This window comes from Petromyzon marinus, chromosome 1, assembly GCF_048934315.1.
Source record: "Petromyzon marinus isolate PM22_M1 ecotype Great Lakes invasive population chromosome 1, UKy_Petmar_22M1.pri1.0, whole genome shotgun sequence".
In the NCBI taxonomy this organism is placed as follows: Eukaryota; Metazoa; Chordata; class Hyperoartia; order Petromyzontiformes; family Petromyzontidae; genus Petromyzon; species Petromyzon marinus.
In genome coordinates, this window is record NC_133667.1 from 7,402,093 (window position 1) to 7,474,181 (window position 72,089).

Genomic DNA, 72,089 nt, shown 5'->3' on the forward strand with positions numbered 1-72,089 from the left:
CAGCTTGTATAATTTGCTCAGTTTAATTTAATATGTACAAAAATATTATAAGCTGGATATTATTATTTTCAAGAATCGATGTTGATTGATGAATCGTGACATTCCTACCGTGTACAGCGATGCGTACCCTGCACAGAGACTTGCATAGATAACATTTCGTATTAATCAAGGTTTATCATCTCTACTTAAACGCGTATTATAACTAAAGTATAGCTAATGCTACATGACATGTTAATCTAACACAAGCGTATGGACTTACACATTTACAAAAAAATCTAACTTATTTGAGGTGGCTTATAATTTAGAACATGTTTATAAATGAGTCATTGTAATGTGGGCTTTAGGTGACTGTTGATCAAATTGGTCTCACGAAACCGTTTTTTTTCTCGAGCTCTGCACTGAAATATCCGCCAGGTTGGAGGTCGCGCTGCTTGACCCCTCACCCAGCGCCAGCAGCAGCAGCAGCCCCAGCGCGAGGGAGCGGCCCCCAGCTCACACAGCCGCTAGGACTGCGGCACCGTCTCCTACTGGTGCCATTACCCCTGCAGTAGCACCACGCGTGAACTTCCTCGCGCTCCGATGCGTTTGATCAACAATGTAGAGAAGTGGCACCGTGAGGAAGTGATGCTGCTCAATCTGGAGGCCCTTTCTGTGAATCATCATTGGCGATGAGTCGCAACGGGAAATTGTTTAGCATTCTGATTAAGGCCAGGATTGTGATTAGACCATTACGCCTATTATAGATGAGGCTAAAATGTCATGGAGGGTTATAACGAGGCTTAGGGATCAGGGCTAGGGTTATGACTATGGGAAAGGCGTAGAGAGGCCCTCATCGAGTCGTGGATATACATGCACACGCATACAAATACAAGTTGCGTTTTTTTTCTGAAACACTGAGTTCATTGTGCATCACTTTGCACGTCGTGTCATTTTAAAGTAAAAATTTAACACAAAGCCAAGCCACAAAATCCTTAAAGCCTCGCACCAGACCGGAGCTCTGTGGGAGGGTGGTGCTGTGGCACAGAGCTTGACTCGCAAGCAGAACGCCGCGAGTTACAATCCGATGGTTGGCTCAGCCCATAGGCCTCGGAAAGGTAAGGTTAAAAGTAAAAACGAGCCTACCTTTACCCTACCTTTTACCTTACCGCAATACAATCACTCTACACTTACCTTTTACACTTTAGCAAGGCAAAAGGTCAAAAGCAACGAGCCTACCTTTTACCCTTACCCCATACAAATTCCCCGATTACAGGGTAATTACTGGGGTACTACACATGAAAAACATTTATAACAGGTAAATGCTAGGTAGAGCACTTTATTCATATAGAATACTCTCGGGGATTCCAATTTTTATTGGAGGCCACGGACTATGCCACGGAGCTTTTAACGAGCGGTAAACAAGGTATTTACCGGGTAATACTTCGCACTACATTTACCCTACTGGGTAATTCTTCCGCTCTACCTATACCCTACCCTTTAGTTTACCCCTTAGCATGTCAAAACCTTTACCCTTTACCTTGACCCTTTTACCCAGTAAAAAGGGTAAATTACCTTACCTTGCCGAGGCTTATCAGCCCATCATTGCTCCAGTGTGGTTAAAATGAGTACAGCATTGTGGGACGTCAACAGTCGTTATAGTGAGGTACTGACCCCCACCACACAAACGTGGAATTTTTTTTCCACAGAGATAAGCACCGCTTTAAGACGGAGACTCTGACGTTGAATTGATATTTGTGGAAGCGTTGGCGACCAAAGCCCTCATGGCCTTGCTTGCTCCCACCATTGTCTGCATGCCCAGAAGTGACTGTGATGACTGTAGGGTGTCCTCGAGATAGCGTGGTGGATGTACCGTGTCCCGCATACAATAGAGGTTTCGCGATCCCCTAAAAGTGAACCAAATAGGCGAAATAATGGCGCTCCTGCAGCTCAAAAATGTCATGGGGCATGACGCTGCTTCGCCTTGAGTTGCAGCCACTCATCAGGCAGCCCCAGTCAGCCATTGAATTGCCACTGCGCACCCTGCAGAACGTGCTCGTGTTTGCTGTTGTGGTCACACCGATGTCGTTTTCTTTTATGTTAGTGCATCACATATCTGACTTGCTACAGACTGTGCCACAGGTGGATTTGTGTGGGCAGCAGAGGGCAGTGTGGCAAAGTCCGTTGCGCTCTCCTCCCTCCGCCTTCGCCACCCCGCACTGATCAGCGCGGTGCAGGATGGTCAAATATAGTGACCCTCACGGCGTGAGGAGGCCTTCATCCAGCAGTGAAGTTAAAACAACGGGATGCCCATGTACACGTTCCTTTGCACTGCGCATAATTTGGAATCGGGCAGGGAGCGGTTGCAGTTGTGTCCAGTTGATGCTGAATGAGTTGTATCCACGTCACAAACAACGACCATGACATTGAAGTTCGTGTCCGATTCCCAACTCTCATCTCAAACCCTCGAATGGCACAAAAGTGTCCATACTTCTGTGAGCATGAGATTTATACTGGTAGGAACGAAGTTGCAAACTGAGTGTACCAGCCTGCAATAGATTAATGTGTCCGTCCGTCCATCCGTCCGTCCGTCCCCTTTCAATACTTTAACGAAGTGAAATCTCGTGCTGTTGGGTGTAAAATCAGCAATAGACAGCGCAGAGACTTGTCCTACCAGCCCACCCTGCAGGGACCTGTTATGTGAATGTTTCGCCATGGCTTTTTGAGTTTGTCAAATGTTGTACTGGATGTCTGTAAAAAAAGAGCTGTATCGCTCATTGCATTCCTCAGTATAACTACATATTCTGATTCTGTATGTACGTATATAGCTAATCAACACCATTGGTTACAATTGGACTCTGCATGATGAAGATTACTAAAGCAAGCACTGAGACAGGCTGACTCAGATGTATGAGTTTCTTATACTCTGCACAGACACAGCTGACACAGCAGGAGGAACACGCGGCTTGTTTCACTCAGCCACGCCACACGGCTGGGTGCGTGTTGGTTGGGTCGAGTCGAGTCTCAGCGCATCCCAGCTCTGACGGGTTTGGGGCAGTGCTCACTCCCACTGAGGGCACCTGAGCCAGTGGTTACAATTCCACATTCCTATTGACGATGCTAGTTTATCCTTAAAAAACACTTCCAGCTGCCCAGAAGGTGGTGCTTTTTTGATCTGCCCAGAGGGATGATGAGCTCAGCCTACCCGTGCCTGTAATTCAAACGAACAGACTGTGAGGCAGCGACTCCTCCACAGAACCCCCCGGCTCTCAGTGTTTACTCGGTGGCACTGTGGCCCTGTGCAGCACTTTTATGAATCCACTGCTGGATCAGCGCCTCCCCGTGTCACGTGGGTCGTGGGGGGTACTAGAGCACGTCTCACCCTGGTGAGTGTGGGTGGGCTGAGGGTGAGGAGTGTAGACGTGGAGCCATATAAGTACTGTACAACAGGTGATAGTGTTACTTTTGTAGTGTCGTGAACACAGCCACTACTCATTGTTTTTTTCGGTAAAGTCACGTATGTAGAAATACAATAAAATTATATTAAAACAAAAACAGTCACGACATTTCGATCACAACGCAAGCGATCTTCATCAGGTGTCAAGAACAAATCACGGAGGTAAATACAACAAAAAGATGAGAGACGAGAATTCAACAAACCTGAAAAAACATTACGTGAAGCACATCCAGTCAGGCCAACAACACAGTTAGACACTTCCTGGCGGTATTTCTACAAAAAAAAAACAATGAGTAATTTTATGCAGTCACGAAAGCTTTAATACTTTATTACAGCCACTACTGTAAGTGTAGACAGTTAAATGTCTCTGTGGGTTGCGCCAGCTATCATACTGGAGGGCGACGGGTGCCCCTCGATTGGACGCGCTAAGGGCACGTGACCGGGAGCGGGCCTCAATTGGACGAGCTAAGGGCACGTGACCGGAAGTGGGCCTTGATTGGAGGAGTCAATGGCACGTGACCAGAAGCGGGCCTCGATTGGAGGAGTCAAGGGCACGTGGCCGGAAGTGGTGAACACCATCCTTTTTACAGCAAAGGGCGGGGCGTGGGCCACGAGACAAGGGGCGGGGGGGGGCGTCTCCTACAACAGTGTGTGTGTGTCTCAGTCGACATAGGGGCCGTCCATAAATGACGTCACTCACCTGGGGGGGGGAGTCAGACAATTGTCACGATGTGTGACGAGGGGGGGGGGGGGATTTGAGAAATATAGACAACACATTCTACCTAATTAAATATACTTTTTAATAAATGTTTACTCCTACAACATCAGAGTGCACCGCCACATTAAATACGCGATACAATGACAATAGTTTAAAGCGATTTGAAGCATGTTTTATTTAAAAAAAGGAAATATGGTTTTGGGGGGGAGGCGGGGCAGAGCTTAGTGGGGGGGGGGGGGGGGGCTGATGCCCCCCCCACTCCCCATTTGGTGGGGTCCGACCTCACCCACTATGGGCGGGAGGGGCACCCCTTCTAATTGGTGGGGGCTGATGCCCTCCCCCCCACCCGCCATTGGGGGGGGGGTCACTCACCTCCTCCGGATATTAATAAATTAATCAGCGCTCGCGCGACCCCCCCCACCCACGCGTTTTCTCCGCGTGACACTCGCGTGTGTCTCACCGTTAACACTGTGATGCGCGCATATACACGCGCCGGCGCGGGCAACCGTTGATATTTTAATATGCGCGCGCGTCACACCCACACTGATTTATAGTCACCCACACACCGTCGAACGCCGATCGCTGTCCAACTGCACACATGCACCATGCGTCACAAAGTCAGTCTGAGCTAAGATTTCTTTCCCGGAGCGAATAGGGACCCCTGTTTATGGCCCCCTCCAGCCAGCACCCTTCGGACAGCGCCTAACCTCCTATCACCTTGCCGTCACAGAGTGCATCTATCCCCCAAACTCGAGCTGACTGCGAGCTGGGCTGAATCGGCCCCCCTCCCCGTACCTACTCACCTCTTCAGCTGCCCGATGGGGGCTGGGGAAGATGCTCGCCTTGGGGACTTTTTCTTGCCGATCGTTTCCAGCTCCACCCTGTATGCGTCGCACGGACGCTGAGGACGGCTGGTCTCTTCCACCGCTCCAGAAGAACTGATTCAATCTGCCTGTTGTATATGCGGGTTATGAAAATATGATGAAAATAAAAATTTAATGAAATTTGAAATTTGTATAATTTTCAGAAAATATTTTAAGTTGTGTAATTATGCGTATAAATAATGCTAATTCGAGAGATAATCGTATTAATTTATGCGAGTGGGTGTGGTCATGCTAATGCAACTCGTTATGATAATCAGGCCCCGCCTCGTTGACGAGGGTCGGTTATCAATCGGGATAATACAATTAATCGTATGCAGTTATGCAGGTGCTGTGATCATATATGCCAGAGTCAACTCGGCTTTGTTGTTTAACTTCGTATTATCGATCAGTATAATACAATTATTCTCATTTTAACATTTACTGAGTATGGATTAGAGTGTTTATGTAATGTAAGGTCACCAAGTTCATATTTCAACGCAGAACCTGTTCTTATGCATAGATTTCAGGAAAGAATCACAATCACTTCTGCATTGATCAATTTTATTTTCTAACTAAACTTTAACTTTAGAAGATGCAACTCTCAATCTTGGAATTTCAACACAGTATCAACACAGTATCATCAACGACTGGGTTGTTTCACTTTGACAACAGCACTCGTGGTTAATTCTGCCGCGTAACGCTAGCTCAGTTCGTGATGGAGTTAGAGTCCTTAAAAACATGCAAACGCTACTCTAAACAAGACCTTAACACATTATAATATGAATGATTAGCGGGAAGTACCCGGCGTTGCCCGGGCGAAAAAGGCAGACACACACATGGACTTACACACAGACATCGACCCACACACATAGAAATACATCGACTTAAACGCACACACACACATATGGTTAAACCCAGGGTGGATTGTTAGCAGGCCAACCTAAATGTTTCCAATCGGCGAAGATGTTCCATTAGGTGGGTGCACGTTTCGCAAGCGTACAGAAGGTAGGGAATTACTGTGGCCGAGAAGACCTGGAGCTTCATGCGGAGCGAGAGACCAGGTAGCTTCTACACAGTGTAACGCAGCCGATGAAAAGATAATGGCGCTCAACTGATTTGGAGTGAGACCTCTGGTGTTAAACCGGACCTGGTCATGAGCACACTGGCCAGGTATGGGAATCTCTCCAATCTCTCCACAACTGCCGCATCAGAAATTGTGTATTGTGGGGGTGGATTGTCCGATGGTACAAAATACTCAGCCAGGTGCTTAGATTTCATGGGGCTGATGGTATGGCCCCACCTCTTAGTGCCAAGCTCCAGGTTCAGCAGCAGTGCCTCCAAGTCCTCCTCTGAGTGAGCAGGATTCACCAGAGCATCGGCATACATTACATGGTTGATCAATAGGGAGCCATCCCTTGACCGTACGCGGGCATCGATCAGCCCCCATTGTATATGTACCATATGGTAATTCCTCCGGGACAGCCATTGAAGTCTTCACGAACTACGTGGTCAAAATATATGTTAAATAATGTGGGAGCCAGAGGACATCCCTGTCGCACCCCAAGGTGTAGAGGGAATGGCTCTGACTGACGGCCACGTAGTTTGACGCGGGGCCGCTCACCATCATGAAGGTCCTTAAGGATCGTGAGCAAAGGGTGAGGGACTCCGAAAGTATGAAGAACAACCCAGAGGTCAGGCCTACTGATGGTATCATAGGCCTTGACCAGGTCAATAAAGCACACACATTCACTCACACGCACACATCGACCTACAGACACGCAAAGAAATGGACTTACACGGACTCACATGGAGCCACGGACACAAAGCGACCAACACACACGCCCATGGACTGACACACACAGACATATCGACTCGCACACACAAACACATAGACTTGCACACACACACATATGGACTTACACACCCATAGACATCCACTTTAGATACACACACATGGAGTTACACACACATATATGGACGTAGACACATGCAGCGACACACACACACACACATCGACTCACACACAGATATACGTGGACTCACAGACAGATTGACCTAAACACACATATGTACTTACACACACACATATCGACTAAGGCACACACACATGGACTTACTGACACACACATTGCCCTACACACACATACACATATGGACTGTGTCACACAGACATTTACTTTAGATACACACACATGGATCAACACACACATATCGACTCACACACACGCATTGACTTACACATACACATCGAGTGACACACACACACATGTATGGACTTATACACACGTGGACTAACAAACACACATATGGACTGACACACACACATCGACGTACACACACACATGGACTAACACACACACAGCGACTGATACACACACAAATGGACTGACACGCACACTTGGACTGACACACAAACACTTGGACGTACACACAAACACTTGGACGTACACACACATATCGGGCGTTGTCCAATCGTAAAAGACAGACACACACATGGACTTAAACACACGCATGGACCTACACGCGCACACATATGGACTGAAACACACATACATCGACTCGCACACACACACACATGGACGTGCACAGCAATCCCCGATGATGGCACAGTTCTCAGTATCGCAGTACTCCGTATGAGTAAATAGCGTGACATTAGCAATGGAAACAATGGAAATGCATTGAAGAAATAAGCAGAAAGCAGTGTAAATTAAAGAGCAGCAGTACGCACAGGTAAGTTGAGAAGCAGGCTACAGTTTAGATTATAGACTGCCAGTACGCCGACTCAATGACATAAGCATTGCTACAGTCGACATAAAAAGCTGCCAATACAGGCAGCAGCTGAAAAGGCAGAATACAGTCGACATGAAAGGCTGGGAGTACACTGAGTGAGGTAAAGAAGCAGGCAACAGATTATAGACTGGCATATACTCATAATGGTCAAAAGGAACATTAGCAGGGTAGATAATAGAGTGGCAGTGCACTGACGTTAATTAATCAGCAGGCAGCAGACCACATGACAGACTGGCATTACACCGTCGCAGCGTGATAAAAGCACAGCTAAAAAAGGGAATATTTATCAAGGTAATAATGAAAATGTTGTTTTGTGCACACAAACATCATTGTAATATCTGGCAACGTATTTGTTTCATAATAGTAAACAATGAACCCGAGTTCTTATCTGCGCACAAACATAATTATTGTAATATGTGGCAACTTATAAGTTTGATAATAGTAAGCAATGAACCAGAGTTCCTATGTGCACACATAAATTATTATTGTAATATCTGGCAACGTATTTGTTTAATAATAGTAAACAATTAACCTGATTTCTTAGCGTAAGAAGCAAGGAAATGTGTACTTACCATAGGCTTGGTCAGGCCTATGCCAGTGCGGAGCCCCCATCCTGGCCTACATTGCCGAGGCGGGGGAAGTAGCACGTTGGCAGGCTGGGCCACTACCCCCAGACACATCCCCTCGCCCATGCAATAATAATGGTATTTAAGCACTATATTATTATCTACGGACTCTGTTGTAGAAACTGGACGTGTTTTTTTCTTGGGGGGGGAGCGAAGAGGACATGAGACTGTGAAGAAAAATCCGCAGTGTGATGTGTATATTTATTGCATGTTAAACGCGTAAAATGAAATGTCCTCCGTGAGTTCGACTGAACGCGCATCACTTGGCAGGGTCCGCCCCCCCCCACGCAATTGTCGTCAGTTGGTACGGTCGATGTGACGCAATAAGTAAATGATTAAAATAAGAATGTCACAAATTTGTTAATTAAACTACTTTAAAGTTTAGGGATGAGAAAACGGAATAGCCTATTCCCACCCCGGGACTTAGGGCATGCTGCCTGGCAATTTTTTTTGGACGTCAAGCCCACCGTCCGAGAACCAAATCCTTCGCAAGCGCGCGTGCGCGGAGACTTTTATATAAAAGATTATTATGCTTGGAATCGTCAGCACAGTACCACAGGCGATTGATTAACATGCAACGATATTCATATAAAAAGGCAATCCAAACAGTTATTATTCCCAAAGGCACAAATATACGTTCATAGATTCATCAGCAAGATAGTAGAAATAAAGAGATGGCTTGGAGTAAGGTGTGCAGCGGGACGTGCTATCTCACAGGAGATTAATTAACATGATTTCTCCCCGTGACCGTAGCTCCGTGGCGAAGGTGTCAAGAATTAATTTGTATTGATGAATCTATGGGTAATTTATGCGATTAGAAATACAATCACGGTCACTGATGGTTTACGGACTTGAGTATTGGCTTTTTGGTTGAGAACCCATGTATGTTTGAGTGCTATGAATTGTATTAAGCCGTCAGTGTTCGGAATTGATTCTTCATGTCAAGCAGACACCTGATATGTCGTGTAGTGGGGGCAGTGCGCGTCATACGTATTAGTTGATTCTCTTCTCAAAGTAGTTGGTTCAGTTCAGCCCACACTGGTTGACACAGGTTGACAAGTTGACACGTTGTTGTAGTTGCTATGGCCCGTCGGTAGATGGCGCACACAGCTCGCTCGTAGCGTGCGCGGTGGTGTCACTGAGTGTTGACCACCGGTTGCGCTATCGGGCGCTGGCGATACACGTTCATTGCGATGCTACTTTTGATGGTGCGACTCGCACCGCGTAGCCCTGTCGCTAAACAGCGAGTCTAGCCATTCTGGCGGGCAGTAGAGATTTCTTCTGCGTCAGTGGTGGTTGATCTTCTGCAGGGATGAGTCTAGCCGGTAAGCTGGTCTTGTCTCATTGATGAGATTTGAGTCGCGAAGTGGCGTGCTGTGGCGCTGGTGGCGCGCAGTGGCGCGAAGTGGCGCTGATGGCGAACAGTGGCGCGAAGTGGCGCGCAGTGGCGCACAGAGTCGCGAAGTGGCGCACAGTGGCGCGAACAGTGGCGCTGGTGGCGCGTGCTAAGTCGCGAAGTGGCGCAAAAAGTGACGCACGAAGTGGCGCTGGTGGTGCGCGCTCCCTTTCAATGCTGTAGTGTCCTATTTTATGCCAAAATCCCTCCTCTTGGCTCCTCCCCAAGGCAGAGCTTCATTTGATTTAGCTGTGTGTCATGGTCTGGAGCGTGTGTCCATATGTGCGTCTGTATGTGTGTCCGTCTGTATGTGTGTCATTTTAGTGGGGAGCGATAGTGTAGCGGTTAGCGCGCTGTGCTATGAACCTGGCGACCCGGGTTCGATTCCCGCTCACGGCCAACACCAGTGACGATTATCTGAACCGGTCCCGGGCCTCCCGTAGGTCGACTCAGCCTCAAATGAGTACCTGGTGCGGTGTGTAAACATCGCCACTAGGGAGACAAAGGCGGTCGGGCGTGGTGCTGGCCACCCACCCCCTTGTGTACCGTTTTGGCCTTCATAGATGCTCGCTAACAGCACTTGCCCCTACAGTCTGTTACAGGCTATATGGGGGATCTTTGTCTTTGTTGTTTGTGTCATTTACGGCATGGTTCTGCCGCCCTCCTCTTTCCATAAACCCTAAAAACAACAGGTGTTACAAATAGTCTCCCAGGCGTCTCTCGGTCTGTCTTACACAATCTGGAGGGAGGGGCGAGATTCCCTCCGGTATGACCTTGCACGTGTGGTGTGTGTGCCATTTACTAGGTTTTAGCTATCCCTTGAACACAGATAACCTGTGATAATTCCTTGCCTTCTGGTGCTATCTTTGCTCTCTCACGCTGCGGGAAGACAAAGGCGTCTCTCCTTCTCTCCGCTGCCCTTGGTTCCGTCACTCAATTATTATGTTTTATGTTCAACAAGGTTGTTTACGGAGTCCTAGCTTTCCGTGAGCGTAGGTGGCTGCAATTATTTATTGGCTCTGGTTTTTATAATTTATTTATATATTTCAATTCAACGGCCCTTCCTCAGTTTTTATTAATTTTCGTGTCTGTGGGGTCGGGTAATGGGCAAGGGCATCGTCATTTTAAGGTGAATAGTGCTAGCTTCAATGTTCCGAGTAACCATGTCTTGTAATCTCCCCAACTTAATTTGTTTGCTGAGGTTTGCTGACGCCTTCGTTAGCAAGGAATTTCGCCCCCCCTCTCTGCTTGCACGTGTGGTGTGCTATCCGTCTAGCTCCGGTGGGGGAGTGTTATCTACGGATTCCCAGCCTTCCCGTGAGCGCAGGTGGCCGCAATAATTACTTGGCTCTCTCACGCTGCAGGAAGACAAAGACGTCTCTCTTTCCCTCTCTGACTCTTGAGGGAGAGAAGACACTCTTTATCACTGTCCCACCGTGGCCATCTGAAGACCCCGTGAACAGTCGTCAATCCCTCCTGCGCCCCGGGAGCCTATTATTTTTAGTTTCAATTCAACGGCCCTTCCATGACCTCCACCTGCTGTCTGCTGATGCTTGTCGTTTTCATTCATTATTTCGAAAAAAAAAATAATGTATATATTGGCAAATATTCTTATTAATATAAATTTTGGGAAAAGGCCGATATACAACACGCCCCTCCGGCCCCCTTGTGTCCCCAAAGCCCCTTAACCCCCGGGTCATATGCTGGGGGCTCAGCCAATTTCCTGGTCTGGGGAAACCGTGGAACGTCCCTGCTAGTGGGGTCCTAGGGTGAAAACCCATCGTAGCAGGTGATCCCTCCTCGAGACCCTACGGGGGTGCATGCGAGTGTTTAGTGGGGCGTGCATGCGTTCGTGGGGGAGGGGGGTGCGAGGAGAGGGTAGCGCCGGACGAGTTGCTCTGCTGCAGTGGCACCACAGTGACGTCATATTTGAGGGGGAGGGGGGGTCAAAAATCGTCAAAAATCGCGTGACGTCATTTATGGACGGCCCCATACACTACACTTTGCCCTCTTATGATCAAAGTGGCCTCGCTGCCTATAACACCTATCATGGCGCGGACTGTATGTGGAGTACTTTGAGTACCAGTGGACACTGACACACATCAACAACGAAGTCGAGGGGCCCTAGATCAACATTGAGACTCGACAGTTGTTGGGGGTCCCTCGACGAGGGTTCGAGGAGGCCCCACGGCTTCTGAGAAGCCCAAAGCGAGGCGCGCCTCACAGATTCGAGTCGTTCGCTTTCTGGTGAGACCGAGAGCCGCTGTGTCCATCGCCAACAACGCAGAGACTCCCAAAGCGGAGGCGTCATGGCCCCGGCCTCAACACGTTGACCCCAGCCCTTGCGTCCACGCAGCGCACCGAGACCAGGCGACGTCCGTCTCATTACATTGCGTTGTGAACATAGACAGATAGACACACTTGTGAGTACGGCTCCAATTTGGTGTCGTGGTGCTCACCCGTTTCACCAGCAGCCGCTATGGGAAGCCAACACGCAGCCGCGCATTCATCGCTGCAATAAATCTCAACTCATCGCGCGTTCAACCAGTCGCTAGATCACCCCTCCAAGCAAACAACACAACTGTGTTTGGCACGGTCACGATCAACAGCAAATGTGAAATAAATAAGAATGACGTGACTCATTGTTGTGTCACCGGGCACAGAAGTCGCAGCAGCTACTGGAGGTTTCGTGTGAAAGGACAGAGCTGAGGCACGGGCAGACTGCGTAGCTTCAGGGTGCCTGCTGGGGGCAGCGACACTGCGAGAGGCCGGGCAACTCAGAGTCCGATTGTGCGAGTGCACCGCCGATTTAACTCAGCACACCGTACCCTGGTGCTGAGACCAAGCAGCGTGCTGGCCAGCGGTGAGGCTGGTCTCTGTCATAGGGATGTGGAATTTCCATTGCGAGCTCAGGTCCATTAACCGAGTAGAGCACCACCCAATGCTTGTTTGAGCAAGACGACTGTGACTGGTCGTTTGAATGGGCATGGTTATTGTCAATGAGCTGCGGCAATGCAACATTATTATATTGGATAGCAAGCAGCTCAGATGCAATACACATCACGGTTTCCCAATGTTTAAGGCAAGAGACAAGGGGATGTCTCTCTGTCCAAAGAGTCGACATTTGTTTTCACAAAATTACAAAACCCTGAAGCAATCCCTACAAATCGTGAACACACCTTTTACCAAATTTGCCAGATTGAAAGATGTTGGTAAATTAAATTAAGAAAGGTATTAAAACCCCACCTCCAAGGTTTTTTGATACATATATACAGCCCCTAGCAGAGTGGAAGCTCTAGTGATGTACACATGGTTTGTCAGCTTGTTGGTGTCCGGCATCCCCACAACACACGATGTCAGCTGTGGCAGACCTCTCAAGTTGAAATGCGCGATCGAGGCCACTGTGGGGTTCCTGATATCAACTCGTGGCAGCATGAGAACAGCGTCAAGGAGAGGGATACGGAATCGCCGCGTCCGTGAGATTCGAAGTGCCGAGTGTGAAGCACACGGCGAGCATGAGAACGGCTCCTGGTGCCGCGAGAGTGCGAGCCGACTGCGAGACGCGTGGAGCAGGAGGCCTGGCGCCCTCTAGGGGGCTCTCTGGAAATCCCTCCAGTGGAGACTTCCCCACCAGCACACGCATGACCAAATACACAGCTTGTATCATTTGCTCAGTTTTATTTAATACGTACACAAATATTGTGAGCTGGATATTATTTTTGAGAATCGATGTTGATCAATGAATCGTCACATTCTTACCATGGACAGCGATGCGTAGCCTGCACAGAGACTTGATTAAATAACATTTCTTATTAAGCAAGGTTTATTATCTCTACTTAAATGCGTATTATAACTAAAGTACAGCTAATGCTACGTGACATAATGTTAATCTAACACAACCAAATGAACTTACACATTTACAAAAAAATCTAACTTATTTGAGGTGGGTTATAATTTAGAACATGTTCATAAATGAACAATTGAAATGTGGGCTTTAGGTGACTGTTCATCAAATTGGTCTCACTAAACCAGTTTATTCTCCTCAAGCTCTGCACTGCTTGACCCCTCCCCTCACCCAGCGCCAGCAGCAGCAGCAGCCCCAGAGCGAAGGAGCGGCCCCCAGCGCGAGGGAGCGGCCCCCAGCTCACACAGCTGCCAGGACTGCGGCACCGTCTCCTACCAGTGCCATTACCCCTGCAGTAGCACCGCGCATGAACTTCCTCACCCTCCGATGCTTTTGATCGACAATGTAGATACGTGGCACCGTGAAGAAGTGATGCTGCTCAATCTGGAGGCCCTTTCTGTAAATCAACATTGGCGATGAGTCACAACGGGACATTGTTTAGCATTCTGATTAAGGCCAGGATTGTGATTAGACCATTAAGCCTATTATAGATGAGGCTAAGATGACATGGAGGGTTATAACGAGGCTTAGGGATCAGGGCTAGGGTTATGACTATGGGAAAGGTTAAAGGTTAACATGCTGCTAGGCAGAGTCAACGAACTCCCACCACCCGCACTGGCGTATAGAGGCCCTCATCGAGTCGTGGATTGGCAAAGTGGCTGTCCATGTGTAGTGGTGTTATGGGACAAACACACATTGGTTACAGCTAGCACCCTTGGCTTACCCGCAGTGGGCTGTGGGCATTGCATCCCCCGCACGCCCTACCAACGGGTGGGGGCTGCGGGGTGTGCTGTGATCCCTCAGAACCCCACCCCTCGGTGGGGAAATGGTATAAAACACGGGGAGCCAGAGAGATAGGGGCAGTGTTCACGAGCCGAAATCTGAAGACCCAGATGAAGACTGAAGACCAGCTAGATAGACCCTGGAAATCCTCTGACCCGCAGTCCTTATCAGGGCCGGGCAGAGCAAGCCAGCGGTGTGACCCCAGAGCCTCAGAGCCGATGTCCTTCTAAGGGCCAGGTTCTAGAGCCCACTCCTCACCCCACCCACACTCACCTTGGTGAGTGTGGGTGGGGTGAGGAGTGTAGACGTGGGGGTGCTAGAACACGCCTCACCATGGTGAGTGTGGGTGGGGTGAGGGGTGTAGACGTGGGGGTACTAGAACACGCCTCACCTTGGTGAGTTTGGGTGGGGTGAGGGTGAGGAGGTTAGACGTGGGGATACTAGAGCACGCCTCACCTTGGTGAGTGTGGGTGGGGTGAGGAGTGTAGACGTGGGGGTACTAGAGTAGGCCTCACCTTGGTGAGTGTGGGGGGTACTAGAGTACGCCTCACCATGGTGAGTGTGGGTGGGGTGAGGAGTGTAGACGTAGGGGTACTAGAGCACGCCTCATCTTGGTGAGGGTGGGGTGAGGAGTGTAGACGTGGGGCCATAGAAGTACTGCACAACAGGTGATATTGTTACTTTTGTAGTGTCGTGAACACTGCCACTACTGTAAGTGTAGACAGTTAATTGTCTCTGTGGGTTGCGCCAGCTATAGTGCTGGAGGGGCGCCGGGTGCCCTGATTGGACGCGCTAAGGGCACGTGACCGGGAGCAGGCTTCGATTGGACGAGCTATGGTCAGGTGACCTAAAGTGGTACCCGATTGGACGAGTGAAGGACACGTGGCTAATAGCGATGCCTCAATTGGACGAGCTAAGGCACGTGATCGAAAGCAGGCCTCGATTTGACGAGCTGAGGGCACGTGACCGGAAGTTGGCCTCGATTGGAGGAGTCAAGGGCACGTGACCAGAAGCGGTGCCTCGATGTGTAGGTTTTGACTTTAACATAGCCAGTTCCGTGACCAGTCACAAGCTAATCCCTCAGCTATTGATATGTAAACCCCTTTGTCAAGGTACCTCACTTCTTCCAACCAGCTTAAAAGTAGCTACAAATCTTACCACCGTTCATTGAAGCTCTGTGGATGTGTAGGTTTTGACTTTAACAGAGCCATTCCTGTGACCAGTCACAAGCTAATCCCTTAGCTATTTCAATGCTAAATTACTAGTTGCCTCTGTGGATGTGTAGGTTTTGACTTTAACATAGCCATTCCCGTGACCAGTCACAAGCTAATCCCTCAGCTATTTGATATGTAGACCCCTTTGTCAAGGTGCCTCACTTCTTCCAACCAGCTTAAAAGTAGCTACAAATCTTACCACCGTTCATTAAAGCTCTGTGGATGTGTAGGCCTTTACTTTAACATCTATTTCTGTGACCAGTCACAAGCTAATCCCTTAGCTATTTCAATGGTAAATTACGAGTTGCCTCTGTGGATGTGTAGGTTTTGACTTTAACATAGCCATCTCCGTGACCAGTCACAAGCTAATCCCTCAGCTTTTTGCACAAGCGAATCCCTTAGCTATTTCAATGCTAAATTACTAGTTGCCTCTGTGGATGTGTAGGGTTTGACTTTAACAGAGCCATTCATGTGACCAGTCACAAGCTAATCCCTTAGCTATTTTAATGCTAAATTACTAGTTGCCTCTGTGGATGTGTAGGTTTTGGCTTTAACATAGCCATTTCTGCGACCATTCACAAGCTAATCCCTCAGCTATTTGCACAAGCTAATCCCTTAGCTATTTCAACGCTAAATTACGAGTTGCCTCTGTGGATGTGTAGGTTTTGAATTTAACATAGCCATTTCCGTGACCAGTTACAAGCTAATCCCTCAGGTATTTGCACAAGCTAATCCCTTAGCTATTTCAATGCTAAATTACTAGTTGCCTCTGTGGATGTGTAGGATTTGACTTTAACATAGCCATTCCTGTGACCAGTCACAAGCTAATTCCTTAGTTATTTCAATGCTAAATTACTAGTTGCCTCTGTGGATGTGTAGGTTTTCACTTTAACATAGCCATTTCTGTGACCATTCACAAGCTAATCCCTCAGCTATTTGCACAAGCTAATCCCTTAGCTATTTCACTGCTAAATTACTAGTTGCCACTGTGGATGTGTAGGTTTTGACTTTAACAGAGCCATTCCTGTGACCAGTCACAAGCTAATCCCTTAGCTATTTCAATGCTAAATTACTAGTTGCCTCTGTGGATGTGTAGGTTTTGACTTTAACAGAGCCATTCCTGTGACCAGTCACAAGCTAATCCCTTAGCTATTTCAATGCTAAATTACTAGTTGCCTCTGTGGATGTGTAGGTTTTGACTTTAACATAGCCATTTCCATGACCAGTCACAAGCTAATCCCTCAGCTATTTGATATGTAAACCCCTTTGTCAAGGTGCCTCACTTCTCCCAACCAGCTTAAAAGTCGCTACGAATCTTAACAGCGTTCATTGAAGTTCTGTGGATGTGTAGGACTTTTACTTTAACATCTATTTCTGTGACCAGTCACAAGCTGATCCTTTAGCTTTTTCAATGCTAAATTACTAGTTGCGTCTGTGGATGTGTAGGTTTTGACTTTAACATAGCCATTCCTGTGACCAGTCACAAGCTAATCCCTTAGCTATTTCAACGCTAAATTACTAGTTGCCTCTGTGGATGTGTAGGTTTTGACTTTAACATAGCCATTTCCGTGACCAGTCACAAGCAAATCCCTCAGCTATTTGCACAAGCTAATCCCTTAGCTATTTCAATGCTAAATTACTAGTTGCCTCTGTGGATGTGTAGGTTTTGACTTTAACATAGCCATTTCCGTGACCAGTCACAAGCTAATCCCTCAGCTATTTGATATGTAAACCCCTTTGTCAAGGTGCCTCACTTCTCCCAACCAGCTTAAAAGTCGCTACAAATCTTAACAGCGTTCATTAAAGCTCTGTGGATGTGCAGGCCTTTACTTTAACATCTATTTCTGTGACCAGTCACAAGCTAATCCCTTAGCTATTTCAATGCTAAATTACTAGTTGCCTCTGTGGATGTGTAGGTTTTGACTTTAACATAGCCATTTCCGTGACCAGTCACAAACTAATCCCTCAGCTATTTGATATGTAAACCCCTTTGTCAAGGTGCCTCACTTCTCCCAACCAGCTTAAAAGTCGCTATGAATCTTAACAGCGTTCATTAAAGCTCTGTGGATTTGCAGGCCTTTACTTTAACATCTATTTCTGTGACCAGTCACAAGCTAATCCCTTAGCTATTTCAAAGCTAAATTACTAGTTGCCTCTGTGGATGTGTAGGTTTTGACTTTAACATAGCCATTTCCATGACCAGTCACAAGCTAATCCCTCAGCTATTTGATATGTAAACCCCTTTGTCAAGGTGCCTCACTTCTCCCAACCAGCTTAAAAGTCGCTACGAATCTTAACAGCGTTCATTGAAGCTCTGTGGATGTGTAGGCTTTTTACTTTAACATCTATTTCTGTGACCAGTCACAAGCTAATCCCTTAGCTTTTTCAATGCTAAATTACTAGTTGCCTCTGTGGATTTGTAGGTTTTGGCTTTAACATGGCCATTCCTGTGACCAGTCACAAGCTAATCCCTTAGCTATTTCAATGCTAAATTACTAGTTGCGTCTGTGGATGTGTAGGTTTTGACTTTAACAGAGCCATTCCTGTGACCAGTCACAAGCTAATCCCTTAGCTATTTCAATGCTAAATTACTAGTTGCCTCTGTGGATGTGCAGGTTTAGGCTTTAACATAGCCATTTCCGCGACCATTCACAAGCTAATCACTCAGCTATTTGCACAAACTAATCCCTTAGCTATTTAAATGCTAAATTACTAGTTGCCTCTGTGGATGTGTAGGTTTTGACTTTAACATAGCCATTTTTCGTGACCAGTCACAAGCGAATCCCTCAGCTATTTGATATGTAAACCCCTTTGTTAAGGTGCCTCACTTCTCCCAACCAGCTTAAAAGTCGCTACGAATCTTAACAGCGTTCATTAAAGCTCTGTGGATGTGCAGGCCTTTACTTTAACATCTATTTCTCTGACCAGTCACAAGCTAATCCCTTAGCTATTTCAATGTTAAATTACGAGTTGCCTCTGTGGATGTGTAGGTTTTGAATTTAACATAGCCATTTCCGTGACCAGTCACAAGCTAATCCCTCAGCTATTTGCACAAGCTAATCCCTTAGCTATTTCAATGCTAAATTACTAGTTGCCTCTGTGGATGTGTAGGTTTTGACTTTAACATAGCCATTCCTGTGACCAGTCACAAGCTAATCCCTTAGCTATTTCAATGCTAAATTACTAGTTGCCTCTGTGGATGTGTAGGTTTTGACTTTAACATAGCCATTTCCATGACCAGTCACAAGCTAATCCCTCAGCTATTTGATATGTAAACCCCTTTGTCCAGGTGCCTCACTTCTCCCAACCAGCTTAAAAGTCGCTACGAATCTTAACAGCGTTCATTGAAGCTCTGTGGATGTGTAGGCCTTTTACTTTAACATCTATTTCTGTGACCATTCACAAGCTAATCCCTCAGCTATTTGCACAAGCTAATCCCTTAGCTATTTCAATGCTAAATTACTTGTTGTGTCTGTGGATATGTAGGTTTTGACTTTAACAGAGCCATTCCTGTGACCAGTCACAAGCTAATCCCTTAGCTATTTCAATGCTAAATTACTAGTTGCCTCTGTGGATGTGTAGGTTTTGGCTTTAACATAGCCATTTCCGCGACCATTCACAAGGTAATCCCTCAGCTATTTGCACAAGCTAATCCCTTAGCTATTTCAATGCTAAATTAATAGTTGCCTCTGTGGATGTGTAGATTTTGACTTTAACATAGCCATTTCCGTGACCAGTCACAAGCTAATCCCTCAGCTATTTGATATGTAAACCCCTTTGTCAAGGTGCCTCACTTCTCCCAACCAGCTTAAAAGTCGCTACGAATATTAAAAGCGTTCATTAAAGCTCTGTGGATGTGCAGGCCTTTACTTTAACATCTATTTCTGTGACCAGTCACAAGCTAATCCCTTAGCTATTTCAATGCTAAATTACGAGTTGCCTCTGTGGATGTGTAGGTTTTGAATTTAACATAGCTATTTCTGTGACCAGTCACAAGCTAATCCCTCAGCTATTTGCACAAGCTAATCCCTTAGCTATTTCAATGCTAAATTACTAGTTGCCTCTGTGGATGTGTAGGTTTTGACTTTAACATAGCCATTCCTGTGACAAGTCACAAGCTAATCCCTTAGTTATTTCAATGCTAAATTACTAGTTGCCTCTGTGGATGTGTAGGTTTTGACTTTAACATAGCCATTTCCGTGACCAGTCACAAGCTAATCCCTCAGCTATTTGATATGTAAAGCCCTTTGTCAAGGTGCCTCACTTCTCCCAACCAGCTTAAAAGTCGCTACGAATCTTAACAGCGTTCATTGAAGCTCTGTGGATGTGTAGGCCTTTTACTTTAACATCCATTTCTGTGACCAGTCACAAGCTAATCCCTTATCTTTTTCAATGCTAAATTACTAGTTGCCTCTGTGGATTTGTAGGTTTTGGCTTTAACATAGCCATTCCTGTGACCAGTCACAAGCTAATCCCTTAGCTCTTTCAATGCTAAATTACTAGTTGCCTCTGTGGATGTGTAGGTTTTGACTTTAACATAGCCATTTCCGTGACCAGTCACAAGCTAATCCCTCAGCTATTGATATGTAAACCCCTTTGTCAAGGTGCCTCACTTGTCCCAACCAGCTTAAAAGTCGCTACGAATCTTAACATCGTTCATTGAAGCTCTGTCATCCCGACAGTTCTGTACCTTTCACCTGAAGACGGCCGCTTGCGTTGTGGCCGAAACGTCGTGAGAATTTGATTGTGTTATTTTATTATTTTATTCTCATTCTACGTGACTTTACCGAAAGAACTAAAGAAGATGAATCCTTGCAGTCACGAAAGCTTCAAATCGAAATTTACCTTACCTTGCCGAGGCCTATCAGCCCATCATTGCTCCAGTGTGTGCTTAAAATGAGTACAGCATTGTCGGACGTCAACAGTCGTCGTTATAGTGAGGTACTGACCCCCACCACACAAACGTGGAATTTTTTTCCACAGAGATAAGCACCGCTTGAACACGGAGACTCTGACGTTGAATTGACATTTGTGGAAAGGTTGGCGACCAAAGCCCTCATGGCCTTGCTTGCTCCCACCATTGTCTGCATGCCCAGAGGTGACTGTGGTGACTGTAGGGTGTCCTCGAGATAGCGTGGTGGATGTACCGTGTCCCGCATACAATAGGGGTTTTGCGATCCCCTAAAAGTAAACCAAATAGGCGAAATAATGGCGCTCCTGCAGCTCAAAAATGTAACGGGGCACGACGCTGGTTCGCCTTGAGTTGCATCTCCATGCTACGCAGCCACGCACCAGGCAGCTCCAGTTAGCCACTGAATTGCCACTGCGTACCCTGCAGAACGTGCCCGTGTTTGCTGTGGTGGTCGCACCGATGTCGTTTTCTTTTATGTTAGTGCATCACTAACCGATGTCTGACTTGCTACAGACTGAGCTACAGGTGGATTTGTGTGGGCAGCAGAGGGCAGTGCGGCAAAGTCCGTTGTGCTCTCCTCCCTCCGCCTTCGCCACCCGGCACTGAACAGCGTGGTGCAGGATGGTCAAATATAGCGACCCTCACGGCGTGGAGAGGCCTTCATCCAGCAGTGGAGTCAAAACAACGGGATGCCCATGTACACGTTCCTTTGCACTGTGCATAATTTGGAATCGGGCAGGGAGCGGTTGCAGTTGTGTCCAGTTGATGCTGAATGAGTTGTATGCACATCACAAACAACGACCTGACATTGAAGTTCGTGTCCGATTCCAAACTCTCATTTCAAACCCTCGAAATAATGGCACGAAAGTGTCCATACTTCTGTGAGCATGAGATTTGTATGTGAATGTTTCGTCATGGCGTTTTTAGTTTGTCAAATGTTGTACTGGACATCTGTAAAAAAAGAGCTGTATCGCTCATTGCATTCCTCAGCATAACTACATATTCTAATTCTGTATGTACGTCTATAGCTAATCAACACTATTGGTTACAACTGGACTCTGCATGATGAAGATTACTCAATCAAGCCCTGAAACAGACTGACTCAGATGTATGAGTTTCTTATACTCTGCACAGACACAGCTGACACAGCAGGAGGAACACGCGGCTTGTTTCACTCAGCCACGCCACACGGCTGGTGCGTGTTGGTTGAGTCGAGTCTCAGCGTATCGCAGCTCCGTCGGGTTTGGGGAAGTGCTCACTCCCACTGAGGGCACCTGAGTCAGTGGTTACAACTCCACATTCCTATTGACGAGGCCAGTCTATCCTTAAAAACCACTTCCAGCTGCCCAGAAGGTGGTGCTTTTTTGATCTGCCCAGAGGGATGATGAGCTCAGCCTACCCGTGACTGTAATTGGAACGAGCAGACTGTGAGGCAGCGACTCTTCCACAGAACGCCCCAGCTCTCAGTGTTTACTCGGTGGCACTGCGGCCCTGTGCAGCACTTTTATGAATCCACTGCTGGATCAGCGCCTCCCTGTGTCACGTGGGTCGTGGGGGTTACTAGAGTACGCCTCACCTTGTTGAGTGTGAGTGGGGTGAGGAGTGTAGACGTGGGGGGTACTAGAGCACGCCTCACCTTAGTGAGTGTGGGTGGGGTGAGGAGTGTAGACGTGGGGGTACTAGAGCACGCCTCACCTTGGTGAGTGTGGGTGGGGTGAGGAGTGTAGACGTGGGGGTACTAGAGCACGCCTCACCCTGGTGAGTGTGGGTGGGGTGAGGAGTGTAGACGTGGGGGTACTAGAGTACGCCTCACCTTGGTGAGTGTGGGTGGGGTGAGGAGTGTAGACATGGGGGTACAAGAGCACGCCTCACCTTGGTGAGTGTGAGTGGGGTGAGGAGTGTAGACGTGGGGGGTACTAGAGTACGCCTCACCATGGTGAGTGTGAGTCGGGTGAGGGTGAGGAGTGTAGACGTGGGGGTACTAGACTACGCCTCACCTGAGTGTGAGTGGGGTGAGGAGTGTAGACGTTGGGTACTAGAGCACGCCACACCTTGGTGAGTGTGGGTGGGGTGAAGAGTGTAGGCGTGGGGGTACTAGAGCACGCCTCACCTTGGTGAGTGTGAGTGGGGTGAGGGTGAGGAGTGTAGACGTGGGTGTACTAGAGCACGCCTCACCATGATCTGATCCCATCCGTGAAGTATGTCATTCCTGACGTACAGTACCCCGGGGTTTACAAATTGAGTTGTACCTGCGGTGATTGCTATATTGGGGAGACAAAGCGACATGTCTCTGACCGAATTCGCGAGCACAAATCAGATTTGAAACACGGCAAAACGAATTCTGCCGTTGCTGATCACTGTTACAACGCTGTGGGGGATCACGATATAATTTTCTCCGATACCAAGGTTCTTTGCAAACCCACGGGCTTTTATCAGAGATTTGTTCATGAAGCAATTCAGATCTACAAACACAGACACAATTTTAACCGAGAAGATGGTTTCAAATTAAGCAACCATTAGAAAGATGTTCTAAATCGAACTAAACATTAAACTAATTTCAATGGTACAGTATATTTTTTCAAGTAGTGGTACCCCAAACTTTCGCAGCTCTTATAAATTCCCTTTTCACACCATCAATAGGTAAACTCCCCCCCCCCCCCCGCGCCAAACGGCAAGTCCACCGGCACGTACACCACCTCTTTCCTAAAATCGGCCAATCAAATGCTAATTTTTACGCTAATTTCTTTGTCAGAACACCTTGTTTGCTCGCACACAGTTTAAAGGTCCGCTGTCTGAGCGTGGTTGTGTTTCGCTAAATTCTCCTGTTTGATTAGTGCTAGGTGCCTCGGTGAATGTATATGCTCTGACTTTAACATACCTATTTCTGTGACCAGTTACAAGCTAATCACTCAGCTATTTCAATTCTATGCTAATTGCTTTGTCAAGGGGTACCTCTGCGGATGTGTATACTTTAACTTAGCTATTTCAATGAGCCATTTCAATGCTAAATTATATGCTAATTCCTTTGTCAAGGCGCTTTGTTTTCTTCTCACACGGCTTAAATGTCGTGATCTAAGCGTGGCTTCTCTCACTCCAGCGCTGTCCTCCAGACAGTCTCGTCCCTTCACCTGATGAAGGCCGCTTGTGTTGTGGCCGAAACGTCGTGATTTTTTGTTATTTTATTTTCACCTACGTGACTTTACCCAATAGAACCAAAGAGTACAGTTAAATGTCTCTGTGGGTCGCGCCGGCTACAGTGCTGGAGGGGCGCCGGGTGCCCCAATTGGACGCGCTAAGGGCATGTGACCAGGAGCGGGCCTCGTTTGGACGCGCTAATGTCACGTGACCAGAAGTGGTGCCTCAATTGGACGAGCTAAGGGCACGTGACTGAAAGCAGGCCTCGATTGGACGAGCTGAGGGCACGTGACCGGAAGTGGGCCACGATTTGAGGATTCAAGGGCACGTGATCTGAAGCGGTGCCTCGATGGGAGGAGTTAAGGGCACGTGGCCAGAAGCGGTGAACGCCGTCCTTGTTACAGCAAGGGGTGGGGCGGGGGCCACGAGACAAGGGGGGGGGGAGCGTCAGGGGGACTCGGGGCTCGTGTTGGGGGTCACGAGTTAACAGGCACGTGCATAGTGAGCAGCCTAGGACAATATAGCCCCACTTAGCAACAGTGAATTGTTTAATAAACGCGTTGCCTCCTACAACAGTGTGTGTGCGCCTCATTCGACATAGGGGCCGTCCATAAATGACGTCACGCACCTGGGGGAGGGGTCAGACATTTCTGACGATGTGTGACGAGGGGGGTGGGTTTGAGAAATGTGACGTCACATCAAAATGCACAACTTTAAATGAATATAGAATTGAATATAGAATAACAACACTAATTGTTATAACACTCCTACATCATCAGAGTGCAGCGCCACATTAAATACGCACTACAATGACAATTGTTTAAAGCGATTTGAAGAATGTTTTATTTTCAAAATGGATATATGGTTTTGGGGGGGGGGGGCAGAGCTTTGTGACGTCATATTTGAGGGAAGGGGGGGGGCAAAAATCGCGTGATGTCATTTATGGACGGACCCATACACTACACTTTGCCGTCATGATCAAAATGGCCTCGCTGCCTATAACACCTATCATGGCGCGGACTGTACGTGGAGTACTTTGAGTACCAGTGGACACTGACACAACATCGACAATGAAGTCGAGGGGCCCCAGATCAACATTAAGACTCAACAGTTGTTGGGAGTCTCTCGACGACGGTTCGAGGGAGCCCCACGGCATCTGAGAAGCACAAAGCGAGGTGCGCCTCACGGATTCGAGTTGTCCACTTTCTGGTGAAACAGCAAGTCACTGTCTCCATCGCCAACAACGCGGAGACTCCCCAAGCGGAGGCGTCACGGCCCCTGCCCTCAGCACGTGGACCAGCAGCAGCTATGGGAAGCCAACATGCAGCAGCGCATTCATCGCTGCAATAAATCTGAACTCATCGCGTGTTCAACCAGTCTCTAGATTACCCCACCGAACAAACAACATGACTGTGTTTGGCACGGTCACGATCAACAGCAAATGTGAAATAAATAAGAATGACGTGACTCATTGTTGTGTCACCGGCCACAGAAGTCGCAGCAGCTACTGGAGAAGAGTTCGTGTGAAAGGACAGAGCTGAGGCACGGGAAGACTGTGCAGCTTCAGGGTGCCTGCTGGGGGCAGCAACACTGCGAGAGGCCGGGTAACTCGGAGTCCGCTTGTGCAAGTGGCACCGCCGATTTAACTCCGCGCGCCGCACCCTGGGGCACAGCCGGCAGCGTTGCTGTCTGCGGGCACGTGTCCACGTGGCGATTTGAGCCAATCAGCACCAGCCTGGCGTGGCCCCAAACACAAACCGCGAGCATTGCAACAAATAAACAAAAAGGTCGTGATGCAGGCTGCGTTACTATAGCAACACAGCCATTCCCTACGAATAAATGTCTACTTCACGAGTTTTAAAATGCTTAAATGAATATATAATATACATTTTGTAAAGAGCAGAAACAATTAATCCAGATTATCAACATCGTTGGAAATTGCCCCCTCACATTTTCTCGTCCTGCGCCATACAAACTGTTAAATCACGAAGTGCGATGAGCGTTGGTTATTGATCACTTTCGTTGAGCGCTGTCGTTAAGGGGAGTGCCGTGCACAGTTTGGGTCAAGCTGAGGCCGCCTCCGCTTCGGATCTGGTGATGTCACAATAACCCATGCAGCGTTGCCGCCAGCGGATAGTCTGGTCCCTGTCATAGGGATGTGGAATTTCCATTGCGAGCTCAGGTCCATTAACCGAGTAGAGAACCACCCAATGCTTGTTTGAGCAAGACGACTGTGACTGGTCGTTTGAATGGGCATGGTTATTGTCAATGAGCTGCAGCAATGCAACATTATTATATCGGATAGCGAGCAGCTCAGATGCAATACACATCACGGTTTCCCAATGTTTAAGGCAAGAGACAAGGGAATGTCTCTCTGTCCAAAGAGACGATATTTGTTTTAAAAAAAATTACAAAACCCTGAAGCAATCCCTACAACACGTGAACGCACCTTTTACCAACTTTGCCAGAGTGAAAGGTTTTGGTAAAAAATTGTCAACAAAATACATTCACTAAATATATTTAAGCCCCACCTCCAAGGTGTTTTGATACAATTATACAGCCCCAGAGTGGAAGCTCTATTGATGTACACATCGTTTGTCAGCTTGTTGGTGCCGGGCAGCCCCACAACACACGATGACGTCACATGTGGCAGACCCCTCAAGTTGGAAGGCGCGATCGAGGCAACTGTGGGGTTCCTGACATCAACTCGTGACAGCGTGAGAACAGCGGCAATGAGGGGGAGACGGAATCGCCGCGTCCGTGAGATTCGAGACACTGAGTGTGAAGCACGCGGCGAGCGTGAGAACGGCTCCTGGTGCCGCGAGAATGCGTGGAGCAGGAGGCCTGGCGCCCTCTAGGGGGCTCCCTGGAGATCCCTGTAGTGGAGGCTCTTCCTTCAGCACACGCATGACCAAATACACAGCTTGCATCATTTGCTCATTTTTATTTAATATGTACAAAAATATTGTGAGCTGGATATTATTATTTTCGAGAATCGATGTTGATCGATGAATCGTGACATTCCTACCATGTACAGCGACGCGTACCCTGCGCAGACTTGCATAGATAACATTTTGTATTAAGCAAGGTTTATTATCTCTACTTAAACGCGTATTATAACTAAAGTACAGCTAATGCTACGTGACAATGTTAATCTAACACAACCGTATGGACTTACACAGGTACAAAAAAATCTAACTTATTTGAGGTGGGTTATAATTTAGAACTTGTTCATAAATGAGTCACTGTAATGTGGGCTTTAGGTGACTTGATCAAATTGGGTTCACTAAACCCATTTGTTCTCCTCAAGCTCTGCACTAAAAAATCCCCCAGATTGGGGTCACGCTGCCACTGCGCACCCTGCAGAGCGTGCTCATGTTAGCTGTGGTGGTCGCACTGATGTCGTTTCTGTTAGTGCGTAAGGTAAAAGGTCAAAAGCAACGAGCCTACCTTTACCCTACCTTTTACCCTTACCCCATACATATTACCCGATTACAGGGTAATTACTGGGGTACTATACATGAAGAATATTTATAACAGGTAAATGCTAGGTAGAGCACGTTATTCATATAGAATACTCTCGAGGATTCCAATTTTTAATGGAGGCCACGGACTGTGCCACGGAGCTTTTAACGAGCGGTAAACAAGGTATTTACCGGGTAATACTTCGCGCTACCTTTACCCTACTGGGTAATTCTTCCGCGCTACCTGTACCCTACCCTTTACCTTACCCCTTAGCATGTCGAAACCTTTACCTTTACCCTTTTACCCACTAAAAATGGTAAATTACCTTACCTTGCCGAGGCCTATCAGCCCATCATTGCTCCAGTGTGGTTAAAATGAGTACAGCATTGTGGGACGTCAACAGTCGTCGTTAATGTGAGGTACTGACCCCCACCACACAAACGTGGAATTTTTTTTCCACAAAGATAAGCACCGCTTGAAGACGGAGACTCTGACGTTGAATTGACATTCATGGAAGTGTTGGCGACCAAAGCCCTCTTGGCCTTGCTTGCAACCACCATTGTCTGCATGCCCAGAGGTGACTGTGGTGACTGTAGGGTGTCCTCGAGATAGCGTGGTGGATCTACCGTGTCCCGCATACAATAGGGGTTTCGCGATCGCCTAAAAGTGAAGCAAATAAGCGAAATAATGGCACTCCTGCAGCTCAAAAATGTCAAAGGGCACGACGCTGCTTCGCCTTGAGTTGCATCTCCATGCTGCGCAGCCACACACCAGGCAGCTCCAGGTAGCCACTGAATTGCCACTGCGTACCCTGCAGAACGTGCCCGTGTTTGCTGTGGTGGTCGCACCGATATCGTTTTCTTTTATGTTAGTGCATCACATATCTGACTTGCTACAGACTGAGCTACAGATGGATTTATGTGGGCAGCAGAGGGCAGTGCGGCAAAGTCCGTTGTGCTCTCCATCCTCTGCCTTTGCCACCCCGCACTGATCAGCGCGGTGCAGGATGGTCAAATATAGTGACCCTCACGGCGTGGGGAGGCCTTCATTCAGCAGTGGAGTTAAAACAACGGGATGCCCATGTACACGTTCCTTTGCACTGTGCATAATTTGGAATCGGGCAGGGAGCGGTTGCAGTTGTGTCCAGTTGATGCTGAATGAGTTGTATCCACGTCACAAACAACGACCATGACATTGAAGTTCGTGTCCGATTCCCAACTCTCATCTCAAACCCTCGAAATAATGGCACGAAAGTGTCCATACTTCTGTGAGCATGAGTTTTGTATGTGAACTCTTTGGTTCTATTCGGTAAAGTCACGTAGGTAAAAAAAAAAATCACGGCGTTTCGGCCACAACACAAGCGGCCTTCATCAGGTGAAGGGACCAGACTTTCTCGAGGACAGCGCTGGAGTGAAACACAGCCACGCTCAGACCGCGACCTTTAAGCTGTGTGCGAGGAAATAAGGTGCCTTGACAAAGGAATTAGCATTAAAAATAGCATTTGATGGCCGACTTAGCATGATGAATGGTGTAGAGGTGGTGTACATGCGGGTGAACATGCCGGTTGGCGAGGGGTTGAGGGGGAGTTTACCTATTGATGGTGTGAAAAGGGAATTTTAAGAACTGCGAAAGTTTGGGGTACCACTACTTGAAAAAAGATACTGTACCAATGAAAATTAGTTTAATGTTTAGTTCGATTTAGAACATCTTTCCAATGGTTGCTTAATTTGAAACCATCTTCTCGGTTGAAATTGTGTCTGTGTTTGTAGATCTGAATTGCCTCGTGAACAAATCTCTGATAAAAATCTGTGGGTTTGCAAAGAACCTTGGTATCGGAGAAAATTATATCGTGATGACCCACAGCGTTGTAACAGTGATCAGCCACGGCAGAATAATTCGTTCTGCCGTGTTTCAAATCTGATTTGTACTAGCGAATTCGGTCAGAGACATGTCGCTTCGTCTCCCCGATATAGCAATCACCGCAGGTACAACTCAATTTGTAAACCCCAGGGTACTGTAAGTCAGGAATGACATCCTTCACGGATGGGATCAGATCACGAATTTTATGTACTGTATTGAACCGGACCTGGATCTTGTGTTTGTTTAGAATTTTGGAAATCTTTTTAGTAACGCCTGCTATATATGGTAGTGTGATGGTTTTGACCGGAGTATCAAGTGGTTGTTTCTGTATGGAGGGAGAAACAGCTTGGCGGATGGTACGGTCAGAATATCCATTCCTTTTGATTTGAAACACGGCAGAACGAATTCTTCTGCCGTAGCTGATCACTGTTACAACGCTGTGGGTGATCACGATATAATTTTCTCCGATACCAAGGTTCTTTGCAAACCCACGGGTTTTTATCTACAAACACAGACACAATTTCAACCGAGAAGATGGTTTCAAATTAAGCAACCATTGGAAAGATGTTCTAAATTGAACCAAACATTGAACTAATTTTCAATCTTCTTAGTTTTTTCGGTAAAGTCACGTTGAAGAGAAACAACAAAATAACAAAATATATATAAAACAATAAAAAATTCTCACGACGTTTCGACCATAACTCAAACGGTCATCATCAGGTGTGTCGGTTTGCATAAATTTATTTTGAAAACGGCATATTTATTTATATATATAAAAAATAACGTTTGCGTCACGCGCAACGATGGCAGTTTGCCAGGACTAGTCCATCTATTTTTTGAAAAGAGGAGGGGGGAGACGAAATTTGTTTTTATGTATGCTGTCTGAAAGGCACTGTAAGCGTGAACAATCAATCAAGAACTGAAATGATTTATCAAATCTTTCCAATGATTGCTAAGATAGAATCCATCTTCTCGGTTGAAATTGTCTCTGTGTTTGTATATGTGGATAGCCTCATGAACGAATCTCTCATGGAAGCCAGATGGCTTACAAAGAACCTCCGTCTTGGAAAAGTCAATGGCATGTGAGCCTACTGAATTAGAACAATGATCTGCTACGGCCGAGGTGTTGGTCCTACCGTGTTTAAGGTCTGCTTTATGTTCACGAATGCGGTCCGAGATATGGCGTTTGGTTTCTCCAATGTAACTACTACCACAGAGGCAACTTAGTTTGTAGACACCAGGGTATTGTATGTCCGGAATCACATCTTTTACAGACGGAACCAGATCACGGATTTTATGTAATGTGTTGAAACGGACCTGGATCTTGTGTTTATTCAAGATTTTGGAGATCTTTTTTGTGATCCCAGCAATGTAGGGTAAAGTGATGGTTTTGAAAGGCTCCTCAAGAGGGTTCTTCTTCATGGTTTGAGTGATAGCTTTGCGGATTGTATAGAATCCGCAAAGCTATCACTCAAACCATGAAGAAGAACCCTCTTGAGGAGCCTTTCAAAACCATCACTTTACCCTACATTGCTGGGATCACAAAAAAGATCTCCAAAATCTTGAATAAACACAAGATCCAGGTCCGTTTCAACACATTACATAAAATCCGTGATCTGGTTCCGTCTGTAAAAGATGTGATTCCGGACATACAATACCCTGGTGTCTACAAACTAAGTTGCCTCTGTGGTAGTAGTTACATTGGAGAAACCAAACGCCATATCTCGGACCGCATTCGTGAACATAAAGCAGACCTTAAACACGGTAGGACCAACACCTCGGCCGTAGCAGATCATTGTTCTAATTCAGTAGGCTCACATGCCATTGACTTTTCCAAGACGGAGGTTCTTTGTAAGCCATCTGGCTTCCATGAGAGATTCGTTCATGAGGCTATCCACATATACAAACACAGAGACAATTTCAACCGAGAAGATGGATTCTATCTTAGCAATCATTGGAAAGATTTGATAAATCATTTCAGTTCTTGATTGATTGTTCACGCTTACAGTGCCTTTCAGACAGCATACATAAAAACAAATTTCGTCTCCCCCCTCCTCTTTTCAAAAAATAGATGGACTAGTCCTGGCAAACTGCCATCGTTGCGCGTGACGCAAACGTTATTTTTTATATATATAAATAAATATGCCGTTTTCAAAATAAATTTATGCAAACCGACACACCTGATGATGACCGTTTGAGTTATGGTCGAAACGTCGTGAGAATTTTTTATTGTTTTATATATATTTTGTTATTTTGTTGTTTCTCTTCAACGTGACTTTACCGAAAAAACTAAGAATATGAATTACTGCAGTCACGAAAGCTTTAAATCAAAATTTAATTTTCAATCGTTTAGTTTATTTTTCAAGTAGTGGTACCCCAAACTTTCGCAGCTCTTAAAATTCCCTTTTCACACCATCAATAGGTAAACTCCCCCTCCCCCCCTCGCCAACCGGCATGTTCACCCGCATGTACACCACCTCTACACCGTTCATCATGCTAAGTCGGCCATCAAATGCTAATTTTTATGCTAATTCCTTTGTCAAGGCACCTTATTTCCTCGCACACAGCTTAAAGGTCGCGGTCTGAGCGTGGCTGTGTTTCACTCCAGCGCTGTCCTCGAGAAAGTCTGGTCCCTTCACCTGATGAAGGCCGCTTGTTTTGTGGCCAAAACGTCGTGATTTTTGTTGTTTTATTTTTATACCTACGTGACTTTACCGAATAGAACCAAAGAGTATATATTCTGATTCTGTTTGTACGTCTATAGCTAATCAACACTATTGGTTACAACTGGACTCTGAATGATGAAGATTAATATAGCAAGCACTGAGACAGACTGACTCAGATGTATGAGTTTCTTAGACTCTGCACAGACACAGCAGGAGGAACACGCGGCGGCTTGTTTCACTCAGCCACGCCACACGGCTGGTGCGTGTTGGTTGAGTCGAGTCTCAGCGTATCCCAGCTCCGTCGGGTTTGGGGCAGTGCTCACTCTCACTGGGGGCCCTGAGCCAGTGGTTACAACTCCACATTCCTATTGACGAGGCCAGTCTATCCTTGACAACCACTTCCAGCTGCCCAGAACGTGGTGGTTTTAATTATCTGCCCAGAGGGATGATGAGCTCAGCCTACCCGTGACTGTAATTGGAACGAGCAGACTGTGAGGCAGCGACTCCTCCACAGAATCCCCCGGCTCTCAGTGTTTACTCGGTGGCACTGCGGCCTTGTGCAGCACTTTTATGAATCCACTGCTGGATCAGCGCCTCCCCGTGTCACGTGGGTCGTGAGGGTTACTAGAGCACTCCTCACCTTAGTGAGTGTGAGTGGGGTGAGGAGTGTAGACGTGGGGGTACTAGAGTACGCCTCACCTTGGTGAGGGTGAGTGGGGTGAGGAGTGTAGACGTAGGGGTACTAGAGGACGCCTCACCTTGGTGAGTGTGGGTGGGGTGAGGAGTGTAGACGTGGGGCCATAGAAGTACTGTACAACAGGTGATATTAACACTTTTGTAGTGTCGTGAAAACTGCCACTACTGTCAGTGTAGACAGTTAAATGTCTCTGTGGGTCACGCCAGCTACAGTGCTGGAGGGCGCCGGGTGCCCCGATTGGACGAGCTGAGGACACGTGCCCGGAAGTGGACCTCGATTGGAGGAGTCAAGGGGCACGTGATCTGAAGCGGTGTCTCGATGGGAGGAGTTAAGGGCACGTGGCCGGAAGCGGTTGAACACCGTCCTTGATACAGCAAGGGGCGGGGCGGGGGTCACGAGTTAACAGGCACGCGCATAGTGAGCAGCCTAGGACAAGTTAGCCCCACTTAGCAACAGAATCCGGTGTACAGTGAATTGTTTAATAAACTCGTTGCCTCCTACAACAGTGTGTGTGCGCCTCAGTTGACATAGGGGCCGTCCATAAATTACGTCACGCACCTGGGGGTGGGGCTCAGACATTTGTGACGATTTGTGACGAGGGGGGTGGGTTTGAGAAATGTGACGTCACATCAAAATGCACAACTTTAAATGAATATATTGCTATAACAGTAATTGTTATAACAACACTCCTACAACATCAGAGTGCAGCGCCACATTAAATATGCACTACAGTGACAATAGTTTAAAGCGATTTGAAGCATGTTTTATTTTGAAAATGGAAATATGGTTTTGGGTGGGAGGGGGGGCAGCGCTTTGTGACGTCATATTTGAGGGAAGGAGGGGTCAAAAATCGCGTGACGTCATTTATGGACGGCCCCATACACTACACTTTGCCCTCATGATCAAAATGGCCTCGCTGCCTATAACACCTATCACGGCGCGGACTGTACGTGGAGTACTTTGAGTACCAGTGGACACTGACACAACATCGACCAATAAGTCGAGGGGCCCTGGATCAACATTAAGACTCAATAGTTGTTGGGAGTCTCTCGACGAGGGTTCGATGGAGCCCCACGGCTTCTGAGAAGCACAAAGCGAGGCGCGCCTCACGGATTCGAGTCATCCGCTTTCTGGTGAGACCACGAGCCGCTGTCTCCATCAGCAACAACGCGGACACTCCCCAAGCGGAGGTGTCACGGCCCCTGCCCTCATCACGTGGACCAGCAGCAGATATGGGAAGCCAACAATCAGCAGCGCATTCATCGCTGCAATAAATCTCAACTGATCGCGCGTTCAACCAGTCTCTAGATCACCCCTCCGAGCAAACAACACGACCGTGTTTGGCACGGTCACGATCAACAGCAAATGTGAAATGAATAAGAATTACTTGAATTATTGTTGTGCCACCGGCCACAGAAGTCGTAGCAGCTACTGGAGAAGAGTTCGTGTGAAAGGACAGAGCTGAGGCACGAGAAGACTGCACAGCTTCAGGGTGCCTGCTGGGGGCAGCGACACTGCAAGAGGCCGGGCAACTCAGAGTCAACTTGTGCGAGCGCACCGCCGATTTAACTCCGCTCCCCGCACCCTGGGGCACAGCCGACAGTGTTGCTGTCTGCGGGCACGTGGCCGCGTGGCGATTCGAGTCAATCAGCACCAGCCTGGCGTGGCCCCAAACACAAACCGCGAGCATTGCAACAAATAAACAAAGAGGTCGTGATGCAGGCAGCATTACTTTAGCAACACAGACATTCCTTACTATAAAATGTCTAGTTTACGAGTTTAAAAATGCTTAAATGAATATATGATATACATTTTGTAAAGAGCAGAAACAATTAATCCCGATTATCAACATCGTTGGAAATCGCCCCCTCACATTTGCTCGTCCTGCACCATACAAACTGTTAAATCACAAAGTGCGATGAGCGTTGGTGACTGTTCACTTTCGTTGAGTGCTGTCGTTAAGGGGAGCGCCGTGCACAGTTTGGGTCAAGCTGAGGCCACCTCCGCTTCGGATTTGGTGATATCACAATAACCCAAGCAGTGTGCTGGCTAGCGGATAGTCTGGTCCCTGTGATAGAGATGTGGAATTTCCATTGCGAGCTCAGGTTCATTAACCGAGTAGAGCACTAACCAATGCTTGTTTGAGCAAGACGACTGCGACTGATCGTTTGAATGGGCATGGTTATTGTCAATGAGCTGCAGCAATGCAACATTATTACATTGGATAGCGAGCAGCTCAGATGCAATACACATCACGGTTTCCCAATGTTTAAGGCAAGAGACAAGGGGATGTCTCTCTGTCCAAAGAGACGACATTTGTTTTTAAAAAATTACAAAACCCTGAAGCAATCCCTACAAAACGTGAACGCACCTTTTACCAACTTTGCCAGAGTGAAAGGTTTTGGTAAAAAATTGCCGACAAAATACATTCACAAAATATATTAAAGCCCCACCTCCAAGGTGTGTTGATACAATTATACAGCCCCAAACAGAGTGGAAGTGCTATTGATGTACACATGGTTTGTCAGCTTGTTGGTGCCGGGCAGCCCCACAAGACACGATGATGTCACCTGTGGCAGACTCCTCAAGTTGAAATGTGCGATCGAGGCCACTGGAGTTCCTGAGATCGACTCGTGGCAGTGTGAGAACAGCGGCAATGAGAGGGAGACGGAATCGCCGCGTCCGTGAGATTCGAAACACCGAGTGTGAAGCACGCGGCGAGCGTGAGAACGGCTCCTGGTGCCGCGTGAGTGCGAGCCGACTGCGAGACGCGTGGAGCAGGAGGCCTGGCGCCCTCTAGGGGGCTCCCTGGAGATCCCTGTAGTGGAGACTTCCTTCAGCACATGCATGACCAAATATACAGCTTGTATCATTTGCTCATTTTTATTTAATATGTACAAAAATATTGTGAGCTGGATATTATTTTCGAGAATCGATATTGATCGATGAATCGTGACATTCGTACCATGTACAGCGACGCGTACCCTGCACAGACTTGCATAGATTACATTTTGTATTAAGCAAGGTTTATTTATCTCTACTTAAACGCGTATTATAACTAAAGTACAGCTAATGCTACGTGACAATGTTAATCTAACACAACCGTATGGACTTACACATTTACAAAAAAATCTAACTTATTTGAGGTGGGTTATAATTTAGAACATGTTCATAAATGAGTGGCTGTAATGTGGGCTTTAGGTGACTTGATCAAATTGGTTTCACTAAACCGATTTGTTCTCCTCAAGCTCTGCACTGAAAAATCCCTCAAATTGGGGTCACGCTGCCACTGCGCACCCTGCAGAGCGTGCTCATGTTAGCTGTGGTGGTCGCACTGATGTCGTTTTCTTTTCTGTTAGTGCGTCACATATCTGACTTGTTACAGACTGAACTACAGGTGGATAAAGGTCAGATTTGTGTAAAGGTCAAATATGTGAGCATCAATCGAAGATGACCGCTTCACCATGCACAAGCACAGCGCTGGGTGTGGTGGTTAATTGGGCAAAGTGGATAGATGACGGTCAGATATGCAAGTTGTACTGTATATACATTAAAAACAATATAAATAACATTATAAATTATAAATGAGCACATTTTGCCTTAATGAAGAAAAAACAGGGTACCCTACACAGAATGCACTGCAGCACCCAACACAGACTCTGCAAGCCCACAGTCTGAGTGTTCACGGTTTTATGATTTATGGTCAGGCGTCATGAACGCATCTGCTAATACGCAATGAACGGCGCGTGCTATTCTGTGGATTAAAACCCCCAACAAGAAAACATGTAACTTCATATATCCATTTCAAAACACACTTTTCTTAAATTTTACAAACTAATAATCTGACATTGGCTGACCAATATGAAAGTCCTCAAAGTGACACGTGCCGGGTAATGTGTAACGGCTGTGGTGACACGTGGGATGGCGCTGTCGAACTCGCAACATCTTCACGATTTGTGCTTGTGGAGGGAAACGGCTGCCCGTGAGAGAGAGGGGAGGAGTAGAGAGGCCGGGGCGAGATGAGAGGGCACAGGGAGCGATGGTTGGCAACTGAGAGGGGATGTTGGTTCGCTAGGTGGCAGTGATATTTAAGTCAACTCCACTTGGAGAAATCCTGTTAATTCATGACAATTAATGCTGCATTCTCTACGTACGTATGTTTAACTTCTTTCGCACCATACGCGGCCAACCGCGTTAATCGCAGGACAACAAGAAGTATTTATATTCTTAGTTCTTTCGGTAAAGTCACGTTGAAGGGAAACAATAAATTTATGCAAACCGACACACCTGAAGACGACCGTTTGTGTTATGGTCGAAACTTCGTGAGAATTTTTTATTGTTTTATATATATTTTATTATTTTATTGTTTCCCTTCAACGTGACTTTACCGAAAGAACTAAGAATATGAATTACTGCAGTCACGAAAGCTTTAAATCAAGAAGTAGGTAATCAAAAGTGCAATGGTCTGAGACAATGAGCCTTGTGCCACGAGATGCCACGTGTGGTGAATTGAGATCTAATTTTACAATCAGATCCTGCTGCTTCCTGTGCCGGCTCACATTACCACAATGGCCTCAGTTTGCTTGTAATTGTATTTGAAACATAATTCTGTTGATATAATGATTTAGATATTACTGTTGTCCATTGCATGAACGGTAATAATCTACATTCTATAGCTGTGAGTCTTAGAATCATTTTAGAGATGCGGTGCTTCCAACGACTGCCACGCACTGCCCATTGTTCGGGTGAATAACTTCGCGTGGAGGTGACATGACCCTTAGGTGGTCAGTCACAGAAGTTGACCGCGAGAGGTGGAGAGAGTTGAACGCCAAAGCATCACTGGAGCCCCCACAGTGCCACGGTTAAGGGACCGGTGGTGATGATGATGCCGATGTCGGACATGGAGGCATCCGATGGCATCGTGGTTTGAGAGCTCAACTCACCATGACGGGTCGCAAGTTGAAATCCTGATCGGGCAGGAACTGAACGAATCTATATTCCCATTGGGGTTTGTAAAATTGGTTTGTAGGAAGTCAGTCGCGGTTGTGATATTGAGAAAGTGTTCCATGACCTGTTACTGTGGAATTTACAACACTGGCTCAGTAATACCAACAGCAATGAGTGCTGTCGTGTGAGGATGGCAACATTCTAACTCAGACTTCTTATTAAATACAAATTAGTAAATTTGAGGAACGCTTACTGAATAATATGAAAATGTAAAATTTTAAGACAATAAATACAACATACGCCGGTGCTTTAACCTAAAGTTAACAACTAAAATAGTTAAACTCGAGCCTAAAACTAAAGACTGAATGATAACAAAACTTTGAAAATAAGTTAAATTAAAACAACACCAACATTCAACCGCAGTGGGAGGAGGCACAGCGAGCTGCCAGCTGAGGCGAGTGGCTGGGATGGTGACTCAGAGAGACATCACCACCACGGGAACTTATCCCAGCTCCAGCCTCCTCCTGGAGGTGTGGAGCTCGGTGAGGTTGCTCCTGAAGGTGTGGGGCTCAGTGAGGTTGCTTCTGAAGGTGTTGGGCTCAGTGAGGTTGGTTCTGAAGGTGTGGAGCTCGGTGAGGTTTCCTCTGAAGGTGCAGTGCTCGATGAGGTTGCTCCTGGAGGTGCGGTGCTTGGTGAGGTTGCTCCTGAAGCTTTCTTGGTGACGTTGTCACTGGAAGTGCAGGGGAAGCACCGAATGTCCCGAGCTGCTCTCAGGGTAGAATCCATAGGAGAGAAGGAAGAGCAGCAGCTCCTTGACCTCGAGTTTCTCTCCCCACAGCCCTGCACCTAGGCCGCTGTGATGACACCGCAATCACATGGGAGACAAAAACGATCCACGTTAAGTTAACATAATAATTACACGATGAATGAGTAATGCTCCTGGTCTTTTTATACTGATGAGCTGTGGCCTACGTGTATGTGCACGAAGTAAGATTTTAACGATGACCTATCAAAGTGAAACGCGTGTGTTAAATCAGCGTGCGCTGTAATTCATTATTTCTATTGCAAAGGACCGGTGAGTTACTGGAGCTGAGCAGGAGGAAGTTATTGAGTCGCTCATTTAATTTATTTGCTAGGGATTTTAAAATCCATCGTGCAGTCTCGTGTACAGCCACCTGACGGCGCTACTCTCGTGAGAACATGAAGATGGAACAAAAACTGAGAAGCACACAAATCGGGTTGGGAAGCGCAGACGCCGAGGCGTGGGACCGCTGTCCGTGTCCACGCGCGCCGCGCCGTAGCTACGGAGACCGTGCTGTCAGTCAATCTGAGATGGGCGATGTTCCCCCCATCTCTGGCTCTCCTTGATCTCAGCGTTGCACATCCTCTGTGTGCCCCCCCCCCCACCCGCTGCTGCTGTGGTGAGCGCGTACACTCACATCTGGTGCTGCTGTACCCCCCCTGGCTCGCTCCCCGCCTCCCTGGGGACAAGGGCAAGGGAGGAGGAGGCAGCGCGTGATTCAGTGGAGCGGACGCACAGCAGCACAACCACAGCAACCACAACCACAGCAGCACAACCACAACAACCACAGCAACCACAACCACAGCAAGCATAACCACCACAACCGCTACCGCAACCACCACAGTCATTACCACACGACTGCAACCACAACTGCTGCCAAAACCACCACAACTGTAACCACCACAGCTACAATCACCGACAACCGCCATTCGCCACTAGTTGGCGGTAATGTCACCACAGCGCATGTGCCAGGCTATGTGCACTTTAATGCCACGTGAAGTGTCAAATGCCCGCCTGGAAGGAGGTCGGGGGACAATACCAGAAAGTACATTGGGTTGACTGAGATGACTGGCAGACAAACCACCTGTGCCTCTACTGTGCCAACTTGCTGTGTTTTCGCCTAATGGCTCTGCGCTCATTGTTGTGAGCATTGCTCCTCTGCCTTTCATTGTTGCTAGAGGGTGACTACATCCAACTGCCTAGTAACGTCCTTCACGATCCTCCTCCATAGAGGCCGATCTTGATACCGCTGGTACCAATCATTGACAAGTCCACTCAGCTCCCTTTCCTTTCGTGCCACATCATTCCATTGCTTCTCTAATAATAATTATTAAAATTTATAAAGCGCCCTTAAACAATAGTTAACAGGGCGCTAGCCCGTGTTACACCCGTTTAGCCCCCTTTATCTAGCCGAACAAAAGCTGTTGATGCTTCTTGTAAGGTGTGGGAGTACGCACACTTTACCCAATCACACCGCGACCTGCCGATTGACTGTGGCGTACCCATTGACACTGCTCGGTGGACAGAGGTGGGGGGGTTTAAGAAACTTGTAGCATTGTTTCAACTGCCGGTGACTTCTGGATTGCAAATGCAGTGCGCTATAAATAACACGCATATAAGCTGGCAGATGTGGCACACTGAGCAGTACAGCCTGTCCTGTTCGTGTGTGCACATGCACGTGTGTGTGAGTGTGTGCACATGCACATGTGTGTGAGTGTGTGTCTTTGTGACAAAGACACAGAGCGGTACTGCAACGTCTGCGCTACAAACTAAGTGACTCAAGTTCGATTCCTGCTCACGGCCAACACCAGTGATGATCTGAACCGGTTCTGGGCCTCCCCTAGGTCGACTTAGCCTCAAAGTAGTACCTGGTACAGTGTTTAAACATCACCACTATGGAGACAAAGGTGTGGTGCTGGCCACCCAACCACCCTTCGTGTGCCGTCCCAGCCTTCATAGGTGTTCGCTAACAGCACTTGCTCCAACAGTCTGTTAAGGCTATACGGGGAATCTTTGTTTTTTGTGTGAATACATCTGAAGCGCTGGTTCTCACGTCTTCGCAAGTAGAGGATGAACAGAACCAGTACCACCGGAACCACCAGAACGACCAGCACCACTGCAACCACAGCTCCAGCTGGTAGAGACACAAATACAAACACGAGTGTCAACACACACATTCACACACACAGAGTGTCAACACACACACAGAGTGTCGACACATGCATTCACACGAGTGCACAACCGTAGCGGCCAGAGTCGTTTTAAAAGGGGATGGCCCGGCGTGAGCCCCGCCCCACACGCGGTCCCCGCTCAGCGCCGTGCAGCGACACTCGCCCTGCCCTCTCCACTGCAGGGGAAACCGTCCCATGCAAGCGAGGAGTTGCACATCAACCATGGCAGTGAACAGCGCTTTGTCCGTCCACTGTTGGATGAAATGATCCCTGCACCGTCGGTAACGGGGGTTGTTTAGCCATATGGTTGAATTGACGGGAAACCCAGTGCCGGGTCACTGATGTTAGCCGTGGCTGGAAATCGATCTTGCCGGGTTACGCCGCGCAGTGTGCTAACCAATGCACTGCCACTCCACCTCTATACGCACATAATTTGGCTATATGACACTTCAATGATTCCCACGCGAACGCTTCCACGTTTGTGCGGAGAGCACAGGGATCGATCCTGTTCGACGAATCATGAGCATTGACGGCGCGTGTTGTGTGTACTCATGCTTGCGTGCGCTCCAGGTCGCGTGTGCGTGTGTGTTCGCTCGTACCCGGCATGCTCGCCGTGTCCAGGTGCTTGCAGGCGGCGATGTCCAGGGTACAGTTGCGGTGGTCGCACTCTGCACCGATTGACAACACCAAGAAGGAGACAGCACGAGCACGCGGTGAGGCATGGCCACTGCTCAGCCACTCACCCCCAGGTTTTCACCCTGGCCCGGGTGCTGCGCTTAGGAACGTGGCTTAGGTTTTTAAAACAAATACTTGGGTGTTGTCTGTGTGTCCCGCGAAGGGCTCACGGTGCGGGACTCACCAAGTGGGTAGTCGGTGGAGACGAATGCGCACAGCGTGAGGTTGAACACCCGGTGAGACGCTACACACGAGGCACACACACACACAGGGCACCCAGTGAGATATATCCACACACACACAGGGCACCCAGTGAGAAATATCCACACACACACAGGGCACCCAGTGAGAGATATCCACACACATAAACAGAGCACCCAGTGAGAGAAATCTACACACACACAGGGCACCCAGTGAGAGATATCCACACACAGTTATATAAATATAAAAACATAAATTCTTATGCAAGCATGTCGATGCATGTATCGTGAGCATTAAGAGTCGGAATGAATCGATGGATAGACGCGGTGTACCTACAGCCCTCATCAGTCTCCCTGCCCTACACGGGAATCGTGCTCTCAGCCACCAGGGCGCTCGCAACACGGCCCAGCCTCGGGTCACGGGGGAGTGGGGGGAGTGGGAGCTGTGGAGGCATGGGTGGGTGGAGGGGTAGCAGGGGGAAGGCAGGAACCTCCCTGCTCACCGGGGTTCTGAGCGAGCTCGTGGTGGTAGTTGTGGAAGCATTCCGTGTTGTTGAAGCAGCTGCTGAGCGCGCATTCTGCACAGAGGACGCACAGAGACGCGACTGAAAAACGCTCACGCACAGAGGCACTCACAGCATTGACAGCGCGCTCTCAAATAAAAGTGACAATTATTCAACCCAGGTAAACCTCGCTCAGTCTGATGCTTACTCTTTAGGATGGTCCTGCATTGGGATGTTAGTTAATTTTTAAACAATAATGCAATATATGTGTACACTATTTCACAGACATAATTGTCCGTGACTCTGAAGCACGGGGGTTGTTAGTGGTCAGGTGAAGTTTGGAAAGTGCTTTGATGGATTTGGGGATGGTAGTAAGTTTGTTCAGGTTCAATAAAGAGCCCAACTGTGCTCTTGGCTCCTGTAAAAGACAATCGAGTTGGCCAGTGGTGGTCTTTACCAAGTTGTAGCAAGAGCCAGTTGCCTCTAAACTCTAAAGGGTTTTTTTATGAGGGTGGAAGTCGGGCCTGGGCAGTTGAGATGGCATGGGAACACCAACAGATGGGTCACGCTGGAGACACGACAGAAGAGGTGTGTATGGGTGGGTGAGGGTTGGTCAGCCGTGGTGGGATTGGAGGAGAGATACTCACCCACAAGGTCGTCGGAGACGTGCGGCCGCTTCAGCAGGGCTTCAGCTGCATTGGGAGGAGGGGAGAAACACAAGACACACACCGCTAGTACAGCCGCCACCAGACTCATGGGGCAAGTGCTGTTAGTGAGCATCTATGAAGGCTGACGTGTCACATGAGTGGGTCGTGTGGCTACCCAGTGCTGATGTTTACACATTGCACAACGGAGGCCCAGGACTGGTTCAGAGATTACTCCCCACTGATTGCTACCGTGGTCAAGCATCAAGCTCAGGTCACCAGGTTCAGAGCACGGTGCGCTAACCACTGCACCACCACTCGTCCACACAACCAGGCACCCCTGGTCTCACCCATACCCCGCTGTGACCCCATTTCCACTTCTGGTGGGGCTCCCCTCCTCACACTGACACCACACAGCTCAGGATATCACAACGCGATGCAGTATGGTACACGAGCGTCTCCTTGGGCAGTGGAACACACACCGGGAGTGCGTGCCGCTCTACTGCACGGTGCCTGACAATTTGCCTGAACTGCATTGAGAGCGGTGCTCCAGGCCATATGGGAATTGTTCAAAATCCCCTCAGTTCCTTGCAAGTGTCGCCATAGCCCATGCAGCATACACGTCGTGTTCACAGGAATGTAACCCGTGTGGTGTTTTACATTTCACAGCAGCAGATGGAGTGGCACTTTTTTAAAAATCTCACAATGGCCAAGAAACACATTTCATCAACTACCATATTGTATCGACTCTTCTTATTCAATAAATTAACTAAATTAACTTCAAGACTGTACTAATGATGACCCTACGTAGCTATGCGAGTTATCAATTTGATTTTATGGGAGACACAATTCAGGCATTACTGGGCACCATTTGGTGACATTGACAGTGGAAGGCTCTGTAATTAAGGGTGAGCTGAAGTGAATGCAAAACAATTTACAGTCAATTTGTGGACAAAGGCCTCCCCATGCCGTATCGGTCATGGGTGTTGTTTGACCATACTTCACCAAGCTGGTCATTGTAGGTTCGTGAAGGTGCCAGGACTGGTTGAGATGCCACTCGCCGCCGACGTTCGCCGTGGCTTTTGAATGGACCTCAGGCTGCAGAGTTTACATCGCGGTGGTGCGCCGATCACCGCTATGGCTATGACTACGCGCTGTGCCTGTGGCTATGGATTGCAGTGGTGTCTCCCCTGCGAGGGAGTAAGGATCACGCCGGGTTGGCCCTGAGCGGTGCCGCTGGGCGCCGCTCACGGGCAGCCAGCACACGGAGCGCACTGGGCCAGCCCCAGCCCACGGGAGCGGGCGTGGTGAGACGCCAGCAGCACCGCTTTACTCACCCTGAGTGCGGACGATGTTCGACCACACCCTGTTGAAACACTCGCGCTTGACCTTCAAGTAGCCCTGAGCCTTGCAATCTGCTCGCACACGCGCACACCCGCAAAGATCGCGGCGTTCACTCAGAGACTGTTGGGACAGCTGTTGTCACTGAGCAGCTATTGAGAAGGGCACGGCGCCCCGAGGGGGTGTGGCCAGCACTGTGCGTGGCCATCTTTGTCTCCGCAGTGCTCATGTTTTACACACTGCAATAGGTACCCATTGTAAGGCTGAGTGGACCTGGAGGAGGTCCAGGACAAGTGCAGACACGACTTGTCACTGATATTAGCCCTGCTCAGGAGTTGACCCCATGTCACTGGGTTGATAGTGGAGCGCGCAAGCCACTACGCCACCACTCCCTCACATTCATACAAAAACAAAGATCCCCCGTATAGCTTTAACAGACTGTAGGAGCAAGTGCTGTTAGCGAGCACCTATGAAAACCGGCACGGCACCCGAGAGGGTGAGTGGCCAGCACCACTGCTGGCCGCTTTTGACTCCCTAGTGCCGATGTTTACACATCATATCAGGTACTCATTTCAGGCTGAGTCGAACTAAGGGAGGCTCAGGAAAGGGTTAAGATAATCGTCACTGCTGTTGACCGTGAGCGCGAATCGAACCCAGGTCGCACAAGATCATAGCGCAGCGTGCTAATCACTCCGCAACCACTCCCCCCCGTGCATACACACAAGCACATGCCCACAAGCCTCACAGACCAGTGCTATGTGAGAATGTTTGTGCATTAATGCATTGAAGTACTTAATACGTGTGGGGTCTCCATGTCTGTGCTGTGCAGGTATGCGTCCATGACAGCTAGGCAGGTGTGTGGGTTAACATATGGGCAGGGGAGGGTGGACAGATGTATTGGTGGACAGGTAGACACGAGGAAGTGTGTGTGGATCTGGACAGGTGTGTGTGTACCTGGGTAGGTGTGTGTATGTGCAGGTATGTGGAATGGGCTGGTGTGCAGGTACACAGGTGTGGGTGAGTGTGTGTACATGGACAGGTGTGAGTGAGTGTGTGTACATGGACAGGTGTGATTGAGTGTGTGTACATGGACAGGTGTGTGTACACGTGCAGGTGTGTGTGCTCGCTGTGCCGATGCTGCCGAGGTCCCAGCTCACCGGTCAGCTCCGCCATCGACCTCCTGTGCAGAAGGAGGCAGTCCAGGTCGGTGCGGTCGAAGCCGTCCCCCTCGCACACTGAGAGCAGCACAGAGGGGGCCGGGGAGTGCCGACCGTGTTACCACCGCTGGGGTGACACAGTGCATGCACACTCGAAACAGGCAGTGCACAGTACGCCGACGGTCCCTCTAACTCGCGTGTATTCTCTAACTCGCGTGCATTCTCCAATCCACGTGTTGCTCTTCTTGTCTCTCTATGTAATGGTGAGTACGCATCTTGCAATGCACTTCTGTTTCACACTTTTCAGAATTGTGTTCAATTTCTTGTCATTGTTCAGGTTTCTGATCCGTTAGTCATAGCAGGGAACACACACTGCTACTGTGCAAACACATTCAATTCTGCCCAACAAATTCCTACTGATCATGCATTTTAGCTTAATGTGTCACTCTAGAATTCTTTACCTATTCATAGCGTCATTTCCAAACGGGGTTTAGCTCGTTTTCTCCCAGCATCTGCCGAAAGAGCTGAGAGTGCACTCTGCACAGCGCTACAAACGCAGCACACGACACACAGACAGTGGCCCAGGCGAGGTGCTGACGGGGTGAGTCCTGGGGCACAGTTCACGAGCACTTTAACACGAGGGACTGTGTCCATCACATGGCCACGTGAGGGCCTCTCCGATGCATCACCTCTCTCTAACTGCGGGCGTGAGTAATCACAACATGGCAACCAGTGTCGTGGGCGGCTTTAGTTTTAGATTCAATTCCAACCCCCACCCCCTCCCCAAGCAAATCCTTGAATTTTTCCAATGCAGGGGCACGATTCAATTCAATTATAATGGACCATGTGTATCAGCTGCTGCTGCTGTTGTTCAATAGCTGAGTCCCCTGGGCTTGAAAACCAGAGGTCGACGTTTCGATGCAGAACCGACCGTCTCTCACCTTCAGCACCAGAAAGGTCCTTGTTGAGTGGCGCCTCGCACTCCGTCTTGGCTTCCATACAGAGTCGCATCTGGCACTCTGTAGCATAGGGAACGAGCGAGGAGAATGTGATCCATATATTGGCCACGTTCAAATATGATACTTGTAAAGGTGATAATCACGTCGGGTGGTGGAGGGTTAATGACAAGAATTTTGGCATAAAAACTTCCAAATGTGACTTCACCCACACACAAATATGGGATAACAAGTATTCCGGAAACCTACATTTTAAATTCACGTCGTGACCAGACACGAGCGGTTTAAGATGTTAAACAGAAAGTTGCGTAGAACTAAAAAAGAAACTGGTGGTCCCTTTACCGCAAGAGAGGAACCATTCCGTACAACAGACGATCCAGGGCCTGTGGCCTGCTCACAGCTGTTGGTGGTAGGATTTATTATGGCTGCGTGGTGTCCAAAGTTCGTTTGGAAACCACGAGCATTGGCTAACGTTGCACAAGTGGTGATTCCATTTCATGTAAACACGTGCCTAAAATAGGGACACGCTTTCACTCAGCAGAGAAGTTAACTTTCATAACAGACGCCTAGAAGGGTCGACTTGTTCCTCTTTTAATTAAAGTTTGTAAATGTTTCAATCTGATAAGTGGACTCTCTTCGAGCTCTTGATGGAACCGAGCCACTTGGTGCCGCTGCACAGCGCGGCTTAAACCCAGGGGCTGTCACTGCCCTCCCAAGCCTACCTCCCCCCCATCACCACTGCGAGGAGCGAACTCATACAGCTGCTGGCTCGGGGATCAAAGCGCGGAGCCTGCACAGCCAACTCGCCCCCTGGGTTCCAGCTGAGGCATCGGCCACACGTGGATCTCAAGGGCAGCGAGCTGATGGACCTCCCACGGAGTGAAGGTTAACTGAGAGACTTCGATAGAAAGCCTTGGTAGCCTGAGATGAGAGGTACGAGAGAGCATGGAGGGGGAGTGGAGTGAGATCAGAGGGGAAGGTAGGAGACAGTGTGGAGGGGAGTGGAGTGATAAGAGAGGAAGAGGTAGCAGAGATCGTGGAGAATGTGGTAGTGAGACAGTGAGATGAGAGGGGAGAGGTGGCCAGCGATGAGTGCAGAAGGAGCCGGGATCGCTGCGCTTTGCCCACGCGGAGTGAGGGACGGTTTGCGCCCTCATGTCACCGTGCATCTCCCGTGTGAGACACAGGCCGCATGCACTTGGTCTGGTACCACTCATAGAGTCTCCCTCACCTGAATCGGTGCTTTCCTGCTCTGTCCTCGTCTGGCAAACTTGTGAGGCTGCGAGGCACTTCGTGTATTTGCATTCTGAAGCAGAGAAGAGATGCATCAGGATGGAGAGGTTAGCAACGGACGTTGGGGGGGGGGGGTAACAACTGATATCGATTCCCCCAAGCTCCCGCGGTTCGCACATCGATCACATGATTAGGGATCGGTTTGCTTTTCGTCTCAACTTGTACAAGACTGATGTGGAAATGGGACCATACGACTCATTGGGCCGATAAAATTCACCACAGCGTTAAAAATAGAGAATCGATGCTTGAATGTAATCACGACCCTAATTCGCGTCAATGTACTGAACCGCCAGAGGGAGAGAGGGAGGAGATACGCCGCTCCCCGACTGCCCATTCAGCACAGCCACGCTGCCACCCTGTCCCTGCGTCTTACGGCGAGACTGCTTCACAAATCAATGCAGTTTCCCAGATACATAGATTACAATTTGTGTTATATTTTGTGTATCACGCATTGTTACACGAATGAGCATGCTCATTGCCTGAGCCAGGTGCATGACGCCACTGCGAGGCTCTCGGCGTCCCCACCACTCCATGAGAGCCACCTGCCTCGCAGCGCCCCGCCAAAGCGCTCTGCCCACGTGACTCGTTCATTTATTTTATTTATTTTACCAGCCAAAGCCCCACTGAGCTGTATAGCTCTTTTAAGAAGCGACCTGGCCACAAATGATAGCTCAACGAAGTGGCTTATCATGTGGAAATGTACATCAAGCAAATTCTCTAAAAGCATTGTTTATAAATGTGGAGGGAAAACCAGAGGACCCAGAGAAAAATCCACACGACCATTTGGGCGATGCAGCCGGCACGTGACGGGATCAGAGGGATACTCGATAGGGCATGTTTAGCCACCACATTGACGACATACGCCGCAGAAGCGGAATTATAAAAATTCAGATTCAACTTCTGTGAATTACAGCAGAAGTACCAATCCACTTCCTGAGCAGACAACTAGATATTTTGAAACCACAAAAACTACTTCTGTGCGTGCTATGATATTACAACAGCACAGGTGCAACACAGCCATGTACACACAATTGCGTACACAGTCACACAAAGACACAGATAAGTACAAAAACAAGGGGCCCCGGTGTCGCCTTAACAGGCTGTTGGGGAGAGTGCCGTTCGTGAGGTCCGACGAAGGCCGGCACGGCACACAAAGTGGGGTGGCTACCTCCCCACCCGGCCACCTTTGCTGTCCAGCGCTGATCGCACACCGCAGCGAGTACTCATTTAAGCCCGAGTCGACATTGGGGAGGTCCGAGACTGGTGCGGATATCGCTCGCCACTCATCTTAGCCATGGATCGGAATCAAATTCGGACTGCCAGGTTCGTGGTGCAAAAACAAATATGTTCCTTATAGCCAAAGCAGACTTTTGTGGCAAGTTAGCACCAAGCCTGGCCACCTTTGTCTCCATAGTGGCGATGTTTACACACCGTACCAGGTACTCGTTTGAGGCTGAGTCTACCTAGGGGAGGCCCATGACCGGTTCAAATATTCGTCACTGTTGGTGGCCGTGAATGGGAATCGAACTCGATTCGCTGGGTTCATAGTGTAATGCATTAACCGCTGCATGTTCAAAGACACATGCACACACACACGTTTCGACATACACACACACACACACGTCACACAAACGGGTCACGTCATACACATACACACATCACAACACACACACACACAATGGCAGCTGCTAATGGTAATGGTGATGATGGTGATTTTGTGCGAAATATTAGGCATCTGAAAACTCTAAACCTGGACATCGTGGTGAACTCAAGAGAGAAACCATCGGCAGGGAAGGGTCGGCTTCTCTGCGTGCAAACCACTCTGAAACAGCCCTGGAATGCTCTGCAGTGCCCGCGTGCGTTCTGTGGAGGTAGAGCGCATGGTTGTTGGTGGTGGCATGTCTGTGTATGTGTGTTTGTATGTGTGTCTGTGTGTATGTGTGTCTGTGTGTATGTATGTGGACCCCCCTAATGGAACATCTTCGCCGGTTAGAAACATTTAGGGTGGCCTGTCTACGATCCATCCTGGTTTTAACCAGGCTGGATTGTGTGAGGAGCTCACAAATCTTTGAAAGATCTGGACAAAGTCCCATCGGTGAGCTCCTTCGGCAGGCAAGGCTGCGTTGGCTGGGTCATGTCGCCCACATGCCCTGCCACCGCATGCCTAAACAGCTTTTGTTCGGCCGGATAGAGGGGGCTAAACGGGCACGGCATGGGCTAGAGAAGAGATGGAGTGATGTGGTACAGGAGGATGTGGAGCTGAGTGGAATTGCTGATGACTGTTACCAGCGGTGTCAAGATCGGCCTCTGTGGAGGAGGCTCATGAAGGACGCAACTGGGCAGTTGGAGGCAGTCGCCCTCCAACAACAACGGAGGGCAGAGGAGCGACGCTCACAACAACGAGCAGAGTGCTGGGTGGCTAAAGCACAGCAAGTTTGCACAGTTGGGGGCACAGGTGGTGCATCAGCCAGTCATCTCAGTCAGTCGACCCGTGGCACCTGGGTCTGTCCCGTGACCTCCTGCTAGCGGGCGTTCGACACTTCATGTGGCATCAACGTGCACATAGCCTGGCACAAGCATTAGTGGCGAATGGCGGTTTTTGTTGTGTATGTGTGTGTCTGTGTGTATGTGTGTCTGTGTGTATCTGTGTGTCTGTATGTATGTGTACATGTACACACACATTAGCCCAAACGGTAAATGCAGAAAAATATTCCATTGTGTCCTCTTAATTGAACATTGTATCATGCCTTCACGATGCATTAAATACCCCCGTGTTTGTGTGTGGACTTATTTGTATGGATGAGTCGACCTAGGGGAGGCCCAGGACCAGTTCAAATATTTGCCACTGTTCATGGCCATGAGCGGGAATCGAACTCGGGTAGCCAGGTTCGTGGTACAATGCGTCAACCACTATGTTACCGCTCCACACTGTATACAAATCGACGTGTACACACACAACGCCACTGCCACCGCACGCACTGTGCACACGCCCTGGGTGACACGGAGCATGCACCATCACTCTCAAGAGGCGCTACTCACTGGAGCCAGTACTCACAAGAGGCGGTACTCGCTCTCAATAGGCCGGTACTCACTCACCGTGGATTGCCTGGAGAGAAAAGCCGCACTTCTTCACAATCTCTTCGTCCGAGGGCTCTGCAAGACAAGGGCACAGACTGCGTGAGACGCGCAGCACACAGGGGCACTGCGCTGGCAGTGGCGCACACGCAGCAACAACGCGCATCGAGCGGTAGCGCTGAAGCCAATCGCTCTCACGGTAACACATCGAGCCGAGTTGACACAGCCTGGGAGGTTGATAAGAACCCATGACCGACTCAGCTGGCGGAGGCCTTCATCCAGCAGTGGATCGATTGAGACAGATCCCTACATGAGCATTCACTACCCATGGCTACCACGGCTCTGTGTCAAGCTTCCGCTGGATGAAGGCCTCCTCCACGTTGTGATGTTCAGTCGGTGCCACTGGTGCAAGCCGTGGGTGGGAATTCAACTCATGGTCAGGGATCGAGCTCGTGGCTACGAGGAGCCAGGTTCACAGCGTAATAGTGCACTAGCCACTCTGCCACCGCTCACTCCCACCTCATTGACTATCAGGGCTACGTTGTTGTGGCAGTGCCTCTATTGGAGATGGCTGCTGGAGGGGGTGGACCGTGAGACGCGTGCCGTGGAACCACGGCGCGCGCTGCCTGCACGAGGGGCGCGTGCCGGGTGAACGCGGCGGGAAAACCCCCTCGCCCCGCCCGGGGGAACAGACGGATTCGGGCAATCGCTCGCCCAACACCACCCACCCCTCTCTCTATCCCACCCGTCCCATCGCCCACTGGGATTCAGTACTGCACCACGGCTCATTCGAGTTCTCTTCTCTACTTTGTGTTGTTGTTGTGCGCGATCCGTGTTAGTAGAGTAGAGCGATGTAAAGGGTAAAGGTGCAGCCCGGCAGTCGCCAGCTCTCGCCACTGCTGGCGGAAGGTCCCCCAATCCACGGAGGTTCACAGCGCTCCCTCTCGTGGGCTTTTGGCCTACTCTTACACTTTGGCCAGACGTCTTGGGAGAGATGGGCTTACCCACACTTTATCCCACCGCACAGAAGTTGTCTGTCCATCGATTTGCGGTTGTCCACTCATTAAGAAACTTGCCCATTGTTTAGACTGATAAGGGGCGTCCATAAATAACGTAACGCGATTTTGGACGATTTTTGACCCCCCCCCCCCATCGTCACACGGCGTCACAAAAAGTCAGACCCCCCCTCTCAAATATGACGTCACAAAGCTCTGCCCCCCCCCCCCAACAAAAATAAAACATACTTCAAATCGCTTTAAACTATTGTCATTGTAGTGCGTATTTAAAGTGGCGCTGCACTTTGATGTTGTAGGAGAAAACATTTATTAAAAAAGTCTATTTAATTCAGTAGAACGTGTTGTCTATATTTATTTAAAGTTGCGAATTTTGACGTGACGTCACATTTCTCACCCCCCCCCTCGTTACAAATGTCTGACCCCCATCCCCCCTAGGTGCATGACGTCATTTATGGACGGCCCCTAACCACGACGCCACACAAAACAATGATCTCGCAATGGATTCATGAACACTGTGCCTCGTTTCTCGTTTGTTCCATCTCGTTCGTCCCATTAAAATGAAAACCTCTCCACCCCTCAGCCCTGAGCTAATTCAATTTATAGGTACTCACATACGAGTACAGAATAAATATTAATACGCACACTTGAATGGGTACCCATTAAATGTAAATTTTTTATTCACAATATGTAAACACGAGCGAGGAACCATTTCATAATAAAATATTCCAGCCACTCTCAACCCACCACTGGATGAAGCCCCCCGCCGGCCAGATCGTTCGCGGCGGGGGCGGGGGGTGGTTGGACCATACTTCACCACGCTGGTGAGTGCAGGCTGGTGCAGGGGGAATAGCACTGGGCCGGTTCTCATGGAACTTGCCAACGATGGTAACCCTGACTGGGGGGACTCGAACTCGCGTCCGCGCTAACCGCTGCGCCACCGCTCTGAGCCCGCCACTGCTGCGCCCGTGTACGAGACCGCCGGGGCGAGCGTCGCTCGCATCAGCTGTGACGTCACCGCGCCTGCCGGCGGTGCCGGAGAGGATCAGCGCAGAGGCGCAGCGCGGAGCTCCCTGCACTGACGCGAGGCGCGCTCCGTGGACGCCGGCCCAAGACCGGTCGCTCCCGCTGCCCGACGGAGCCTCGCGCTCACACACGCGCTCTTGTCTACGTCGTTTGGACTTTCCACGTTCCTATGCCTTGGCGATGTCGCATTACTTGTGGTGTCTCGCCCAGCGGTTTGTGTCCCGGTGTCCGATTCCACGATTTTTTTGTTCCTGGGTGGTAAGTGTTAATTCCTAATTGCTTATGCCTCAAAAGTACCAAAAAATGATTTTTTTATTTAAAGCTTTCGTGACTGCAGGGATTCTTATTCTTGGTTCTTTCGGTAAAGTCACGTAGAAGGGAAACAATAAAATAATAAAAATATTAAATTTTGATTTAAAGCTTTCGTGACTGCAGTAATTCATATTCTTAGTTTTTTCGGTAAAGTCACGTTGAAGGGAAACAACAAAATAATAAAATATATATGGGTGGTAAGTGTTAATTCCTAATTGCTTATACCTCAAAAGTACCAAAAAATTATTTTTTTATTTAAAGCTTTCGTGACTGCAGGGATTCATATTCTTGGTTCTTTCGGTAAAGTCACGTAGAAGGGAAACAATAAAATAATAAAAATATTAAATTTTGATTTAAAGCTTTCGTGACTGCAGTAATTCATATTCTTAGTTTTTTCGGTAAAGTCACGTTGAAGGGAAACAACAAAATAATAAAATATATATAAAACAAAAAATTCTCACGACGTTTCGACCATAACTCAAACGGTCGTCTTCAGGTGTGTTGGTTTGCATAAATTTATTTTTAAATGGCGCATTTATTTATTTATAAAAACGTTAGCGCCACGCGCAACGATTTGCAGTTTATTTAGGACTAGTCCATCTATATTCTGAAAAGAGGAGGGGGGAGACGAAATTTGTTATAATGTATGCTGTCTGAAAGCCACTGTAAGCGTGAACAATCAATTAAGACCTGAAATGGTTTATCAAATCTTTCCAATGATTGCTAAGATAGAATCCATCTTCTCGGTTGAAATTGTCTCTGTGCTTGTATATGTGGATAGCCTCATGAACGTTCATGAGAATATAGATGGACTAGTCCTAAATACACTGCCAAATCGTTGCGCGTGGCGCTAACGTTTTTATAAATAAATGCGCCGTTTAAAAATACATTTATGCAAACCAACACACCTGAAGACGACCGTTTGAGTTATGGTCGAAACGTCGTGAGAATTTTTTATTGTTTTATATATATTTTATTATTTTGTTGTTTCCCTTCAACGTGACGTTACCGAAAAAACTAAGAATATGAATAAAAATATTGTTTTATATTTGTTTTATATTTTTACATAATAATAAAAGATATTGTTTCTATTTTTATTATTTTATTGTTTCCCTTCTACGTGACTTTACCGAAAGAACCAAGAATATAGTACAGAAAATGGTTATTATTCCCCACAAACTTTGCTTTTGTGACCAGGACAGTGATATTTTGAAATTTACCTATTTTCATAGAGAAAACGGGCGAATCTGTCTTTTCGTTCACGTAAAGTCAGAAAAACCAACATATGAATAAAAATGTACATGTATTTATACTAAAGTAATACAAAATTAACTACAAAAGATTGAGACACCAAGGCGCACTACCACAGGCGGGACTGGCCACAGCGGACCGAGTTCTCTGTGGGGAGCGTCGGCCGAGTCCCCACTGAGCACGGACGCCACCGCTGCGCCGCACGTCCGAGGCGTATCCCGCAACACGTGCGCTGGGAACAACGGCGCCGAATAACGCAAAGCCCTTTCAGAGTCAAACCACTGCCGAGGAGTGGCGGACATTACATCTGAATACACGTACGGTCCATACTAGTAACGTACAGGTGGCAAACCTACGGCTGCCGTTTCGGAAAATGTTTTTTCATCAGAGCAGGGATAGAGAGAGCCGGCAGCGAGAATGACTTTGTAGTTGGATGGTGACGCGTTGGAACATCTTACCAGATGCAGCTTTGACGGTCACCAACACCGCCGCCACCACCACTACCTCCATCACACGCTGTGCGACCATATCAGGCAGCGCTGGAGGTTCGCTCTAAAAAGTAAAACACGATTCGTGTCCCTACTGCCTCTGCTGACCAGCACCTCGCAAGCGCGCGTCTGTACGGCACCCAACAAGAACACGCTGCTGTCTCTCAGTGAGCGGGGCCACAGCCAGGAGTATTTATACTACGTCTAGCGGGGGCGTGGTCTCTTGACGTCACTTGACATGACTCAACGGGGCAGCGTACACGGGGTGCTGGTGGGGCTGGGTTCGATTCCCTACCACGGATGACATGGTCGCAGATGTGTAAACACTACAAGTAGGAGGACAAAGGCGACCGTGTGTGGTGCTGTTAACAGCACACTCTGGTGTTCTCGATAACCTTGGGAGTTTTGTCTCTGTGTGTCTCTCTGTAAACGTACGTCGTCACGGTGTATAATTTCTGATCCATGTCCTACATAATCATAATGATATCATCCTGCTCGTTAGCTCATGGGTCGAGAGAGAGGGGGCGTCAAGACGTTGAGAGTGAGAGATGGATGGGTACGAGACGGACAGTGCGCGTGGTGCAGGCGGCTGCTGGATGCGCGTGTGGGTGGCGCATGGGGCGGGTGGCAAGTCCGGTGGTGCTGGACGGGTGCCAGCAACACCTACAGGTGACACCAGCTGGTGGCACGATGACGGCCCGCGCGCTACTGCCAGCAGCGGAGCTGCGCGATGCGCTCAGAGGAAATCCCAGCCTCACCCGAAAGCCGAAAGTAATGGCATGCGAAACGGGGAGCTTTCGTTGCTGCAGGCGAGAGCGCTCCCCAGCAGCAGAGCGCGGCGCGGCCACACGGGGCCCCAGAGTCACGCGCGGAACTCTGAGTGCACTGCCGCAAGAATGAGAACACTGTGTAACAAAGAAAAAAATGTTCCTGGGTAGTAAGTGTTATTTTCTAATTGCTCATGCCTCAAAAGTACAGTAAATGGCTATTATTCCCCAAAAACTTTGCTTTTGTGACCAGGACATTGATATTTAGAAATGTACATATTTTCAATGAGGAAACGTGGTGTGCATTTGTGTCTTACGTTCACATAAAGTCCTGGTCACAGAAGGAAAGTTTGTGGGGAATAATAGCAATTTTCTATACGTTTTAGGCATAAGCAATTAAAAAATAACACTTAGCACTCAGGAACAAAAATTTTGTTACATAGCGGAATGAGCGTGGCAAGGCGCATCCGGCGTGGAGCACGCAGCTCGCACCTCGCTGCACGCGATGGAGTTCAACGTGCAGCAGCAGCCGGGTTGTTTGATGATCCAGCTCTCAGCGATTCACTCAAAGTCACTCTTCTCTCGCCTCCTCTTCTCTCGCTACTACCGCGATCACCGATCTCGCGAATTCCACCCGTCAGATTGTGCCGTGTTTGCTCCCCGCACTGCGACTCGCAGCGCTTCTCGTTCTGCTTCTTCCCTCGCACCGCACCACGTTGGAGTCATCCCATCGTCCCTATTCCTAAGTGCTCAATACAATGCGCGTCTGGTTATCGATCAGCAGGACCGCCCACGGAACCTCCGCTAGGATGTTGTGAGCAGCAGAGCAGTCTTATAATTTCACGTATCGTCGTAAGTGGTATTTTCGTCCAATTAGTGTTTCGACTTAAGATCATTTGGACTAATGAACGGGCCTCAGGGACAGAACCCGTTCGTAAGATTATTAATTATTGTATGGAGAGGGTGTCTCACCTCCATTTTATTATGGGAAGTTTGCGTCATGTTTACAGGTCATGGATACTACGTGCCGTATCGCTCAGCAAGCAGCCACCCTGCATATGGGATAGTGCTAAGTAAAATTATGTTAACGAGTCTCGTCGCACACGCTGACTGGTTGCATTGCGTGACGTTAACAACCAACCAGCCAACCAGATGGGCAGAGTGTTACAGGAATAAAATATCTCAGCGTATTATCTTATTAACTCCCAGCAGGAACCCGCGGAACTTCTGTGAGGATTTGGGCAGGCCCCGATTTACGAAAGGGGTCTATTCTGAAAACATACACACACACAACTTTCACACGCGCACACAATGACAAAGATCGCCCGTATAGCCTTAATAGACTGTTGGGGCAAGTGCTGTTAGCGAGTAGCACCTAATGAAGGCCGGCATGGCACACAAGAGGGTGGGTGGCCAGCAGCACGCCTGACCTCCCTTTGTCTCCCCAGTGGCAAGTCACACACTGCACCAGGTACTTAGTTGAGGCTGAGTCGACCTTAGAAGGCCTAGGGGTGGTTCGGATAATTGTCACTCGTGGTTGGCGCAACCGTGCGTCCTTTTGCGACATGAGCTTTTGCGGGTTTCGGTCCATAGCCAGCCCTAGCTCTCGGTACACGCACCGCTGTGGTTTAGTTTATGGTGGGACCCCTGTTTCATGCGACACACCCAATGACCATATGCAGAATATAACAAGGATCACTGCCACTATAACTGCAAAATAACGGCGTTAATTTTGAATGGTGACAAGTTTGCGACTTCCTCGGGGGGAGTGAAAATATCACCAGCAAATTAAAGCAACCCAAATCACCATCATAACAGCAACAACAAACAACACAATCCTATAACCCGATAATACCGGTTTCACGGATTTCTTCAAATACGAATGCCGATGGGTAACAACTGCGGAGCAACCATCCAGGGTATGTATTAAGTGTTCCCCCAGATCTTGAACAGGTTAAATAAAACGTTCCAATGACAACTTCACAGCCCTCAGATAGTCACCTCTCTTCTTTCCTGCGAATGTGCCCAGCTGTCGAAGCCCCGAGCAGTCTTCAGCATTAGGGAGAGCTACTTTCACGGCAGCGGCGGGTGGTTTTCCGTGACAATCCACTCCTGGGTGATGGACAGGTGAACAGAACCGCTGTCCGCAGTAAGACCCTAGGTGGTTGTGCTCGTAAGCCAGCAATCTGCTGTCACTAACAATGTTGTCCCCAAGACGACACTTGCTTACACTGCGCACAGGTGGGCAGACCGGTAGCCCAATTGATTGCGCTTATGAGCCAGCGACCTGCCGTCACCACCCGTCCTGGTTCCAAGAAGATGCTTGCTGGGATGACACACTGGTGAGTAGACCAGCAGTCAACAGCAGAACCCCAGTCGATCGTGCTCACAGGCCAGCAAGTTGTCACCAACACTCCCGGCCCCAACTTCAGACAGTCCTCTTAAGATGGCCGCCTCGTCCAAAAATGACGCCGCCTCACCAATACACCCAGGCACACCATGGCCACGAGCGCGGTTTGAATATCTGACTCCCTACGCTATATATTATTGGTTCTTTCGGTAAAGTCACGTATAAGGGAAACAATAAAATAATAAAATAATAAAACAATACAATTCTCACGACGTTTCGACTGTTACGCAAGCAATCATCATCCCTACGCTGTTTATTTTTCTCCTGACACTTTGCTCTGCTCCCGAAATTTTCCTCTCTCACTACTTAGCTTATTCCAGGCCCCAGTGGCCCTCACTTCAGCAAACCAAATGTTATAACTCTTACTCTCTACACCGCACGGCTGCCCCATGCGTCCTCGCTCCTAGTCCGTCTCGTCCCTCCCATGTCACCTCGTTCCCCTTACTCAAGCTCCACCCACTCCTGTCAATCTGAACCCCTCACCGATTAGGAAATACCCTGCCCCCAAAGCCATCCCTCTCTGACTGCCACAGCGGGCGTGTGCAGGCATGAAACTCGGCCTGGCAGGTTTTAAACACAGCGGAGCGCTAACCGCAACATTATGGCTCCTGATGCCAAAAAAAACAAAGATCCCCCTCATAGCCTTAACAGACTCTTGGAGCAAGTGCAATTAGCAAGTACTTTTGAAGGTCGACACGGCACACGAGGGAGTGGGTGGCCAGCACCACGCCCGGCCACCTTTGTCTGCCTATTGGCAAAGTTTACACACCGCACTAGATACTGTTGCAAACTCGAAATGAAGGACGTGGGCAGGTGCTCCAAATCAAGGGCAAACACATTTATTGTGATAATCTGTCAAATGAAACAGCACGTGTGTTACACACAAATTCTGAACCGAGTTGGCATTAACCATGTGACTGGTGTCCAGGTCAGGTTACTCAATAACAGTTTCCTTTAAACCCAATTATACTACTGATAAAACATCTTTGTCTTTAATCATAACTTTTAGACGTCACTATTCGAATATTACTTTAACCCTAAGCTGTATGTCTATCTATCCCATCCACTTATATTGATATCTTACACCCATTTTCTCGACTATATGTACTGTACTTGTCGCCATTGTACATGTGTTCTATTCTTAATAGCATTGCAAGTAGTCATACTCTGGGTGCATGGGCATGGTTATAGAATAAACAGCATTAGGGTTAGAGAAATACCAGCATTAACTACAGTACGTCATCTTTTACAGTGTACAATGCTAAGCCCCCTCCTATTGAATATATTACAAACTACCAATTTAAAGCCAAGCTTAAAAACTAGAACATTTCTATAACTATCAAAAATAACATTTAGGTCCTTGACCTGTAAAATGCAACAGCACGTGTGTCACAGAAATTCTCAACCGAGTCGCCATTAACCACGTGACTGCTGTACAGGTCAGGTTACTCAATTACCCTGCCAGCCACCTACAGGCCCGACTCAGTATCGCATGCTGGAGTACACACGTGCATTGATGTACTGCACAGCCCCTAAAGACCTTCACAAAACCACACTTTACTCCATTGCTGCACGAGGAAATAATTAAAAGAGTGGTCTATTCCCAATGTGCCACAGTGCTCATTTTAGGCTGACTCGACCTCAGGGAGGCCCAGGAGCAGATTACATAATGGTTACTGGGGTTGGGCATGAGGGGGAATCGAACTGGGGTTGCCGGGTTTGCAGTGCAGCGTAACGCTAACTGCTACACTACCGCTCCCGACACATATATAGTGGGTTCAACTGAGTCGCAGACGTAGACTTTGGAGGCAGCGCATTTATTTAGTTCCAACACACGGGGTAACTTCCCCTTAACAGATTAACAACCTCGGGTGGTGACCACCTGGCTAACTACACTAGTTACCACGTAACTGTTACTACGGACCCGGGACCAACAGCATCTGCCCAGGTCCACGTGCTGGAAGACTCGTAAAATGGAGATCGTAGACGAAGGGTTATTTTCCCAGGATGAACAACCCCGGTCCCTCTTGGGACTCGGCTTATATTCTCTGCGGCATGGCCGGCTCTGCCCTTGGCCACGTCCACCTTCCAGAACCATCTGGAAGGACCTGGGTCCCAATGACGTGATCCCCTTAGCCCCCTCTTGGGGTCCCCTCTGTCATTTTAACCAGTCACGTGTCCTCCCAGGTAAACTAGAGTGCCATGGCCTCACACGACCTTCCCTTTTGGTCAACACCCACACACCGTGTTCTGTACGGCCGGAACTGCATGTACAGCATGGTGCCATCCAGCGCTGTTACTCAATGCCCACCATGCCCCTATAGGGCCGGTACTACACCCACAACGTGGTGACATCCAGTGATGTTGCTACATCGCACACCATGCCCCTCTAGGGCCGGTACCGCACCCACAGCATGGTGACATCCAGCAATGTCACTACACATACGTACATACACTACAACAACAACCGCCATTCGCCACTAAGTGGCGGTGACATCACCACGACGCTTGTGCCAGGCCATGTGCACCTTGAGGCCACGTGAAGTGTCGAACGCCCGCTGGCAGGAGGTCACGGGGCAGACCCAGGTGCCATGGGTCGACTGACTGAGATGACTGGCTGATGCACCACCTGTGCCCCCTACTGTGCCAACCTGCTGTGCTTTAGCCACCCGGCACTCCGCTCGTTGTTGTGAGCGTCGCTCCTCCGTCCTCCGTTGTTGTTGGAGGGCGACTACCTCCAACTGCCCAGTAGCATCCTTCACAAGCCTCCTTCACAAAGGCCGATTTTGACACCGCTGGTACCAGTCATCGGCAAGTCCACTCAGCTCTACGTCCTCCTGTACCACATCACTCCATCTCTTCTCTAGCCCGTGCCACGCCCGTTTAGCCCCCTCGATCTGGCCGAACAAAAGCTGTTTCGGCATGCGGTGGCTGGGCATGCGGGCTACATGACCCAGCCATCGCAGCCTTGCCCACTGGAGGAGCTCACCGATGGGACCTTGCCCAGATCTTTCAAGGATTTGTGAACTCCTCACACAATCCAGTCTGGTTAAACCCAGGATGGATCGTAGGCAGGCCAGCCTAAATGTTTCTAACCGGCGAATATGTTCCATTAGGGGGGTCCACGTTTCGCAAGCGTAGAGAAGGGAGGGAATGAACGTGGCCGAGAAGACCTGAAGCTTAGTGCGGAGCGACAGACCAGGTAGCTTCCACACAGCATTACGCAACCGATGAAAAGATATTGCCGCTCGACTGATTCGGAGTGAGACCTCTGTTGTTAATCTGGAACCGGTCATAAGCACACTGCCCAGGTATGGGAAACTCTCCACTCTCTCCACAACTGCCCCATCACCGATTGGGAGTTGTGGGGGTGGAGTGCCCGATGGTACAAAATACCCAGGCAGGTGCTTAGTTTTGGTGGGGCTGATGGTAAGGCCCCATCTCTTAGTGGCACGCTCCAGTCTCAGCAGCAGCGTCTCCAACTCCTCCTCTGAATGAGCAGCTTTTACCAAATCATCAGCATACATAACGTGGTTGAGCAATAGGGAGCCATCCCTTGACCGCACCCGGGCATCGATCAGCCTCCCATTATATCTGTACCATATGGAGAATCCCCCGGTACAGCTATTGAAGGCTTCACGAACTACGTGGTCAAAATAGATGTTAAATAATGTGGGAGCCAGAGGACATCCCTGTCGCACCCCAAAGTGTACAGGGAATGGCTCGGACTCCCCGCTACGTAGTTTTACCCGGGCCCGCTCACCATCATGAAGGTCCTTAATGATCGTGAGCAGAGGGTCAGGTACTCCAAAAGCACGAAGAACAGCCCAGAGCCCAGGCCTACTGATGGTATTATAGGCCTTGACCAGGTCAATAAAGCAGAGATGTAGGTCTTGCTGGAATTCCCTACACCTTTATTATGAACCTCTGCTGTAGCAGACGGACAAAAAATATGGCATCCATGCAGGACCGCCCTTTCCTGAAACCGCATTGGGGCTCCGCAAGCCTCTCCCCAGCGTGCCTGGCAAGGCGATGTTGAATAATCCTTGCCAGGACCTTTCCAGGCACACTGAGGCGTGAGATGCCCCTGTAGTTGTTACAGTCTGTGCGGTCCCCCTTCTTAATGAGGGGGACCACCAGGGCATCCTTCCAATCCTGTACATACACTAAACACATACACACACACACGCGAGCATACACACACTCTCAACACACACACACTCCCAGCAGTGACGTGAGGACTCATTACATATCTGGCGGAGGATCGCTTTGCCAAACAAAATTGTTGGTCGGTTCATTTCACCAGTGCGAGTAAACGTTTTTAAGTTGTATTGAAACAGTTGTTTTCACGGAATGTGTTATCTCTTTGTTGTGGGGCTTTCATGCAATGAGTGTGTCGACTTACGATCAGTTGGACCAATCAATGGGCCTCAGGAATAGAACCCGTTCATGTTGCATTTTGCAGCACAGGATTATTAATTATTGCATGGACAGGGTGTCTCACCTTTATTTTATTATTGGAAGTGTGTATCACGTTAACAGGTGATTATTACGTGAGGCAAAGCTCAGCAAGCAGCCAGTATAAAATCGCTAAGTATTAAATTAATGAGCCCCGTTATGCAGGCCAATTGGTTGCAATGCGTGACGTCACCGCGACCAAGCAGCCAACCAGAGGAGCAGCATGTTACAGGAAAAAAGCGTCTTAACTTATTATTATATAATAGCAAGAAGTACCTGGCTTTACCTGGGGGAAAACATTTATAATTCCAAAAACACAACATATACATACAAAAATACTTAACTATTATGAAAGCCTGGCGTTACGTTTGTCCATTTGCCCATCAACAAAATTATAAGAGCCTTTCAGAAGTCTTGAATCAAAAAGTTATAGAAAGTGGGGGTAAAAAGTTGCTCTAAAAAGTTTCCAAATGTTGTCGACCCCCCCCCCCCCTCCCCCAATTTTATTTTTTACCCACCAAATTTGTTTTCTTTTGTAGGCATATATACCTACATACCCTACATACAATATAATAAGTAGTATATTGTGACTCTACAGCAGTATCTAGTCACTCTACAGTAGTATCTACTGACTATAGTTGTAGCTACTGACTATTGCCCGATGAAGCTGGATGTAATTACCAGCAAAACGTCGTACTCAAATTTTAAATGATGTTGATTCACTCTTCAACACACCGGTGGGCTAAAGTAGTGCTATTTGTCTTTTGTAACCGTGACACATTTTTTACTGTTTGGCCGTGTCGGGTGGTGGAGGGTTACGACACATTCATAAATAACGCGATCTAACCCAAAAACCTTTATTATGAGTAGTATCTGACTCTACAGAAGTATCTACTGACCCTATAGTAGTATCTACTGATGCTATAAAAGTATCTACTGACTTTTCAGTTGTATCTACTGACTGTATAGTAGTATCTACTGACTCTACAGTAGTATTTACTGACTCTATAGGAGTATCTACGGACTCTGCAGTAGTGTCTCCTGACTCTATAGTAGTTTCTACTGACTCTACATTTGTATCTACTGACTCTATAGTAGTATCTACTGACTTTAGAATAGTAACTGCACACATGGGGGTGGGAGGATAAGAGGACATCAGTGGGGGCGATGGGCGAGGCGCATAGCGCAAAGAAGCCATCCGCAGGAGCTAAAACAATGTTTTCTTAGCTCGTCCTGCAGCAGTAATTGTGCAGTTTCTGACTGGTCTCCTTGCACGGTGTTCGGGATTTTCCTCAACGTGTGCTCCTGCTGCAGTAACTGTGCAGTCTCTGGCTTGTCTCCTAGCTCACTGCTCTGCAGTTTCCTCAGCCTGTGCTGCTGAGATGCCTTCGTTGTTTGTTTGCTGTTCAGACAGCCCCTGCTCCTCCACTGTTTGTTTTGCACGCCACAGCGGAGCCACTTTCTTTGTGTTTGTCTTGGAGAGGTTTTTTTCTTCTTGGAAACAAAATAACTAAGTTTTGACTTAAAACTTTCGTGACTACAGGAATTCATTCTTTGGTTCTTTCAGTGAAGTCACGTAGATAGAAAAATACAAATCAAGTGAATAAAAAAAAACACTAATATAGACTGTAGCCTGGTTCTTAATCTGAGTGAGTGTACTGTCAGTCTATAATGTTAGACTGTAGCCTGGTTTTTAAGTTCGGTGAGCGTATTGGCAGTCTATAATGTAGACTGTAACAATGGTAAACTGAGTGAGCGTACTGGCAGTCTAGAATGTAGACGTATGCTTAAAAAAAGTGAATAAAAATGATAAAAATAAAATACAAAATAAAAGACCAAAAACCACGACGTTTCAATCACAACACAAGCGATCGTCTTCAGGAGGAAAGAGGGGGAAGGTCACCGAAGGCAACCATTTATGAAGTTTAAAAAAATGGGCGTGGCACAAGCGCTCCGGCGGCGGAACGAAGTGGGCGGGGCATATGTGCCCTGGGGTCAGAGTGCACCAATGTGAAGCACGGAACATGCACTGCAACAGAACGTCTCAGTGTCAGAACGAAGTGGGCAGGGCATATGTGCCCTGGGGTAAGAAAACAAGAAAACGACACAAATCAAGTCATGACTTAACCTGTGCTCCCTTGACAAGAAAACACAAATAAAGTCATGACCCAAAGTGGTTGATGACATCTGTCCAACATCTGAGTTTGTAACCATCCTCTCGGTTGAAATTGTGTCTGTGTCTGTATATATGGATGGCTTCATGAACGAATCTTTATATTCTTAGTTTTTTCGGTAAAGTCACGTTGAAGAGAAACAACAAAATAACAAAATATATATAAAACAATAAAAAATTCTCACGACGTTTCGACCATAACTCAAACGGTCATCATCAGGTGTGTTGGTTTGCATAAATGTATTTTGAAACGGCACATTTATTTATTTATAAAAAAAAACGTTGGCGTCACGCGCAGCGATTTGGCAGTTTGCCCAGGACTAGTCCATCTATTTTTTTTTTGAAAAGAGGAGGGGGGAGACGAAATTTTTTATAATGTATGCTGTCTGAAAGCCACTGTAAGCGTGAACAATCAATTAAGAACTGAAATGATTTATCAAATCTTTCCAATGATTGCTAAGATAGAATCCATCTTCTCGGTTGAAATTGTCTCTGTGCTTGTATATGTGGATAGCCTCATGAACGAATCTCTCATGGAAGCCAGATGGCTTACAAAGAACCTCCGTCTTGGAAAAGTCAATGGCATGTGAGCCTACTGAATTAGAACAATGATCTGCTACGGTCGAGGTGTTGGTCCTACCGTGTTTAAGGTCTGCTTTATGTTCACGAATGCGGTCCGAGACATGGCGTTTGGTTTCTCCAATGTAACTACTACCACAGAGGCAACATAGTTTGTAGACACCAGGGTATTGTATGTCCGGAATCACATCTTTTACTGACGGAACCAGATCACGGATTTTATGTAATGTGTTGAAACGGACCTGGATCTTGTGTTTATTCAAGATTTTGGAGATCTTTTTTGTGATCCCAGCAATGTAGGGTAAAGTGATGGTTTTGAAAGGCTCCTCAAGAGGGTTCTTCTTCATGGTTTGAGTGATAGCTTTGCGGATTGTATAGTCGGAGTAACCATTAGCCCTAAGAGCTTGGTGTACGTGCTTGAGTTCACTGCTTATGTGTTCCTGGTCGGATATGCATTGGGCTCTATGATACAGAGTCTTGATGAGAGAATTCTTCTGTGATGGATGGTGGTGGGAATCCGGTTTCAGATAAGCATCCGTATGGGTAGCTTTCCTGTAGACAGAGTGGCTCATTGAACCATCAGGTCTCTTTTTAATTAGGACATCCAAAAAAGGTATCTTGCCATCTATTTCGACTTCCATGGTAAATCTGATGGCTGGGTGTATGGAATTGATGTGGTCGAAGAATTGGTCTAGAGCAGGCCGGCCATGTGGCCAGATGACAAAAGTGTCATCCACGTACCTCTTCCATAAGGTTGGGCGCAGAGTGGCAGTCTGGATGGCGTCAGTCTCAAATTTCTCCATGAAAATGTTAGCTATAACTGGAGAAAGGGGGGAGCCCATTGGGGTGCCCTCAGTTTGTTTGTAGAAAGTTCCATTCCAAGTGAAGTATGTATTGGTTAAACAGTGTCTCACCAGGGGGGGTACCTCAGTGTTTAGTCCTTGATGAACCAAGTCTTCAATGATTGCAATGGTGTCAGGTACAGGAACCTTGGTGAATAAGGAAACTACATCAAAACTGACAAGCAGGTCGTCTGGGGACAGGGAAATACCCTTGATTGTTGATACCAGGTGAGTAGAATTTTGTACCGCAGAGGTGGTCTTTCCAGTGAAAGGACGCAGGATTTCAGACAAAAAACGAGCTAGTTTGTAGGTGGGGGAGCTGATAGTAGAGACTATGGGACGAAGAGGTGTATCAACTTTATGTATTTTTGGTAAGCCGTATAATCTTGGTGGCCTGGCAGCAGAAGGTTTCAACGAAAACTGTTTAGATTGATCAATTAATGCGGTTGAATCAGAAATTATTTTGTTGGTTTGTGTGACGAGGCTGTTGGTGGGATCTCTTTTTATTTTTGTATAACTACCATCGTCGAGTAATTCTTTAATTTTGTTGTTGTATTCTATTTTATCCATGATGACAGTAGCATTGCCTTTGTCAGCTGAGAGAACTACAATATCATTCCTCTTTTTTAATTTATATAATTCAAAACGCTCATCTTTGCTGAGGTTGCTAGCTGGCATCTTAGCGTTTTTGAGGGTTGCAGCGATTTCAGATCTTGCTACGTCTGCAGCGATGTGACCCAGGCCCCTGAGAGCAACGTCTACTTGGGCAATTATATCATTAACTGGTATGTGTTTAGGTGTGACTGCAAAGTTTAGACCTTTAGCTAAAACGGATTTCATACCATCGGAAATAGAACTGTTACTGCGATTAATTACGACTTTATTAACGTCTAACTTTTTGGTGTGTGGGTCCGGTCTTTTGTTGAAGAGGAGGTTAAATTTGGAAATCAGGTTTTCCTTACATTTGGTCGACATAGTAGCAGCTGAAGAGGCAGTCATATTGTCTACATGTTCCCAATCCGATGTGGACATTATTGCCGTCAATGATAAGTGTGATTTGTAGAGTGTCTTGTCTAACTGATCTAGTTCTGTGCGTATAAGTCTGATTTTTTCTGAGATAAGAGCTAAGCTAGTTTTGAAAAGAATTCGTTTCGCATTAGAAGAAGTTACAGCAGCAGAGGTCAGTATAAATGCGATTGGTATTACCCCAGAGTCGCGGCATCTCTTCAGGAAGGTGAGAGACTCGATCAGCTGAGCTTTCTTATCCCGGAGTTTGTTGAAGGATCTTAAAGTTATGTGAAAACCCTCCCCGTAGAGGCGATTAAATTTTGATTTAAAGCCTTCGTGACTGCAGTAATTCATATTCTTAGTTTTTTCGGTAAAGTCACGTTGAAGAGAAACAACAAAATAACAAAATATATATAAAACAATAAAAAATTCTCACGACGTTTCGAGCATAACTCAAACGGTCATCATCAGGTGTGTTGGTTTGCATAAATTTATTTTTAAACGGCACATTTATTTATTTATAAAAAACGTTGGCGTCACGCGCAGCGATTTGGCAGTTTGCCCAGGACTAGTCCATCTATTTTTTTTTTGAAAAGAGGAGGGGGGAGACGAAATTTTTTATAATGTATGCTGTCTGAAAGCCACTGTAAGCGTGAACAATCAATTAAGAACTGAAATGATTTATTAAATTTTTCCAATGATTGCTAAGATAGAATCCATCTTCTCGGTTGAAATTGTCTCTGTGCTTGTATATGTGGATAGCCTCATGAACGAATCTCTCATGGAAGCCAGATGGCTTACAAAGAACCTCCGTCTTGGAAAAGTCAATGGCATTTGAGCCTACTGAATTAGAACAATGATCTGCTACGGCCGAGGTGTTGGTCCTACCGTGTTTAAGGTCTGCTTTATGTTCACGAATGCGGTCCGAGACATGGCGTTTGGTTTCTCCAATGTAACTACTACCACAGAGGCAACATAGTTTGTAGACACCAGGGTATTGTATGTCCGGAATCACATCTTTTACTGACGGAACCAGATCACGGATTTTATGTAATGTGTTGAAACGGACCTGGATCTTGTGTTTATTCAAGATTTTGGAGATCTTTTTTGTGATCCCAGCAATGTAGGGTAAAGTGATGGTTTTGAAAGGCTCCTCAAGAGGGTTCTTCTTCATGGTTTGAGTGATAGCTTTGCGGATTGTATAGTCGGAGTAACCATTAGCCCTAAGAGCTTGGTGTACGTGCTTGAGTTCACTGCTTATGTGTTCCTGGTCGGATATGCATTGGGCTCTATGATACAGAGTCTTGATGAGAGAATTCTTCTGTGATGGATGGTGGTGGGAATCCGGTTTCAGATAAGCATCCGTATGGGTAGCTTTCCTGTAGACAGAGTGGCTCATTGAACCATCAGGTCTCTTTTTAATTAGGACATCCAAAAAAGGTATCTTGCCATCTATTTCGACTTCCATGGTAAATCTGATGGCTGGGTGTATGGAATTGATGTGGTCGAAGAATTGGTCTAGAGCAGGCCGGCCATGTGGCCAGATGACAAAAGTGTCATCCACGTACCTCTTCCATAAGGTTGGGCGCAGAGTGGCAGTCTGGATGGCGTCAGTCTCAAATTTCTCCATGAAAATGTTAGCTATAACTGGAGAAAGGGGGGAGCCCATTGGGGTGCCCTCAGTTTGTTTGTAGAAAGTTCCATTCCAAGTGAAGTATGTATTGGTTAAACAGTGTCTCACCAGGGGGGGTACCTCAGTGTTTAGTCCTTGATGAACCAAGTCTTCAATGATTGCAATGGTGTCAGGTACAGGAACCTTGGTGAATAAGGAAACTACATCAAAACTGACAAGCAGGTCGTCTGGGGACAGGGAAATACCCTTGATTGTTGATACCAGGTGAGTAGAATTTTGTACCGCAGAGGTGGTCTTTCCAGTGAAAGGACGCAGGATTTCAGACAAAAAACGAGCTAGTTTGTAGGTGGGGGAGCTGATAGTAGAGACTATGGGACGAAGAGGTGTATCAACTTTATGTATTTTTGGTAAGCCGTATAATCTTGGTGGCCTGGCAGCAGAAGGTTTCAACGAAAACTGTTTAGATTGATCAATTAATGCGGTTGAATCAGAAATTATTTTGTTGGTTTGTGTGACGAGGCTGTTGGTGGGATCTCTTTTTATTTTTGTATAACTACCATCGTCGAGTAATTCTTTAATTTTGTTGTTGTATTCTATTTTATCCATGATGACAGTAGCATTGCCTTTGTCAGCTGAGAGAACTACAATATCATTCCTCTTTTTTAATTTATATAATTCAAAACGCTCATCTTTGCTGAGGTTGCTAGCTGGCATCTTAGCGTTTTTGAGGGTTGCAGCGATTTCAGATCTTGCTACGTCTGCAGCGATGTGACCCAGGCCCCTGAGAGCAACGTCTACTTGGGCAATTATATCATTAACTGGTATGTGTTTAGGTGTGACTGCAAAGTTTAGACCTTTAGCTAAAACGGATTTCATACCATCGGAAATAGAACTGTTACTGCGATTAATTACGACTTTATTAACGTCTAACTTTTTGGTGTGTGGGTCCGGTCTTTTGTTGAAGAGGAGGTTAAATTTGGAAATCAGGTTTTCCTTACATTTGGTCGACATAGTAGCAGCTGAAGAGGCAGTCATATTGTCTACATGTTCCCAATCCGATGTGGACATTATTGCCGTCAATGATAAGTGTGATTTGTAGAGTGTCTTGTCTAACTGATCTAGTTCTGTGCGTATAAGTCTGATTTTTTCTGAGATAAGAGCTAAGCTAGTTTTGAAAAGAATTCGTTTCGCATTAGAAGAAGTTACAGCAGCAGAGGTCAGTATAAATGCGATTGGTATTACCCCAGAGTCGCGGCATCTCTTCAGGAAGGTGAGAGACTCGATCAGCTGAGCTTTCTTATCCCGGAGTTTGTTGAAGGATCTTAAAGTTATGTGAAAACCCTCCCCGTAGAGGCGATTAAATTTTGATTTAAAGCCTTCGTGACTGCAGTAATTCATATTCTTAGTTTTTTCGGTAAAGTCACGTTGAAGAGAAACAACAAAATAACAAAATATATATAAAACAATAAAAAATTCTCACGACGTTTCGAGCATAACTCAAACGGTCATCATCAGGTGTGTTGGTTTGCATAAATTTATTTTTAAACGGCACATTTATTTATTTATAAAAAACGTTGGCGTCACGCGCAGCGATTTGGCAGTTTGCCCAGGACTAGTCCATCTATTTTTTTTTTGAAAAGAGGAGGGGGGAGACGAAATTTTTTATAATGTATGCTGTCTGAAAGCCACTGTAAGCGTGAACAATCAATTAAGAACTGAAATGATTTATTAAATTTTTCCAATGATTGCTAAGATAGAATCCATCTTCTCGGTTGAAATTGTCTCTGTGCTTGTATATGTGGATAGCCTCATGAACGAATCTCTCATGGAAGCCAGATGGCTTACAAAGAACCTCCGTCTTGGAAAAGTCAATGGCATTTGAGCCTACTGAATTAGAACAATGATCTGCTACGGCCGAGGTGTTGGTCCTACCGTGTTTAAGGTCTGCTTTATGTTCACGAATGCGGTCCGAGACATGGCGTTTGGTTTCTCCAATGTAACTACTACCACAGAGGCAACATAGTTTGTAGACACCAGGGTATTGTATGTCCGGAATCACATCTTTTACTGACGGAACCAGATCACGGATTTTATGTAATGTGTTGAAACGGACCTGGATCTTGTGTTTATTCAAGATTTTGGAGATCTTTTTTGTGATCCCAGCAATGTAGGGTAAAGTGATGGTTTTGAAAGGCTCCTCAAGAGGGTTCTTCTTCATGGTTTGAGTGATAGCTTTGCGGATTGTATAGTCGGAGTAACCATTAGCCCTAAGAGCTTGGTGTACGTGCTTGAGTTCACTGCTTATGTGTTCCTGGTCGGATATGCATTGGGCTCTATGATACAGAGTCTTGATGAGAGAATTCTTCTGTGATGGATGGTGGTGGGAATCCGGTTTCAGATAAGCATCCGTATGGGTAGCTTTCCTGTAGACAGAGTGGCTCATTGAACCATCAGGTCTCTTTTTAATTAGGACATCCAAAAAAGGTATCTTGCCATCTATTTCGACTTCCATGGTAAATCTGATGGCTGGGTGTATGGAATTGATGTGGTCGAAGAATTGGTCTAGAGCAGGCCGGCCATGTGGCCAGATGACAAAAGTGTCATCCACGTACCTCTTCCATAAGGTTGGGCGCAGAGTGGCAGTCTGGATGGCGTCAGTCTCAAATTTCTCCATGAAAATGTTAGCTATAACTGGAGAAAGGGGGGAGCCCATTGGGGTGCCCTCAGTTTGTTTGTAGAAAGTTCCATTCCAAGTGAAGTATGTATTGGTTAAACAGTGTCTCACCAGGGGGGGTACCTCAGTGTTTAGTCCTTGATGAACCAAGTCTTCAATGATTGCAATGGTGTCAGGTACAGGAACCTTGGTGAATAAGGAAACTACATCAAAACTGACAAGCAGGTCGTCTGGGGACAGGGAAATACCCTTGATTGTTGATACCAGGTGAGTAGAATTTTGTACCGCAGAGGTGGTCTTTCCAGTGAAAGGACGCAGGATTTCAGACAAAAAACGAGCTAGTTTGTAGGTGGGGGAGCTGATAGTAGAGACTATGGGACGAAGAGGTGTATCAACTTTATGTATTTTTGGTAAGCCGTATAATCTTGGTGGCCTGGCAGCAGAAGGTTTCAACGAAAACTGTTTAGATTGATCAATTAATGCGGTTGAATCAGAAATTATTTTGTTGGTTTGTGTGACGAGGCTGTTGGTGGGATCTCTTTTTATTTTTGTATAACTACCATCGTCGAGTAATTCTTTAATTTTGTTGTTGTATTCTATTTTATCCATGATGACAGTAGCATTGCCTTTGTCAGCTGAGAGAACTACAATATCATTCCTCTTTTTTAATTTATATAATTCAAAACGCTCATCTTTGCTGAGGTTGCTAGCTGGCATCTTAGCGTTTTTGAGGGTTGCAGCCATCTGGCTTCCATGAGAGATTCGTTCATGAGGCTATCCACATATACAAGCACAGAGACAATTTCAACCGAGAAGATGGATTCTATCTTAGCAATCATTGGAAAGATTTGATAAATCATTTCAGTTCTTAATTGATTGTTCACGCTTACAGTGGCTTTCAGACAGCACCAACACACCTGATGATGACCGTTTGAGTTATGGTCGAAACGTCGTGAGAATTTTTTATTGTTTTATATATATTTTGTTATTTTGTTGTTTCTCTTCAACGTGACTTTACCGAAAAAACTAAGAATATGAATTACTGCAGTCACGAAGGCTTTAAATCAAAATTTAATCGCCTCTACGGGGAGGGTTTTCACATAACTTTAAGATCCTTCAACCAACTCCGGGATAAGAAAGCTCAGCTGATCGAGTCTCTCACCTTCCTGAAGAGATGCCGCGACTCTGGGGTAATACCAATCGCATTTATACTGACCTCTGCTGCTGTA

At 47.5% G+C, this 72,089-nt stretch overlaps 1 protein-coding gene across 1 annotated transcript; it reads right to left on the reverse strand.

The window, feature by feature from the left end:
* Positions 1 to 35,326: 35,326 nt before the first annotated feature.
* Positions 35,327 to 54,670, reverse strand: LOC116941172 (uncharacterized). Its single transcript, XM_076056707.1, has 13 exons — positions 54,287 to 54,670; positions 50,248 to 50,304; positions 47,090 to 47,164; positions 45,844 to 45,921; positions 44,903 to 44,980; positions 43,742 to 43,819; positions 42,408 to 42,452; positions 41,761 to 41,835; positions 41,242 to 41,301; positions 40,982 to 41,050; positions 40,265 to 40,345; positions 38,849 to 38,890; positions 35,327 to 38,263 (listed from the first exon to the last, which is right to left on the reverse strand). The coding sequence occupies exons 1-13, from the start codon at positions 54,354 to 54,356 to the stop codon at positions 38,256 to 38,258; spliced, it is 816 nt and encodes a 271-aa protein (XP_075912822.1). The 5' UTR covers positions 54,357 to 54,670; the 3' UTR covers positions 35,327 to 38,255.
* Positions 54,671 to 72,089: the final 17,419 nt, after the last annotated feature.

Excerpts from the sequence above, each read along its gene's own strand:
- LOC116941172 (XM_076056707.1), bottom strand. The coding sequence starts at position 54,356 with ATGGTCGCACAGCGTGTGATGGAGGTAGTGGTGGTGGCGGCGGTGTTG. Across the intron at positions 50,305-54,286 it reads GACCGTCAAAGCTGCATCTG|AGCCCTCGGACGAAGAGATT; the intron begins GTAAGATGTTCC and ends CTTGTCTTGCAG. Across the intron at positions 47,165-50,247 it reads TTCTCTCCAGGCAATCCACG|AATGCAAATACACGAAGTGC; the intron begins GTGAGTGAGTAC and ends TCTCTGCTTCAG.